The 72,089-nt window shown below is 43.9% G+C and overlaps 1 long non-coding RNA gene across 1 annotated transcript; it reads right to left on the reverse strand.

Annotated features, from left to right (window-relative positions):
• Positions 1 to 1,132: 1,132 nt before the first annotated feature.
• On the reverse strand, positions 1,133 to 38,384 carry LOC148526579 (uncharacterized). The gene is made up of 3 exons (XR_015878224.1): positions 38,211 to 38,384; positions 5,288 to 5,509; positions 1,133 to 1,987 (listed from the first exon to the last, which is right to left on the reverse strand). It is a non-coding gene; the product is annotated as an uncharacterized LOC148526579 (long non-coding RNA).
• Between the last annotated feature and the right edge of the window lie 33,705 nt (positions 38,385 to 72,089).

The following is a 72,089-nucleotide window of genomic DNA, read 5'->3' on the forward strand; positions in this document are numbered from 1 at the left end:
GATTTTGTCTCTTTACAATTGGGTCTGGTGATAAAAAATCAGAACTACTATTTGAATCCAAACGTTGTGAAGCTGAAAATCTGTTTTTTGTAGTGATGGCTCTTGTAAAAGGTGAATATAATGAATCATTCGGATGTACTCTTTGGTTTCATATGAAATTTCTTTTTCTGTTATGGTGTAGTTCTCCAATTTGGATTTCTATTTATATTTGTTGAAAGTTGAGGGTTTCTCTCTTTTTGAAACCTACTCCAATTGTTAACATTATTACTTAGATAGTCTTGTTTGTCTCTAAAAAAAAATTCTGTTTACCTTCTACGACCTCCTCCTCTATTTTTTCCAACTTTTTAGTAAGAGTAATGTCATTTTCTTTAAAATTTTGGTTCTCCTGGTGTGGTATCAGAAGTATTTCTTTGGCTTTGAAATCTTCTTCTATCTTAATCAAAGTCTTTTTCTTCTCTGAGATAATCAGTTTCATTAAGTTAACTGAGCAGTTATTCAGGATTTCATCCCAGGTATCAATAAATGTTTGATCGTCCAGCCCAAATGTTGGTCTTTTGTTGATTCTTAGCCCTCTGGGGATCCAGTTAACTGCGATACACTGTTCAAGGCCTTTAACTTCCCACCATGCTTTAATCTCTTTAATTAATAATTTCTCCACATCCCAGAATAGCGTGTCTAAATCATCAATATCAGTCGTGGTATATGGTGCATTAAAACCTTCATTGAAGATTTTTTGACAGAGGTCAATCCTTTTCTGAGACCCTCTGTTTTTAAACATTGTGTTAAAAAATCAGGCAGACTCTAAAAGTGACCAAAAATAAAATCGTGTAGGGAATGTAGAGGCGAACTGATTTGTAAAATAACACTCCAAGCAATTAAAAGCAACATATAAAAAAAGAAAGATAAAGTCTTTGTCTAAATGTGACACACCTTAAATAATAATTAAGTGGCTGCTCCCAATTAGTGATAGGGATTGGTTCCCCTAGTGAATATAAAGAAATGAAAAACGAAAGCGCCTACTAGTGTCTAAAAAATATAAATTATATAGAACACAAGGAAAACTTAAATTAGACCCATTTTTATGGGAAACATCTTTTCCCAAAATATAGCTCAATCAAGAGGTCATAGTAGGTTTTTCAATGTTAAAAGAAGTTTTTTAATAACAGTGACATAAAATGGTAAAAAAACACACGTACAAGAAAAATAAATATTATATGCTTATCTGTCCATTCAAGGAGGATCAAGGTACAGCAAAACCCAAGGTACAGCAAACCCACCGCGTTTCATCTCTAGGACTTCATCAAGGGGATATAGACTATATGGTGAGAGGCTGTATTTATACCTTAGTAGAATTAGAAATGAGAATCACATGTGTAAAGCAATTGTGATGTCACTTCCTGTGACTAAATCTCATCAAGCCTGATTAAAGTTAAAAATAGGATATTATATATAACTATGAGACCATCTAGAGTAACTAACACATACACAAATACAAATAGAATAAAAATAGAGCAGAATAAATGAAGATTGACCATTAAACATTCCACTTCTGGTATCGGACTGCCAGTGGAACACAGGTGGCACGCAAACACGTCATTTCTGGCATCAAAGAATCTCCAGAGGGACTTTAATTATGTCTAGAGTCTATCACATATCAACACGAGGACACTGGAGCATACACAGTACGAGGCGGATCCATAACCATTCCTCATCCTTTCCGGCATCAGGTGCCTTGGTGGAACGCAAATAGAGTGAGTCACTGGTGGAACGCACCGCCATCTTTGACAGACATCATCATTGCCTGTACCTGGTCTCGTTCTTTCCGGCACCAGATCTCATAGTGGCACAAAATACTAATTCCAATAAATTTATATCAGAGTCAGTTGGAGAACTCCGCCATGGCTGTCTCTTTTTCTTTATGCGGAACATGAATTCACTTAAAGGCATAGGACCTCCGTATTTCATTTGTTTAAAAGGGTAAGGTCACCTAAAAACAAACAATGCATTAGAATATACATAAAAACCATGAATACATCAACTAAAGCAAATGATGGGACATAGATATTAAAATATATGAGGAATCAAGATGGCAAAGCTAAAAACCAGAAAAATAGAAAGGCAGCAATAAAAGATAAAAAAAATATCCTAAAAAAGGTGCTATCTCAAAAAATTCATTATAACCAAGCGGAGAGAGTGTCTGTAGCTCATATATCCAGAACATCTCTCTTTTAGATAGTTTATTCAAAATATCACCTCCTCTTCCTCCAGGTTTTACTAGTTCGATAGCTTTAAAAGTCAAAACTTCTTCTTAACATTGAAAAAACTACTATGACCTCTTGATTGAGCTATATTTTGGGAAAAGATGTTGCCCATAAAAAATGATCTAATTTAAGTTTTCCTTGTGTTCTATATAATAACATACAGTGAGGTACAATACACACTACGTTGGTTCTTCTTTTTTTGTTTTTTTCCGTATATTTTTCTCAATGGTCATATGACCGAAGAAATCTTTACCAGATAAGTAGTGAAATAATTATCATTTTTTGTCTCAATTGTGGTTCATTTATATTTTTTAGACACTACTAGGTGCTTTCTTTTTTCATTTCTTTATATATATATATATATATGTATATATATATATATATATATATATATATATATATATATTCCATAGACAAAAAAACTTAAGGTTTTACATGTCCCATTTAGGCTTCTTATACATGTTCTGAAATTTTACAAAACCTACTGAATTTGTGCCACTCAAACTATAAAAAGCAATGAAATTGTGATCATTAAGGCTGATGCCTTAATGGACGAGTTTCTTGCACAATACAGATATGGTATGACATCACACCCTGTGGTTAACTGCAGATTCAGAACTCTCACAGAATGAGATTGCTGTCACTCACAAAATGGTGGAGCAGCTAATTCACAGAATTGTGTGCTCATTGGAATACACTCATGCAGTCTATGCAACTGAGGTTTGAGCAGTTATGTGGCTCCCACAACCCACTCAGTGCCCACAATCTTCCCATTCGATCACCACAAAAATCTCACTGGCTTCCAACATCCTTCTCACTCCATACATTTATCTAATTTAGAATACACATTCAGCCCCCTTATTTTTAAAAATATCAAACTCTGTCTATGAATGTACACTTTCTTCCCCTATATGCCTCCATACTGCTATATATTCCCCAATCCCTACTGTTGTGTGGTCTCCCAACTGCGCTAGTCTGAGTTTCCTCAACAGCACCAATTTGTTTTTCCATAGCCACACTGCCCTGCATCCGTGCCTTTTCCACAGCCATGTTGAAGTCTTTCTCTTATGGGTGGCAATCTTTGTTCCATCATCTGCACTACTCTGGTCCCCCCAACTGTGCAACTCTACCCCCACCACCTGCATCACTCTGTCTTCCTCCCCATCCACATAAATCTTTCTTCCCCAATCTCTACTGCTGTGTGGTCTCTGAACTGTGCTAGTCTGTGTTCTCTCATCAGCACCAATCAATCTTTCTCCATCTGCACTGCCCTGCATCCGTGCCACTTTGTTTCCTTCTGCACCACTGCCTTCCCCTAAGCCATGCCGCTCTGTCTTCCTTTCCTACGTGGCACTCTTTCTTCCTCCATCTGCACCACTCTGTCCCCCCCACTGTGCAACTGTCTCCTCCCCCCAACTGCACTACTCTGTCTTCCTACCCATCCACACCAATCTGTATTCCCCAATCCCTACTGATGTGTGTTCTCCCATTTGTATTAGTCTGTATTCCCTTATCCACACCAATTTGTCTTTAAGCATCTGCTCTGTCTTCCCATGTTCATGCCACTCTCATCCCCCATCCACGTCACTGTCCCCCCAAACTGTGCCACTCTGTTTCCCCTCCAACCACACAATTGTTTTCCACCCATCTGCATTAAGTTGTTCCTCCACCCTATCTGTACCACTGTTTTTCACCCAACTGCATCACTTTGGCTGCCCCCCCCATTTGAACTGCTTAAACTTCCCTCCCCTACACGCCTTTTTGTCTCACCTATCTATGCTGCTCTGTCTCCTCTCCCCATCCACACAATTCTGTGAATTAGCAGCTCCACCATTTTGTGAGTGACAGCAATCTCATTCTGTGAGAGTTCTGAATCTGCAGTTAACCACAGGGTGTGATGGCATACCATATTTGTATTATGCAAGAAACATGTCCATTAAGGTGTCAGCCCTAATGATTGTAACTTCATTGCTTTTTTTTAGTTTGAGTGGCACAAATTCAGTAGGTTTTGTGAACTTTCAGATCATGTTTAAGAAGCCTTAATGGGACATGTAAACCGTAAGGTTTTTTGTCTATGGAATTTCATTGCTTTTTTTATCATTTATTAACTATCAAGGTTTTGACAAGCAAACCGGGCCACCTGCAGTGCAGAAGGACAACAAATAGGTACACTAACACAGGTGGAGGAGATGGAGCACACAGGAGGTGTTTTAAGGGTGCGGAGGGAGAGATGGCTGTGGGGGCAGGCTGCAGATGTGTGGGGCAATGGCAGCAGTGGAGGAGTGGAGCAATGGCAGCAATGGGTGTGCACAGAAGCATCAGTGGGCAACAGAGGGACTCACTGGTGTTGGGCATGCACCTGAGAAAATCAAATCAATAACACACAGATGCATGGACATATCAAAGAGATCCATCCATGTATTGGAGCCCCAGTGCTGGTTGTGCTAAACACATGGGACAAATGACATAGGGGTTCCCTGTATTAAGCACAACCAGCACCAGGCTAAATCAGAGCCAGTCTTGGTTGCCAAAATACAGGGGATGAGTGATGTAGGGGTCCTCTGGAAAAAAAATAATTTTCCCATAGAGAAATCCTGAGGGGGCATGGTGTTTAAGGGGCTACACCTCAAAAGCAATTGGAGGTATGGTGCTGAAATTTGGCATAGGCTGGTAGAACTGTCGCTCAGCACTGCATGCCAAATTTCAGGGCAAAATCATAAAAACTGAGAACTTGGGAGTCATTTAAATTTCCAACTGTCAGTATTTTCTGACACTCAATTAGGACTACATTTCTGCTGTTGTCTATGGGGGATTTTTGGGAAAGCATAACTTAGGGTAGGGGGCACTTTGTAACACTTTGTGTTTGTTTAATTAGGTAGCTATTGTTCCAGGGTAGGTGCTTTTGGGGTTTAGATAATAGAGAAAGTTATAGTTTTTAAACTATTACTTCACAAATCTGCCATTATAGATAGGAAGTTTCAACTTGATGCACAGCTTCAGTAGGAGCCTACATCAGGTGTACTCACTTTGGCTTCACTTGGGTGCACCAAGATGGCAGGTCAGTGTGAGTGGTAGTGGCACTGGGCTCGGGGGAAGGAAGCAGCCACAAGCTGAGGTCGGACCTGAGGGATAGCAGGTGAAGGCTGCAGTTGGAACCCATGGGTGTAAGCGGTGGTGGTGGTGCAGGCGGCAGGACCCGGGGAAGGTAGCTGCAGACTGTTGTAGGCTTGCTGAACAATCTGTGATACCTGTATTTAAATAAACACAGAAGCAGGGACAGGTCAGTGACTTCTGTTTAATTAAAAAAAACCCTGTGTAAAAAAAAAAAATGGCATGGCCCCCTCCCCAAAAACAACAACCAGCACCGGGCTTTGGAAAGCAAGGACTGGTTGTGCTAAATACAGGGGACAAATGACGTAGGGGTCCCCCGTATAAAGCACAACCAGCACCAGGCTTTTCAGAACCAGTCCTGGTTGCCAAAATACAGGGGACAAATTACTGCAAAAGACAATATTTATATTTTCATATGCACCACACAACACAATCAACCAATCACACACTGCCCAGGGGTGCTAGGGATAGCCCCGGGCTATCAGCCTGGGCCTAGAGTGCCCTGGAGAGGGGGTCCCCAGCTCCCCAGGGATCCCCAGTGGTCAAGGGTGATGCTTTGGCTGGGGGGCCCGGTGAAAGGGCTCCCCTGGCTGTGGCATCACCCCCCGCTAGCAAGAGTCCGGTGTTAGTTCTGGTAAATACAGGGGGACTCTACACATTTTTCCCCCTGTATTTCCAGAACCAGCTCAGAGCTCATCGCTGGTTGCGCTGAATACGGGGGACCCCTACATCATTTGTCCCCCATATTTTGTCAACCAGGACTGGTTCTAAAAAGCCTGGTGCTTGTTGTGCTTAATATGTAGGACCCCTATGTCATTTGTCCCCAGTATTTAGCACAACCAGTACTGGGTCTCCAAAGCCCAGTGCTGATTGTTTTTTTGGGGGGGGATCGGGCCACGCCATTTTTTTTTAAACACAGAAGCAGGTATCATGAATCTTCCAGATCTGAGCCTGCATTCTGTGTGCTGCTACATCCCCCAGGTCCTAACCCCTGCCCCACCACTGCCTGCATTGCTGCCCACACCACCGTCGCTAAGGCCTGCTACCATCCCTGGGTTCTGGCCGCAGCTAATGCCCATTACCTCTCCGCGCCTTTCCCCCTGGTCCTGCTGTAGCTAATGGCTGCTTCTTTCCCCCGTGCCCACCACCTCTAAAACCCACAAACAACAGCAATCTTTGTGCACCCAAGTAAAGCCACAGTGAGTGGAGGAGGCTCCTACTGTGGCTGCACAACAAGTTGAAATGTCCTATCTATTCAATGGCGCATTCTTAAGGTAATAGTTTAAAAACTGTAACTTTCTAATTTACCTGAACCCTAAAAGCACGTACCCTGGCAAAATAGCTACCTAATAAAACAAGTCCCAAATTTAAATTCGTCCCCTACTCTGAGTTATGCCTTCCCAAAAATCCCCCATAGAGAACAGCAGAAAAGTGGTCCTAATTGAGAATGTCACAAAAAAGTGACAGTTGGCGTTTAGATTACTCCTAAATCCAAATTTTTAATGTTTACGCCCTGAAATTTGGTATGCAGCACCAAGCGATAGTTCTACCCAGCCGTGCCAAATTTCAGCTTGGCACCTCCAACAGCTTTTGAGGTGTAGCCCCTTAAACACCATGCCCCCCATCCGGAATTCTCTATGGAGATTCCCATTTTTTTAGATGCAGCCTTAATATAAGGGCACGACTGTGCCCTTATAATTTATATATATATATATATATATATATATATATATAAATATATATATATAATATGTTTGTTATGTTATGCAGTCAGACAACCCTGCACCAAATGGAATGCAAGCTGGTCCAGTTGGATGCTGGCCAGATTTTAGGGGGGTTATATGCGAGACCCGGCTAGCAACGGAGCACCCATCGCTAGCCGGGTCTTGCGCATGCTCACGATGTAGCCAGCTCCATTGTGCACATGCCCAGTGGGTAAACATCGACCTGGTTGCGAGCGCTCAGTGCATGCGACCGGCTCTGAATCAGGCCCTGTGTGCGCTGTAGCCGCACGTGCATCAACAAAGTAGCAGCACCAAGTGTGCGCCTGTGCCTGTTAAAGGGTGGTTAACCCCCAAAGTGCACTCCAAAAAAAATGTTACATTATTTTTCTGTGTTTGTGAATTGTGTGCGCGCAGTAGCCACACGTGCATCAACAATTTTAATAATCTGAGGAGAAAAGTAAACTTGCCAATATGCCATTTACGACATGGAGTGGCAAGGAATGGCTAAGGTCTTTCCCTATGTTCAAGACTAGTGGTTCAGCTTCACATGACGATGGAAGCCCTCCTCCCACTACAAAACTCAAATGAGTTCAGCTGGCAAAAGCACAGCAAAGAACTGTGCCTTCTAAGAAGATATCACAAATCCCCAAAGAAAGTCCAAGTGTGGCGGCGGTTGCGATTCCTGACCTTCTCAACACTGGAAGGGAAGAGGTGGCTCTTTCCACCATTTCCACCACAGTCAAGTTGCTGATATTCAAACTGAAGACGTCACTGTTGAAGTACAACAGGATGAGGATATTGGTGTAGCTGGCGCTGAGAAGGAAGCTGACAAGGAGGATTCTGATGGTGATGTGGTTTGTTTAAATCAGGCACTGGGGGAGACAAATGTCCGTGGGATGAAAAAGCCCATCACGGTCATGCCTGGGCAGAAGACCAAACATTCCACCATTTTGGTCTGGCAATATTTCTATCCAAATCCGGACAACAACTGTCTTGCCATATGTACCATATGTAAAGGTGAAATAAGTAGGGGTAGGGACGTTAACCATCTAGGAACATCCTCCCTTATACGTCACCTGCAGCACGTTCATAAAAAGTTACTGTCAAGTTCAGAAACTTTGGCTAAGACCGTAAGCAGTCCAGAGACACCTAAATCCCTTTGTCCTGTTGTATCCAAGCACCTGCAAACCACACCATCAACTCCCTCCTCGTCAATTTCCACTTCCGTCAGGATTGGAAGTAGGCCTGCAGGCCATGTCACTGGCATGACTGACTCCTCTCCTATCTGGGATTCCTCTGGAGGATCCAGCATTGCTACGTCTACTGCTGCCACTGCTGCTGTTCCTGCTGGGAGTTGTTCATCATCCCAGAGAGGAAGTAGGAACACCACTACTTCTTTTACTAAACAATTGACCCTAAAACAGTCCTTAGCGAGGAGGATGAAGTACAACAGCAGTCATCCTGAAGCAAAGCGGATAACTGAGGCCTTGACTGCTATGTTGGTGTTAGACGTGCGTCTGGTATCCGCCATTAGTGCAGTGGGATTTAGACAATTGATGGAGGTAGTGTATCCCCGGTACCAAAGCCCATCTAGATTCCACTTCACTAGGCAGGCGATACTGAGAATGTACAGAGACGTCAGAAAAAGTGACCTCAGTGTCGTAAAATATGCGGTTGTACCCAATGTCCACTTAACCACGGACATGTGGACAAGTGGAACAGGGCAGACTAAGGACTATATGACTGACAGCCCACTGGGTAGATGTATAGCCTTACGCAGCAACAATAGCAGCATCACCAGTAGCAGCAGATCAGATACTCCTGCGCGTTCTAAGGCAGGCTATGCTGTGTATCACCGGTTTCAGTAATAGGCACACCGCCGGCAATCTCTGATGGAAATCATCTCCCAATGGCTTACCCCACTTAGACTCTCCTGGGGATTTGTGATATCTGATAATGCCACCAATATTGTGTGGGCATTACATCTTTGCAAATTCCAGCATGTCCCATGTTTTGCTCACACAATAAATTTGGTGGTGCCGAATTTTCTGAAACACAACAAGGACGTGCAGGAGATGCTTTGGGTGGCCCAAAAATATTTCTGCTCACTTTCGCCTTTCAGCGACTGCGTGCCAAGCAAACTGTCTTGAGCCTGCCCTGCCATCACCTGAGAGGTTGTGACTCGGTGGAATTGAACCCTCTATATGCTTCAGAGGATGGAGAAGTAGCAAAATGCCATTCAAGCCTATACATCCACATAAGACATGGGCAAAGGGGGAGGTATGCACCTGATTCAAGCGCAGTGGGGAATGATTCCCTGTTGTGCAAGGTTCTCCAGCCCCTTGAACATGCCACACGTGAAGTCAGTTCAGACACTGTCAGCTTGAGTCAGGTCATTTCCCTCATCAGGTTTTTGCAGAAGCAGCTGGAGAAAGTGAAGGAGGAGCTAAGACGGAGCGATTCTGCTCAGCATGTGGGACTTGTGGATGAAGCCCTTCATTCGCTTTGCCAGGATGCGAGGGTGGTCAATCTGTTGAAATCAGAACACTACATTGTGGCAACCATGCTCGATCCTAGGTTTAAAGCCTATGTGGTGTCTATTTTTCCAGCCAACACAAGCCTGCAGAGGTGCAAAGACCTGCTGGTGAAAACACTGTCAGCTGAAGCGGAACGTGACACGTCAACAGCTCCTTCTTCATTTTCTCCCGCAACTGGGGCTGCCAGGAAAAAACTTAGGTATCCTAAGCAACCCGCTGGCGGTGATGCAGGGCAGGCAGGACCAAGCTTGGAAATCTGGTCCGGACTGAAGGACCTGGCAACAATTTCTGACATGTCTACTGTCTCTGCATATGATACTGTCATCATTGACAGAATGGTGCAGGATTACATCGGTGACAGCATCCTAGTAGGCATGTCAGACAGTCTGTACCTGTTCTGGCAGGATAAAGAGGCAATTTGGAGGCCCTTGTACAAACTGGCTCTATTTTACCTAAGTTGCTCCCCCTCCAGTGTGTACTCCAAAAGAGTGTTTAGTGCAGCTGGGAACCTTGTCAGCAAAAGGCGTAGGAGGTTGCTTCCACAAAATGTGGAGAAGATGATGTTCATCAAAATTAATTAGCAATTCTTCCAGGGAGACCAGCCTCCAGAACGTACGGAGGGACCTGTGGTGGTGGATTCAAGTGGGGACAAATTAATACTCTGTGAGGATGAGGATGTACACAACATTGAAGAGGGTGAGGAATCGGTGGATGAGGAGGATGAGGATTACATCTTGCCTTAATAGAGCCAGTTTGTGCAGGGACAGATTAATTGCCAGCTTGTTTTGTGGGGGCCCAAATGAACCAATCATTTCAGCCACAGTCGTGTGGCAGACCCTAGCGCTGAAATTATTGGTTTGTTAAAGTGTGCATGTCCTGTTTATACAACATAAGGATGTGTGGGAGGGCCCAAGGACAATTCCATCTTGCACCTCTTTTTTTTTCTTTGCATTATGTACTGTTTGGGGCCTAGTTTTTCAAACTGCCATCCTGTCTGCCACTGCAGTGTCACTACTAGATGGGCCACGTGTTTGTGCCGCCCACTTGTGTCACTTAGCTTAGTCATCCAGCTACCTTGGTGCAACCTTTTGCCCTAACAACAATATTGTGAGGTGTGAGCAGGGCCGCCATCAGGGGGGGAACTGCCGGGCCTGGAGACCTTTGCAGAGCCTGCAGCCTGAATTACCCACTTGGAGAGGGAAGAGGGCCCGGCCGCCGCTGCTACCGCCCGCCAACCCGTCCCCGTTACTACTAATGGAGCTGGAGGAGGCAGCCCGGCCACTCGGGCCACTCCTCCACCAGCTTATAGTCGTACAGTCAGACTCCAAAACAAGCTTTTAATAAAGCTTGTTTTGGAGTCAGCGTGCATGAAGTCATGACATCACGTGCGCCACTGGAGGACGAGGTCAACATCGGAGGAACCGCAGTGGACCGTGGAGGAATTAGTCGCCACCGGATCTCATCACAAATAAGGTAAGTGGGGAAATTGCACACAATAACCGGGGGGGAGGTAATAAAAAAAAAGGCAGGAGTCGGACTGTGGACGCACCGCTGACCATGTACAGACTGCATTCAAGTGGGGGAGAGTGAGGTGCATTCAAGGGGGGGGGGGGGGGGGAGAGTGATGTGCATTCAAGGGGGGGAGAGTGAGGTGCATTCAAGGGGGGAGAGTGAGGTGCATTCAAGGGTGGGAGAGTGAGGTGATATATAAAAAAAAAGGCAGGGCGCACTGCAAACAGACTGCATCGAATAATGGGGAGGGGGCCCCACAATTTCTGATGGCAGCCCTGGGTGTGAGGTGGTAAGAATAGACTGAAAATGAGTGGAAATTAATGTTATTGAGGTTAATAATAGCATAGGAACAGAAAAACACACAAATTCTGTGATTTTAGCTGTTTTTATCCTTTTTTTCCAAAAAAATACAGATCCAAAACCTAAACACAAAACACGAAAAGTGGCCGGTGCACACCCCTATACATATATTCAGTATACTCTGATTTTGGAAAAACCAGTTAACTTAACTAATTTATTTGGAGGATATTTACTAAACACCAGAAGACCAGAGAGAAAAAAAAAAACAAAAAACAAATACAAAAGTCTGGTAAGAGTTGTAATTGGTATAATGTTATAAGTGATGTTTCTCTGGATGTGTTAGGATGTATTAGGAAACTGTTAAATATATGGTCCATTTGTAATAGCAGAAGAAGTGAAGAATACTGACACCCTCTGATTGATTTGCATATCAATTCTAAGTGGGGTATGAAAGAACGCAATTGTATCAATGAGGTTATTTTTTTAGAAAATGTATCAAATGTATAAAGTAATTCATTTATTTTGTGCTTTTTAAATAATTTCAAAAACCCACTAATTATCGTCAAGTTGATGATGACTGACATATTTAACATGGCCACTTGAAGACATGCTTACGCTTACAATTTGAAGCAGCCACATTCTAACACCCATACAGGATACTAAAAAACATTTTTAAAACATCCCTATGGTGAGGTACACAAAATTAAAATGTTCAAATGTATCCACTCACAGGGTTGGACTGGCCCACAGGGATACAGGGGATATCCCCGGTGGGCCCCACTGCCTAGGGGCCCTACCACTTGCTCTAATGTCAGATTTTAGACTGTGCACTTCAATTAAATATTGTTACTCTATTAGAGGGTCAGTTACATGGTCTCTAATGTCTGTCCAAACCTCTGTGGGTGCTGGCCTTATCCCCTGTAGCAACTGACCACACCCCAAATTATGGGCCCCTACCATTGCACTCCCCCGGAGGGCCCTTCATGCTCCAGTCCAACACTGTCCACACATTACTATTCTTTTGGCCAAAAAATACTTTCAATAAGGTGATGTGAAGCAAAAATAAAACATTTTGGGGCTCTTTAACAGTTGAGAGCAGTTTTAGGCCCAGATGCACATTGAAAAACATGCAATCCTCAGTTTGCCCTTGTGCTCCATAGGAAGTTTCTGTCCTCTTAGAGCTCATCTCAGTACATCTGCATCATGGCTTAACTGGTGTGTAATAAAAAATAGTGGGCCTAATACAGAGATGTAAACAATTCGGCCACTTGTTTGGATCTCTGCATCCACTCAAGTCAACATAGCTCACAATTCAACTTACATACTCATCACACACCCACAGAACACTGAACCATAACTAGCACTTTGTGGGCCAGTTTGAAACTTTCTGAAGGGGCCCCCAATACTTTTTAGACAGAAAAGTTCTTTACAGTGCTCTTTGGTGTGGGCATGCCTAATGCTGCCTAGGGGGCATTCCTACTGCCCTGTATCATTTTAATGCATAAATATCCTCAAATAGCTTCATCATCTTCATCGTTGTACACTATGAAATGCAGAGGAATGTCTTACTGTGCATGTGTGAGCTATAGTTTTACATGGCATTTGCAAGGTCCTAAGCAGACCATTGTGATCCATGGGGGCTTCCTGGGTGGATTCGGGGAGGTGGCCAAAAGTGTTTGCAAAAAACGGTGTACCATTGGCGTGTTATGGGAGTACCAGGGATGCGGATGCAATCTCGGCTGCGTACCCAATCACAGAACCACAGTCTGTGGCCATTTATAGAGAGAAAGTTGACCCAGAATCTGAAACTTACTCCAGTAATCGATGTGCATCCGATGTTGTGTTAATTGCTCAGACAGTCGCACACTACTTTAGGCGGGGAGTCTGTTAGCAGGCATTAGCATATTTTCACACATACTGTACATTGTGAGTGCAAACACAGCGGCAAATGTATGACTCTGAATTAGGCCCCTAGTCATTAGCCCATATCATAGCATCCAACTACTTTCAATGACATTAGCCATGTGAATAACCAAAATATATTTTTTATGCCCCATATTAATCCCCCTTTGTATTATGCTCCACAGAAATGTTCTAGCCACAACTTATAGTAAGTCCTATAGTAGTGCCCCAGTTTATAGTATGTCCTCAGCCTTCATCATTTAATCTCCAAACTTGTGCATCTCCATTTTTAATTTGCCCTATGGAGCCTAGCTGGTGACTCCTCTGTCCATCTTCTTACTTGTGTTGATGTAATTATGTTAGTAGCAGTAGAGACAAATGCACTGATGCCAATGTAACCTGAGTGCCTGGGAGATGAGAGAATGGCCAATAGCATCAGCACCCCTGCAAACCCAACCCCCTACAATAACTATAGTAATGCCTCTGCCTACTGTAAGTGTAAACACTCCTATTGTCACCCAGTTACCCCAATTAAACTGCAAGAAGAGATACAGCAGAGATCATACAACTCTGAATTAGCCATAATTGCTCATAGTTGCATAAGCTCAGCTTGGATGCATGAACAATGCAAAAAATTGCAAGATACATTGCAAAGAATACTTATGTACCACTCTGAATCTGGCCTAGTGTTCAACTTACATGAATCTCATGGTTCTGGAATCTTGACATAACTGATATTAATACTTGTGTAGTTTGTAATAATCTAGTTCTATATGGAATATACATATAATTGTGGGTTTCGAATTCAGAATATTTCCAGTAAGACCGAATGTAACCTTAGGCATTATGGGCAGCAGACAGTTAAACCCGAGAAAATGTGTATATTCAACTATATGTAAATGTAACTGAGCCAAGAGGTGAGGATATAAATTATACAGTAGGGTCTGGCATTATATTCAACTCTGTAACACATAACTACAAAAGATTTGAGTAGTGGATAAAGGTGTTTAGTGCACAAGTTATGCCCCGGGTTCAGGATAATAATGTGATAATAATGTGACAATACACAAGGTAAATCTTAAGACCAAAACAGCAGTTTTATATAAAAAAAACATGTAATGAACACTCATAGCCATATGAAAATGTGCAAATTCTAGTTAAAAGTACAGTATATAAATTAGGATTCAAATAATCCCTTTAACTAAAAGTAATGCATTACAAGCCTTTTAAAAACAGGAGGTATTCTTAGAACTACTTTAGTTGATAACAACCAGCATTGGACCACAGAACAAAACAAGTGAGAAGAAATAAGCAGCATCCTAGCAATTCTGAAGAACTATTGTATTCCCAGCCAGGCACCAGGAGCATCGCTCTAACATCCACACAATTTAATTATGAGTACACTTTTCAGTGAAATTTATAGAGTGAAATTTGTTGTGCTTATAAAGTACAAAGGATACAGCGGACTGTCAGCTTTAATTTGAGTGTATTTACATCCAATTGGTAAGAAGGGTTAAGGAATTACAGATGTTTAATATGTAGCATCCCCTGTTTCACCTTGAAAAAGGCGTCAGAAGGACGTTGAAACGCGTTGGTGCTTGATTTTGCTACATCTACCTGGTTTTTGATTCCTGGAGTCTCATCATTGGCTCTCTCTGCACATCTACACACCGTGCCTGGCAAGCTTCAAGCCATTCTATCAGCTTGCAGTGGAATATCCTCCATACCCATCCGGGACGCAGAGCCCTCTGTTCCTTTCCCCCTGACACGGAGCCTCAGAGCGGCGTCATTCAATTCTTCCCTAGTCTCCCCGCTGGCCGGGTAGAGCACGTGCATCTTGGTCAGACGACCCATTCACTCATAGAGCACGGAGTACATTGTTTTGCCCCTCCTGTGCCGGACCTGGAGCACTAGAGCGACCACCCACTCCCCTCTGCATCTCCATCGTCAGCTGGGTCGAGATCGGGAGGTCTGCCATCTTCAGCCACGGTAACCATCATCCACATTGTGGTCATATACCCAGATCTGGGTCTGATCCAACTATACGGAAGGTAATATCGACACCCATTTATTACTTTGTAACTTTTATACCGGATGATGAACTAATCAACATCAGTTCAAAAAATATATTTGTGTATGGAGGAATTCTTCAGAGGGTTTCACCAAATGTTGTTCAAAAGTCCGGGACTCTATATTCATACATTTTAGGAACCATTATTTACATGCAATTTTATTATTTACATGTGTGTTTTATTGCTCTTATTGAATTTATAAGCATTGGCTGCTTTGTCTTAATATAGATATAATTCATTTATTATATACATTGTTGCTACTGGTTTGAGTGATTTTTAATTATACTAACAGAATCTGTGGTTGCTTTATCTTTCATGTACTTTTTATTGAGTGGGACTGACTACCCCACACAACCACATTGAATCTGTTCAGTAAATATCAACCCCTCAGCACTTGGGCTGTATCAACCCCTCAGCACTTGGGCTGTTTTTTCCCCTTTTCCAAAGGACACAAAAGTAATTGGACAATTGACTAAAAAGCTGTTTCATGGACAGGTGTCAGCTATTCCTTTATTTCTTTATCACAAAAAGTAATCCATACAGCTCACAAGTCTTAACGAATTACCCGATGCTGCATAACAATTAATCCTCTGATGTATGTAAATCATATTGGATAGGTCGACTGAGATAATTGGCCCCTGGCAGGTGAGAGCTGCATAGGACTTCATCAATCTTATAGTTGTTGGTTTGCGCCACCTGATTTTTTGTCTTTTGGTTTTATTGGTTCATTTGGCGGTAACACAGACATCTCCTAGAAGGGAGTGCTGCAAACCTTCCTCTGTACATATAGCTGATGATTATTTTGAATATTTGTATGGGATTGGCGCTTATTGATCTAATTTTTCTGTAGTTATTTCCTTCCCAATTAAGCAGGCAAAAGGTCTGGAGTTGATTCAAGTTGAGACATTTATATTTGGAAGCTGTTGCTGTGAACCCACAACAAAAGGGCAAAGGAGCTTTCAATGCAAGTGACACAGGCTATCCTTAAGCTAAGCACACACTATACAATTATCTGTCAGATCATCTGTCAATCTGGCTTGTTGTAATGAAAATCTGGTAACGTATGGGGGCAAAGGACAATCTACCATTTCCTCCCAAAGACTTTAAAACAGTCAAAAATGGTTCTTCAGACAAATTGGTTAAATCAAACCAATTTATCCAATTTGAACAATTGGTTTTGTTTGTTTTCCAGTGTTTGGGAGCAAATGATCGATTGTCCTTACCCCCCATACATTACCAGATTGTCATTTCAACCAGCCAGATTGGACAGATGGTCTGACAACTGTGTGTGTTTAGCTTTAGGCTATAAAGACAAAAAAAATAATGAGAGAGATAGCATGAACCTTATGAGTGTCCCAATCAACAGTTTGGTACATTTTCAGAAAAAAACAATGCACTGGTGATCTCGCCAACACAAAAAGGGCTGGACATTCATGGAAGACAACAATGGTGTTGATTGCAGAAGCCTTTACATGGTAATGAAAAACATGTTCACAACATCCAACTAAGTTAAGAACACTATCCACGAGGTAGGCATATTATTACCCAAGTCTACCATAAAGAGAAGACTTCATAACAACAAATACATACTTCACCAAAAAGTACAGTATAGATAGACAATGAACAAAAACATACAATGAATGCAACCCAGGAGTTTTTTAAGGTAAATATTTTGCAATGCCAGGTCAATTACCTGATCATAAACCTGATTGAGCATGCATTTTACTTGCTGAAGACAAAACTAACCCACAAACTCACAACAACTGAAGACAGCTGCAGTAAGGTAATGTCAAAGCATACCAAAGGAGGAAACCCAGCATACTGTATGTCTATGGATTGCAGACTTCAGGCAGTCTATGACTGTAATGGATTCTCGACAAAGTTTTAAAAATGAACATAGGGGACTGTGTAAAAAAATGTTTGCAATTTCTATACAAAATCCTACAAAATTTTTGTTCAAACCCTAGAGTTAAAACTAAAAAGTCTGCACATCCAATGTGGTGGCATAAAGAGACAAAATAATGAAAATTGTGCTGGCTCCAAATATATATGGACCTAACTATATATGGCTGTAATCTTGTTACTATAGCAAAGCCAGTGCCTCTTATAGAATGACTTATAATAATAGATTTGACACAGATCATATTGAGTTGGTATCAACACTTGTCAGAATAGCTGTAAATAATAGTCACAAAAGTACTTAAATTTTTTTTCCTACTATTGGATGTTTGAAGAATAAAAGTTGAACACAGCATCAAGATCTTCTGAAATTAAGGGCCCACTGTGTAGGTGTCTCGGATAAACGGTCATCATTGTCACGTTGAGGAACTTTGCTTCTCCAAATCACTATGTGTCTATGCTGACCTTTGGGGAGCACCGCCGAACAAAAATACATATCACTACTATATTGAATAGGTAATGGTGTTATGATTACCAGACATCAATGAAATTTTTTCATGCACACACCAAAAAATTGTTTTTATTTTCACACTGGTGGTGTGGCTAACACGCACACACAAAATGTATTTTTTATTTTTTTACACTGGGGGTGAAGAGGAGCACCCCTGATGGACAGAGCACCCCTGGACAACACAGCAGAACAGCCAGCCAGCCCCTATGGACTACAGCCAGCCAGCCCCTATGGACAGGACAACAGCCAGCCAGCCCCTATATTGATTAATATGGACAACAACCAGCCAGCCCCCATGGACAACAGCCAGCCAGCCCCTATGGACAGGACAACCTCAAAACAGCCAGCCAGCCACTATATGGATTAATATGGACAACTGCAGCCAGCCCCTATGGACTACAGCCAGCCAGCCCCTATGGACAGGACAACAGTCAGCCCCTATATGGTATGGATTTGAAAATAGCCAGCCAGCCCCTATGGACAACAGCCAGCCAGCCCCTATGGACAGGACAACCTCACAATTATTATACACAACAGCAGTGCAGCACAGCTCCGAGCACAACCTCACAAGTCACAATTATGCAACAGCAGCACAGCTCCCTGCTCGCTCCCTCTTCACTCTCCACAGCTGGATTAAAAAATAGTGGCGATCGCGGGACCTTTATACAATCCAAAACACGTGAAAATCCGACAGCGGGATGATGACGTTTTGCCTCGTTTTGAGATCCGAGTCAGGTGGGAAAACCTGAGCTGACTCGGATCTGCCTCGTAACTGCTAAGTTCGGGTGGGTTCAGTTCTCAGGGAACCGAACCCACTCATCTCTAGTCTATAGGGACACCGGCTGTACGCACACTGGGTCCTTTCTGGAACAGCCATTCTCCACTACACATCGTGTGTACAGGTACCTTACTATCTTTCACTTGCTCTCCTTAGAGGTAATGAGGTTAAACCTCACCTAGGGAATCACTCCCCCATACCTCACTATAGGAGACAGACTCCCCCCCCCCAGTACCTCCATTTGGGTATCTTTTACTGAGCATTCACTGCCTATGGCAAATGCTTAGTCAGAGCCACAGTGGACTGGAACAGAGGAGATTCCATTCCCTCTCTCTCCATCCATTTGAAGTAATTATAAGGGAATTTCCTGCAGAATGTGTATTACCAGCAAATAGTTAAAATTACAATTGATCAGCGATTTGATGTGTTGTTATATGAAGTGAGCGGCAATTATCTCACTTCAGAAATATCATCATCTGAGATAATTTTTCACCCTGATTTTAGGTTTTACCACATCTAATATATACAGTCGTGTGCCAAAGAGTAATGAACTACAACATTTACTGTCTGACTTACTATCTGTAATCTCATCAGCCCCAAATCTTGGGACTGACAGCAGATGCAGGGAAGTCTTTCTTATCATACATATTGGGACAAGGGACTCTCATCGATTATTCTCTGCCGACGGGCAAATAATCGACAGCAGACCTCTATTCCAGTCAAATATATATGCTTTTCACAACTGACTATATACAATCATTAAAATGTAATGATAAACTGAGATATATGAAATTATCTTGCTACCAGTCTGCCTTATTTGAGCACACTCACAACTTTTAGGTTGCTTTATGGTTTGCAGTCTGCCTCTGTGCAGCATATACTGTATACCTAAAGCTCAAATGAGTCATACTATTTGTGGTCTGATGCCATGCAGCATTTATTAAGTGAACAAAAGTCCCAGAGTGATATACTGTATACTATAATTGCTGTTAATGTGCTCTATCTATGATTCTAATTTCTCTTATCAAACATTTGTGAAAGCATAACTAACAGATATTCTCCTTGGATACTAGTCTGTATATGAGCATTGACAGGTCCTAGTTAAAATTAGGAATGTGTGTGTCTTATGTTTTCTTTTCATATGTGTCTTAATTTAAAAAAAAAACTTTTTTATGATAGGATGTATTAAAAGTTAAGTTTTATGATAACAACAAAAATACTAGAATCAGAGTGCCCCCAAACAAGAGTCTTCTTTCTCTCCCTTTTCTATATTTATAGGATTTATTAGCATTCAGCCAATCAGATGCATCCACAGGTTATTATCATCAGTTCATAACTTGCACCAGGGGTCGAGTAATCACAAGTTTTCTGTTTCAAAACTAGTGCAAGTGCATTTGATTGATACTTAGACTGAGAAAGATTTTGTATGAACACATCCTTGCTCTATTTGGCTGTATCAACATGACCCTCACAGTCACATCTTGGCCCCTTTCATGGAAATATTCAGAAGCGATAAATGTGACTTGGTCAGAATGTGTACAGCCATTTTGAATGCATGTGCAGTGCGAAAATATTTTTTTTTTGCCACTGCAAAAAGTGTTTATTTCCTACTATGCATGAACCACTATGGGGCTGATTCAGATTTGCTTGCATGTGCGTAGCTATAGTGGATGCAAGGGGTGCTATTATTATGAGTCCTAGAGACTTAGGTGACCCCAGAACCAGATCATATAGATGTCTACAAAGTTCCCAAAATTGCTAACTAAGAAATTGGGTAAGAAAAGGGGGAATCATCAGTGGTGATCTCTCTCTCTCCCTTTCAGTTCCCAGAATGCCTGGTGCTGATATGACAACAATACATCATGTACTCCACTGTGATTTTGGGAGGCAGTGGTAGGGCGAGAGTGACCATCATGATGCTGGTGCCGCCGTGGTGGTCTCAGATGGCAGCGCCACAGTGGTTTCAGATGGAGGGTAAGCGCGGGCAGGTGCCATCTATTTAGATGTGCCGGCAAGGACACTGCGGCTGCACCCTCAGGCAGCAGCACCCCTGGCAATAGTCCTGCTTGCCTGCCCCCAAATCCACAACTGTTATTCTATTCAGCATTATATGTTATGCTGCAATTCCATACTGCCAGTTGGAGGTGTATCTAATTTTATTGCTATACCATATTGCAATATATCTTTTGTTTATGATTACCACTATTTTGTGTAGTTGCATTCATATGCTATCATATTCTGTTATTGTCTGGAGTGCACGCTGCTCTGTGGTCATATATCTTGCTTGTGTCCATGGCTGCAGGCTACTTCATGGTTAGCATCACCTTTGTACTACTACTCCAGTTTTATTTTGCGAACTCCTGCTGTTTGTGTAAGCCCCTACTGTCTAGAGGTTAAGACCTGGTGGCATTCTAAGTACCGGTGATTGTATCGTACTCCATGGGAACAGCGGGCACTTGTTATAGACAGAAGCCCTCCCTAGAGTCACTAGGGGACGTATGCAATTACAGGGGAGAATCATTACACATTTATGCCAAACAGACCCTCTCGACATTCCTGGTCCCATAAGACTCTGCTAGCACCGGGGTTTCTTTTTTTGCCAAAAATGTATCAAAGTTGACTAGGATGCACCAGGAGACTGTGCTGATTAATTTTACATGCAACACTTGTATATATGTTTGTGACTAAGTTTCTCAATCAGCATGCGAAGTGCAACAATCTAGCGGCCGCAGCTTTTTCCCAATCCAAGTTCCATTTACAGACTCAGGTGCACACAAATATACTAATATTGCATATCAAATTAATCAGCACAGTCTCCTGGTGCATAATTTTCACTACACATTGTGACTTAGCTGCATTTTCAGCAAAAAAAGATACCCAACGCTAGCAGAGCTGCAGGGACCTGGAGGCTCCCTCATGCCAGGTATATCATGCTGCATGGAGTATTGAGGCTAGACAAGAAAGGACACATCTGTAAACTAGGATTGACACCTATATCCTATATTGATAAATGATAGAAATATTGACATTAGTAACAGCATGTTGCATTTAGTATATATAAATCTATTCAGGGGACCATATTCAATTTGAGGCGAAAAGTCAAGACTTTTTGCCTGCTGGACTTTTCTCCTCCTTCACCTGTTTTTCAGGTGGAAAAGTATCGCACGCGTGCCCGATATTCCCCATATTCAATTTCAAAGGATGCGGAAACGGGAACCAGCAAAACTTGGAGCGGCAAAAATTAAGGGAATTTTCGGGAAATCATCCTAGGACCCCCCTAAAGATGTCCAGACATGGGGGATGACTATGGGTACCCCCGTTTTTGCATGCAGAAGGGAAGTCAGGTTTTTAAATAGCCGTGGCAGGTGTATAAAGGCGGCTTTGAAGAAGGTGATGCAGAAGAGCATTTAGCATTTTTTTGGGGGGAAAAATAACTATACCCATCAAATTTGGGATACATGAAAATGGATGCAAGCATATTTTTAAGTCCCTAAAATGATTTTTAAAAATTCTTCAAAAATGCACCTGCCGCTACTCCCGCAATGAAGAAAACACCTGCCGCATATAAGGGAACCCCTCTGGAATCAATTACGCTATTTTAGAAGTGTGTTCCCTTTTTTTTTTACCCCAAAATTTAAAATATTTTTTTGGGGTTTCCCTATGTTTTTTAAAACTTTTTTTGACACATTGTTTTTAGGGAGCATTCCCAGGGGTGCAGGCTGTTTTTTTATAAACACCAATTCTGCATTTTTTTTCGCCAGCTAAAGGCTGGAGAAAAATTATCCCCGTTTTTTACATTGTCTTTTCGCATCGGTGAAAAGTCAATGTAATTGAAAACGGGGATTATTCAAACAGGCGAAAATGACATAATCGGCGATAAATTATCGCAGATAACGGCTTTTCGCCTCAAATTGAATATGGCCCTACAGTAAGTGGGTAACTAAAAAAAACTTAATAGCCAGCCCACAGGCATCTTTTCACTCTCAGATTTTACACACAGGGCTGACTGTAGTCATATATATGCTTCATGGCAAGATCCAGAATAGCTGAATACTACACCTATAATTTTTAGGTTTGCATCAAGCACTAGAAACAACTACAGCAGCGCTAGGTACAGGCTTATTTTGTAATGTTTTATACATGCTTTTTTCTTGTATGATATAAATTTATGTGAAAATAAATTATATATATATATATATATATATATATATATATATATATATATATATATATATATATATTTGTAATTTTTAAAAAAGCCTGATTTTTACAGACTATTAGTTGGGACATAGCACTGCTATCTTTGTCTCTTGTTTTTATTCGTTCTTCGGTAGTAGCAGCTACCGTTTTAGCGGCTGTATTTCCAACTGAATATTGCTCAGCGCCTGGGCTATATACTTTTTACATCAAAGACTACCTACACATTATGGAGGTGGTTGTGATGTCAATTAACATACACATCAAAATTAAAGTGAGGTGCTTTCAGTACAATATGAGTACAATGAATGGATCCTTTGGAAATTAGGTAATTCTTAGAGTCCATGGAAGGCAACTTTTAGGTCCTGCCTCTCTGAGTAAAGAGTGGGGAAGGAAAAAAATGTAAGGAATAATTTTAGGTCTACAGCAGTGGTCAGGGAACAGGGGGTAAATTACCCCACATGGGGTAAAAATGAAATTCCTGGGGGTAATGGATGGACAGCTGGGCATGCATATGAATCAAAATTGAATGATTCATATGCATGCCCGCCTGTGCCGCAGGGAGGCTCTAAGCCGGATGCCCACTGATATGTTATTACCAGCGGGCGCCCGGCTCCTTCCCTGCAGCGCCGCGTTAGCCGAAGGCTGGAGTTCTCTTCTGAACTCCAGCTTCCGCCTCCCTCCATGCACACTATGGGAGAGAAGTCATGACGTCTCTCCCATAGTTCCGAGGAGCAGCAGGGCGACAGGACAGCGGCGGATGCAGGAGCGGGGATCAAGGTAAGTGGTTTTTTATACAAGCGGCACTACAGGGGCATTATATGGGGGCACTACTACAGGGGCATTATATGGGGGCACTACTACAGGGGCATTATATGGGGCACTACTACAGGGGCATTATATGGGGGCACTACTACAGGGGCATAACTGTGGGGGCACTACTACAAGGGCATTATATGGGGGCACTACTATATGGTTTCCTTCCTTTCAAATCAAGGGGGTAACGTCGGCATATCTAAATATATTTTGGGGTAGAAGGTAAAAAAGTTCCCTGACCCCTGATCTACAGGGACCTGCAGTCAGGCAGAGCCTCCCCTGTCATATTCCCTCCCCTGTCATACTCCCTGTCATGCTACAGAGTTTTGATATAAAAACTGTGTTTTTATACATATGTGCCTCCCCAGTCATTGACCTCACCGCACCTCACTGATCTACAGTATATACACAGCTGGCACATATTCTACATAGGCCCTGGTTTTGGCTCACCCATCCCCTACACTGTTCTTCACTTAGAGTGAGGAGTGAACTGACAGATATGTTAAAGCTATTTCGCAAAACAGCCACGACTACAGCCACATAGGGAAAGTGTGTTTTAAAGGGCCTCAGAGACCCATCTACTGCTTCCGATGCATTTTACCCAACTTACATTTGGGTGGGTCCCATTTTGTTACATTTAGGGACTTAAAATGCATCAAAAATCTGCCCCATTTTTACTAAATAGCACTTTATTAAATTGCCCCTACTGTATGTTGATACTGTATTTAAGTAACAAGCATTTCATTAGTGGATTGATCATTAACCAGTATACAGTATCTGAAGCAGAATGACAACCACTCAAAGAAACTGATGGCAGTTAATTACTAAATGTAGAGCCAGCACACAATGCAGAGCAGATACTACAAGCAAAAGGTCAATCCAGGCGGTTAAATATGACAGACAACAGTTTTTCTAGGCAGCAGATGAAAGTAAGGTCACAGGTACAGGTCGAACCAAACAGCAGACAAAGCAGAGATCAGGAAACAACAGCATGTGAACATTATACTGTAACTGCATATATATGTCTGTGAAAGGTGGATATGTAAGGTGGTGCCAATGAGATTCAATACCAGAACCGTCCCCACATGACATACTTAGCAAGTGATCATGATACAAATCTCAGAAATAATACAAAAAGGATGTCAGCACAGAAAGCACTGACAATAGGTTCAATTTAAACTCAAGAAATATTTTGTTACATGCTACTCATAACACTACCCTGCCCCCTTGAGGAGGAATTAAGGAAACCCTTTGCATGAAAAAAAAATCAAGAAAGGTTTAATGGAAGACCTTCAATGTGACATATTAAATTGGCCACAAGATTTTTGCAACAAAAATTAATGCAGCTATTGCGTCCAATTTTAGATTAACAGGGATGTACACGCTCCTGATTCTGACGCTATCCAATTGAAAAAAATTGGGTGCATTAATTTTTTCTGCAAAACCCAAGGGAAATTTTAAAAAATTAGGAAATCAGCCTGTACTATAAAAAACAGGCAAATTATTATTGTAAAGCATTATAGAGTTTTTAAAAGCCTTTAAATAGCTGATTTTTCTGTTTGTTAAAAACAGTTAAAAAATTATCGTGTTTTGTAATGCAAATAAATGCTCTAGTTATTTAGGGGTGCGTAAAAATGCATTTACTGTAAGCTGATTTTCTTTTTTTATAATTTCAAGCCACTTTAAAAAAAACTCCCACCTGCAATGTTAAAAATGCCTGTCCCATCCATACAGCACCTCCATATACCTGTCCCACATATTTTAAATTTTAATCCATTATTCTGCACTTTGCAGAATTTCAATAATGGCATGTATTATTACCTTAACTAAGTTAATTAAAAAGTTAAAATTATTTACTTAATCATTAGGAGGGGGCAGGAGTAACGAATCATGTCCTGACATTTTACCTTAAAATAGCTATTCTCCATGACTTTGCACCTGCTCTGAAGCTGCGAGAAAAAACAGTGATAAATCCTATTGAATTTACAGAGGTTCATTGAAAAGGAAAAACCTCGTAGCCGGCCACAATTTTACACATCCAGGACTATTTCTCGCACTTGTAGTGGTGTTTGGTGTATGGTTAATAGACTACGGGTTTCTGCAACCCTGCCCCAGCATACCAGCACTAGGGACAGCAGAGGGACAACAGTGAGCCTTCTCCACTGTTTTATTTTATTCTTTGGGGGCCAATGGGATTTTTTTTTTCTGTGCGGAGCAATGTGATTGTTTGTTTTTCTGTGGGGACCATTTTGTTTTATAATTTTTTTCTGTGGGGCCCATTGTATTTCATTTTTTCTCATGGGGCAATATGTGTGTTCCGAGGAGAGTCTTGAGAGGAGGGGGCCCGTGTACACTCCCCGTGCAGGGCCCCCTCCTCTCTCCCCGGTGGCTGGCAGGCAACTGATGCGGCTGGCCAGCTATTGGAGCATTAGTAGACTCTGGGTACTATAGTGTGCTCGCAGTCTATTGCACATGCACAGAACACTGGAAAAATGGCCGCGGCAGCCATTTTCCGGTGTTCTGCGCAGCGCTGACACCCGACGCGGGACCACGGACAGGTGAGTTTAAAATAATATGGGTGCAGGGTGTGCGGGTGCAGGGTGTTCAGTGTGCCGCAAGATGAAAATAGTTAAAAATCACTGCTCTATATCCTTAACCATACCCCTGTGTAGGTGACATACTGTATGCAAATTGATGTGACATCATTTCCTTTTGCAATAATTTCATCCCACATAAATACAGTGCACATTGTGTTCCAGGTCATCTCTCTGAAGTTCAGATTATAGACAAATACTGCAGCAATGAAGATATCACTAGGCCTCTTTATGTTACTGACATTCTTTTCAGGTAAGACCTGAAGGAAAAAGTTACCCTGGAGATCAACAGAATATTTATTTTAACCAATTACAATAACACTACTGTGGGGAACTATCTGTGTATCTGCCACTTACTTTGTGTGTGTGTTTCAGGTGTTCAGTCTGATGCCCAACTTGCCCAGTCAAACTCAGCAGTGATAAAGCCTGGAAACTCTCATACATTGACTTGTAAAGGTTCTGGATTCACCCTCAGTAGCTATTATATGGGCTGGGTCTGGCAGGTTCCTGGCAGTGGATTACAGTGGTTATGCCGTATATATCAGACAACCACACACTATGCAGAAGCAATTAAAGGACGATTCACAATCTCCAGAGATGATGGTAACAACATGGTATCTCTGCAAATGAACAGCATGAAAACTGATGATACTGCTGTATATTATTGTGCTAGAGACACACTGATGACTGTAACAAAAACAAGTCTTTCTATTCTTCGTGCAGGCAGTAGGTGGCGATATGTGAATACAGTACATTAAAAGACAGAGAAGGCAAAAGACAAAGAATGGATTAACAGAATAAGAAAGCAAAATAACAGTAACTGCCACCCAATTGTTAATTTAGTAAATGTATATGGCATCCTGCTGAGAATATTAATATATTAATATTTAGATAACATCCATAACTTCAGTTCGCAAGAGAAGACTTGTAAACCATACTTGCCAACTCTCCCTCATTGTCAGGGAAACTCCCTGAAATAGTAGCAATCTCCCCCTGTCTCCCTGAAGAGTCTATACCAACGTTTCAGAGCGTTTATTTCAGCCCCTTCATCAAGGTACCTTGATGAAGGGGCTGAAATAAACGCTCCGAAACGAAAATACTGAGCATCATTAATTCTGACATTATTACATTATATATATATATATATATATATATATATAAATAAAATGCCTTCTACTGGAATCTCTCTACTTTCCTTCTTGAGACTGCTTGACTCTAGAAGAGAGTGTTGGCCACATCTTCTTAAAGTAAGGTCTAAGATTATTGCATCATGCAACATTTCTGTGTAATTTCTCAAGCAAGTGCACTCCACAATAAACAAAATCCAAGTCATTATCTATATCTTCTATATCTTTATCTATCTATAATACTTATAAAAAAAACCTTCTGTTTTGTCTGATTGCAATAAACTCTGCAACCACTGATGTGATTGTGATGCGGGTTTCACCATTGTGTAGGCAATTTTCCCAGGCAGGTTTTAAGCTAAGGATAATTATAATTGGTCATCAGGGGGCTGTGGACAGGGTTCCCTGCACTGCTCTTGGCAAGTCTAAATTATTTACAGCCCTATGCTCTGAAGAGGAGCTTTCCCTGTGAGCAGTGAGAGGAGTCCAGAGCCTGCAGTAGAAGGCAGCTTCCATCTGAGGAGACCCATTAAACAAGCGCTAATGTACCTGCTGCTCAGGGACATGTTATGTGCGATAATTGGTGGAGATCCCTGTTATATGGGCAGCTGCAGCACTGTCCCCAGTGATGAGAATACCAGACGGCAATCACTGAAGAGAACAAAGGGTCTGGCTTTTAACAAGTCTCTAGAGACAGATCACCGACTTCCACCTGAGCAGAGCTGGGTACTACAACTAGTCATTTATAAAATAAAAGATTTGCAATAGTATAGAAGTGTAGAATTAGCAGGGTTTGATAACTACAGGTCACCAGGTCATCGTAGCAACTAATATTTTCATTTTGGCAATTAGATTCTACTGTACAGGGACATCTGGTAGTTGAAAACAGAGCAGACCGACACGCCCTAGCAAACCTACAGATATTAGAGATTCGGGAGTGTGGTTTTGCCGCCATAGCAGAAAACCATGTTGATTTTAAACTTCATACTTAATGTACAAAACAGTGACATTATACAGTGACAATAACCACGGGTCATTAATTCAAAACTACAGCACATGTTCCTCCTCCCAATCCCCACTAAACACCTTATCTTCTCACGTCCTCCCCTCTTTGTTAATGTTCTCTACTTGTGAGCAATAATTTTAATTGTGTTGTGTAAAATGAAGCATGTATCCAGTGGAACAAACACTTGCAACAAAATGTGAAACAGCTATCACTCAAAAATTGTTTAATAACCTTTACTGTAAGAGATAAATCACTCATAAAAGCCAGTAGTTTTGACAAAGTGAATGATGCATTAACAACAACAAAAAGCTGTAGTGAAAATGTATTAAAACTGTCTTCTACTATAGTTCATCCTTAACCCATGGGAAGAAGGAAATTCAAACAATAATGGTGTAAGGAGCGTCAATGACTGATAAATGATCAGACTACTGGTATTCTAAGATCCGTGTGATACCCCCAAAACACCCAGATATCACTTTACGTGGTGCCCCCTTGCAGCATGCTGTTTGCCACATGAGACTGTGGCTACACAGAGAATTACACTTCCCAGAATGCTCTAGCACAGTTAAAGGTTTGGATGCATGTACAGTGCATCATAAGGGAGGAAAAATCATTCAATCGCTTGTTAATCGGGCATGCAAATTTCAGAAACAGCCAGCGATGCGCCCTCCTGCTGGTCACTTCCGACATCAATCATCACCCGAACATGGTGGTCAATCTGCCGATAACAACAGATAGACCATGTTCGGGGATGATTGATGTGCCTACATTGAATGACTGAACGTTCAGTTTAGGCACAGCATAGACTGTGAACGACTGCATGATTACAATGTCGTAACCATTCAACCGTTTCACAGTCTGTTAGTGGATACGCGCCTTAAGACTACATTTTGGCCACTTGTGGTGCCCTAATGGAGAAATGAAATCTGGAGGACAGGAGCTGGAGAGATAATTTTTTGGGCTAAGTAGAACATACAAAGCAGACAATGAGGTATGCTGATGCCATACACAGAGTGAGAGAGAAATAGCAAACCTGTTGTACAAAGTGGAGGAATATAGCCACTTAACAGCTGAAAGTGAGCAACAGTGTGATGATTGTGACTTGTACAGACAGCCTAAATATCAGCCTGGAGGTAGAAGAACTCCTACAGAAGCAACCAAAGCCCTCCAAAAACTAGCATATTGCTCTCCCAGAATCAACTGACACAGGGATTTCTGGCTTTCTAGTGCTAAGCAGCCTATGGATGGAATCTATCATGTATGGCATATTCTATGTAATACATTGCACCTCATATCGCATGCATAGTGGCGTTTATTAACACCGTATGTGTGAATCATTTTTACTATTTACGCAAAAGTCAGCCCTTCCAATAAGAGCTTTTCTTTTTGTTGTGAAGACTTTCAGGTTTATGACCTGGCAGCCCTATTGCATATGCGCAGCTGCCGGCTAGCGCATGCACAAATCACAGGGGAGGGTGGAGCGGAGAGGTATACTGTGGATCACTTCAAATATAGGGGAAAGGGGAAATGGGAGTGGTGGGTCGCTCTAAGACTACTATAAATGCAAGAATACCCTAATCATACATTAATAACTATCACAATTAGGGGTGTGCATCGGCCACTTTTCGTGTTTTGGATCTGGATCTTTCTTCGTGTTTTGGATCTGGATTGGTTTTGCCAAAACCACCCTTCCGTGTTTTGGGTTCTGGGTTTTGTATCTGTATTTTATTGAAAAAAAGCATAAAAACAGCTAAAATCACAGAATTTGTAGGTTTTTCTGCTCCTATGCTATTATTAACCTCAATAACCTTAATTTCCACTCATTTCCAGTCTATTCTGAACACCTCACAATAGTGTTTTTATGTCCAAAAGGTTGCACCGAGGTAGCTGGATGACTATGCTAAGCGACACGAGTGGGCGACCCAAACACGTGATACTGCAGTGGCAGACAGGATGGCAGTTTGAAAAACTAGGCCCCAAACTGTACATAATGCAAAGAAAAAAAAGAGGTGCAAGATGGAATTGTCCTTGGGCCCTCCCACCCACCCTTATGTTGTATAAACAGGATATGCACACTTTAACAAACCAATCATTTCAGCGCCAGGGTCTGCCACACAACTGTGGCTGAAATGATTGGTTCGTTTGGGCCCCCACAAAACAAGCTGGCAATTAATCTGTCCCTGCACAAACTGGCTCTACGGAGGCAAGATGTCATCCTCATCCTCCGATTCCTCACCCTCTTCAGTGTGTACATCCTCATCCTCACAAAGTATTAACTCGTTCCCACTTGAATCCACCACTACAGGTCCCTCTGTACGTTCTGGAGGCTGGTCTCCCTGGAAGAGCTGATAATTCATTTTGATGAACATCATCTTCTCCACATTCTGTGGAAGCAACCTCCTACGCCTTTCGCTGACAAGGTTCCCGGCTGCACTAAACACTCTTTCGGAGTACACACTGGAGGGGGGGCAACTCAGGTAAAATAGAGCCAGTTTGTACAGGGGCCTCCAAATTGCCTCTTTTTCCTGCCAGTACAGGTATGGACTGTCTGACATGCCTACTTGGATGCTGTCACCGATGTAATCCTCCACCATTCTGTCAATGGTGACAGTATCATATGTAGTGACAGTAGACATGTCAGAAATTGTTGCCAGGTCCTTCAGTCCAGACCAGATGTCCAAACTTGGTCCTGCCTGCCCTGCATCACCGCCAGCGGGTTGCTTAGGATACCTAAGTTTTTTCCTGGCAGCCCCAGTTGCGGGAGAAAATGAAGAAGGAGCTGTTGACGTGTCACGTTCCGCTTCAGCTGACAGTGTGTTCACCAGCAGGTCTTTGCACCTCTGCAGGCTTGTGTCGGCCGGAAAGAGACACCACATAGGCTTTAAACCTAGGATCGAGCACGGTGGCCAAAATGTAGTGGTCTGATTTCAACAGATTGACCACCCTGGAATCCTGGCAAAGCGAATGAAGGGCTTCATCCACAAGTCCCACATGCCGAGCGGAATCGCTCCGTGTTAAATCCTCCTTCACTTTCTCCAGCTGCTTCTGCAAAAGCCTGATGAGGGGAATGACCTGACTCAAGCTGGCAGTGTCTGAACTGACTTCACGTGTGGCAAGTTCGAAGGGCTGGAGAACCTTGCACAACACGGAAATCATTCTCCACTGCGCTTGAGTCAGGTGCATACCCCCTCCTTTGCCTATGTCATTGGTGGATGTATAGGCTTGAATGGCCTTTTGCTGCTCCTCCATCCTCTGAAGCATATAGAGGGTTGAGTTCCATCGCGTCACAACCTCTTGCTTCAGGTGATGGCGGGGCAGGTTCAAGAGTGTTTGCTGGTGCTCCAGTCTTCGGCACGCAGTCGCTGAATGGCAAAAGTGGCCAGAAATTTTTCGGGCCACCCAAAGCTTCTCCTGCACGCCCCTGTCGCTTTTCAGAAAATTCTGCACCACCAAGTTTATTGTGTGAGCAAAACATGGGACGTGCTGGAATTTGCCCAGATGTAATGCCCGCACAATATTGGTGGCGTTGTCAGATATCACAAATCCCCAGGAGAGTCTAAGTGGGGTAAGCCACTGGGCGATGATTTCCCTCAGTTTCTCTAAGAGGTTGTCGGCGGTGTGCCTCTTCCTGAAACCGGTGATACACAGCGTAGCCTGCCTTGGAACGAGCTGGAGTTTCTGAGATGCTGCGACTGGTGACGCTGCTGCTGTTGCTGCGTAAGGTGATACATCTACCCAGTGGGCTGTCACAGTCATATAGTCCTTAGTCTGCCCTGTTCCACTTGTCCACATGTCCGTGGTTAAGTGGACATTGGGTACAACGGCATTTTTCAGGACACTGAGGACACTTTTTCTGACGTTTCTGTACAGTCTCGGTATCGCCTGCCTAGTGAAGTGGAATCTAGACGGGATTTAGAACCGGGGACACACTACCTCCATCAATTGTCTAAATCCCACTGCACTAATGGCGGATACCGGACGCACGTCTAACACCAACATAGCAGTCAAGGCCTCAGTTATACGTTTTGCTTCAGGATGACTGCTGTCGTACTTCATCCTCCTCGCTAAGGACTGTTGGAGGGTCAATTGTTTAGTAAAAGTAGTGGTGTTCCTACTTCCTCTCTGGGATGATGAACGATTCCCAGCAGCAGCAGCAGCAGCAGCAGCAGCAGCAGGAGGCATAGCAATGCAGGATCCTCCGGAGGAATCCCCGATAGGAGTGTCAGTCATGCCAGTGACATGGCCTGCAGGACTACTTCCGATCCTGACTAAGGAGGAAATTGACGAGGAGGGAGTTGACGGTGTGGTTTGCAGGCACTTGGATACAACAGGACAACGGGATTTAGGTGTCCCTGGACTGCTTACGGTCTTAGCCAAAGTTTCTGAACTTGACAGTAACTTATTATGAATGCGCTGCAGGTGCCGTATAAGGGAGGATGTTCCTAGGTGGTTAACGTCCCTACCCCTACTTATTCCACCTTTACATAAGGTACATATGGCAAGACAGTTGTTGTCCGGATTTGGATAGAAATATTGCCAGACCAAAGAGGTGGAATGTTTGGACTTCTGCCCAGGCATGACCGTGATGGGCTTTTTCATCCCACGGACAACAACTGTCTCCCCCGGAGCCTGATTTAAACAAGCCACATCACCATCAGAATCCTCCTCGCCAACTTCCTCCTCAGCGCCAGCTACACCAGTATCCTCATCCTGTTGTACTTCAACAGTGACATCTTCAATTTGCATATCAGCAAGTGGACTGTGGGTGCTCCTTTCAGCACTTGCAGGGGGCGTGCAAATGGTGGAAAGAGCCACCTCTTCCCGTCCAGTGCTGGGAAGGTCAGGCATCGCAACCACCACCACACTTGGACTCTCCTTGGGGATTTGTGATATCTTCTTAGAAAGCACAGTTCTTCGCTGTGCTTTTGCCAGCTTAACTCTTTTGATTTTTTTAGTGGGAGGAGGGCTTCCATCGTCATGTGAAGCTGAACCACTAGTCATGAACATACTAGGGATCGACCTTAGCCGTTCCTTGCCACTCCGTGTCGTAAATGGCATATTGGCAAGTTTACGTTTCTCTTCGGCTGATTTAAATGATTTTTTTCAAGGTCATTTTCCTGAACTTTGTCATTTGGGATTGTATGTGCCCTCTATTATGACATTGGGCATTGGCCTTGGCAGACGATGTTGATGGCATGTTATCGTCTATGTCATGACTAGTGGCAGCAGCTTCAGCACTAGGAGGAAGTGGTTCTTGATCTTTCTCTATTTTATTTTTATCAGAGAAAGTTTGGGCCTCTATTTATGTTATATCGATTTGATATATACGTGCGGCTAAACACAGAAAATATTTTTTAATTTTTGCTGGAGAGTAGTGCACTTTGTGGGTTACACCAGCCTTTAAGAAATGAGCCAGCCGGCTCTTTACTTATGGGACACAGGCGCACGCTTGGCGCTGCTCCTTTGTTGATGCACGTGCGGCTACTGCGCACACAATTCACAAACACAGAAAATATATATTTTTTTGGTTTGGACTGGTGTGTACTTTGGGGGTTACAGCACCCTTTAACGGTCAAGCCAGCCGGCCCTTTACTTATGACACAGGCGCACGCTTGGCACTACTTTGTTGATGCACGTGCGGCTACTGCGCACACAATTCACAAACACAGAAAATATATATTTTTTTGGTTTGGACTGGAGTGTACTTTGGGGGTTACAGCACCCTTTAACGGTCAAGCCAGCCGGCCCTTTACTTATGACACAGGCGCACGCTTGGCACTACTTTGTTGATGCACGTGCGGTTACTGCGCACACAATTCACAAACACACAAAAAATATTATTTTTTTAGCACTTGGGGAGAGCACCCCTGATGGACAGAGCATCCCCTGGACAACACTACAGCACCCCTTTAGGACTGGGAATCTGCACAGGACTTTGGAGTGGACACAGCCCCTATTGACAACTGACTGCACAACACAGTCCAGCGAGCCCCTATGGACTTTGGAGGAGTGGACACAGCTAGTATGGACAACAGCAGCACAGCACAACACAGCCAGGCCCTATGGACTTTGAAGTAGTGGACAACAGCAGCACAGCGCAGCACAGCGCAGCACAGCACAACACTACTCTGCACTACACAGCCCAGCCAGCCCTAACTCCCACCCTCCCTCTTCACTGTCCACAGCCGAGTGAGAAAATGGCGCCGACGCGGGTACCTTATATAGGTTCTAAAACCCGCGAGACTCGGAAGGCGGGATGATGACGTTTTTGCCTCGATTTCAGATCCGAGTCAGGCGGGAAAAGTCGAGCCTGACTCGGATCTGCCTCGGATCGGGGGGGCTCAGGGGGGGTTCGGATTTCTGAAATCCGAACCCGCTCACCCCTAATCACAATATAGTCTATTTATTCTGTGAAGGGGTGCCACTCTGGGACAAATCAACAATACATTAAACAAAAAGAAAAAGATTCCCAATACGAGTGCACAATGTCTAGCAATGATCATTACTAAAATATAACTTTTATTACTAACATTAATAACCACCTAAGTGATATGTTAAAACAACGCAAAATAAGAAAATGATAGTAGAAAATAAATGTTAAAATACTTTTTTGTGCTCAGTTATCAAATATCTCAAATTGATACACTAAATAGTGTTTTATTGTGTATGGATGAATTGTGCATACCCACTGTTTCACAAATCCGTATATTCCTATCCATCTCAATTATATACAGTATAAGGTAGGTATACTTTATAAATTAAGGTTATAGAATCAGTAATGTGATATTATTTTTGACACATGTTCCTGTCCACTGGAGACCTAATTATATCAATGTATCACAATTATGTGTAAAGCTCAATCAACAATTGGGCCTGGCAGTCCAACTCCCAGGGGGAAAGCAACTCCCCTGAGACTAACATTCCAGTGAGCTGCTAGCAGAAGGTGCTTCCAATGGGAAGCCACTGCCAGACAGTGCACAGACGAGCTTGGACTGGAGCTGCAGCCCCTAGGTAAATTCCACCACTGTTAATAATACATCTGCCCCTTGCTGAATTTGATAGTGAAAAATCAAGCTGCAAACAATGTGCTGCAGGTTTAAAACCCACATAAAATAAGCAACTTGGACTAGCGTGGTATGTGTACAAATTAATGTGCACTCCTCCTCCCAAGAGCTAACCACCCCAATGCATTAGGCTCTGACTGGCACTCCTGGGCTGTGGGCACCAGCATTAAATTCAACAAAACCACCCAGATAACCTTCATAAGGTATTCTGCCAATTACATCCCCACTATACAGTCCATACATAACTTAACATATACTCTCTTTCTTCACTTTCACATTCCTCTGACACTAGGCCAACATTCCTGTGTGACTAAATTATACAACACATAAAGAACCTCTACAATCTGGCTGCTCCAATATGCAATAGGTAGCACATATCCTTGTGCATCAATGTATATTTCCCTATAGAATGTAAGCTTGTGAGCAGGGTCTTCTATGTCTGTCTGTTTTTACCCAGTCTTGTTCTATTACTGTTTGTTCCCAACTGTAAAGTGCAATGGAATACGCTGGCACTCTATAAGTAACTAATAATAATCTATATATATGAAAAGCTAATGCTGCTCCTCACCTCTATGGGTGATTCAAGTCAGGGGCATTTCTAGAGAGGAGGGGGCCCATGTGCAATCTCCGACATGGGCCCCCTCCTCTACGTCCGGCAGCCGGAAGCACTGAGCTGTGTGCGGCCAGTGCGGGAGTTATAGACTCTGGGCATTAGAGTGCGCCCAGAGTCTATAGAGTATGCGCAGGTCACTGGGAAAATGGCTGTGGCGGCCATTTTCCCTATACTGCGCATGCTCAAACAATGGGAAAATGACCGCGGCAACCATTTTCCAGTCATGTTTACAGCGCTGGACCCCCGCGCTGGTGTGGGACTCCGGAAAGGTTAGTAATACTATGGGTGCAGGGTGTGCGGCGCAGGGCCCCCGTGGACCCACAGACCCATGTGCCCCGTACAGCCTGTACCCACTATAGATATGCCCCTGATTCAAGTGTATTGCTTGCCAGCGGACACTAGACAGAGCAATACAAATGTTGCTTCATTGGGGCATGCAGAGCCACCACCACTGACATAATAGCCTCCAAATGGTAGCATGTATACTGCAAAAAGCATGGGTGATAGTATAGAACCCTGTGGGACACCACATGGAAGTGGAACTGGTGATAAAGAGTTTACTTCAGAAGAAACTTTCTGTGACCTGCCCGTGAGAAATTATTTGAACCAGCTAAGGACCCAATTAGAATCCCGTGGTCCACGGAATCAAATGCTGCAGAGAGATCCAGAAAGATTAAGATTCAACAATCACCTCTGTCTCTTGCCATCAGAAGATCATTTAGTACACATACCAGGGCTGTTTCCGTGCTATGTCTTCTCCTGAATCCTGACTGGAATGAATCATAAATATCATGGGTAGACAGGCGGGTTTCCAGTTTTGTTGCCACCACTTTCTCAATGACCTTCCCAGAAAAGAAAGGTTTGATACCAGTGTGTAGTTGGTCATGCAGTCAGGGTCTAGATTAGGTTGTTTAAGCAGTGGTCTATCAATTGCTTCCTTTAGTGCTTCAGGAAAAATGCCTGTCTGCAAAGAGCATTGAACTAATTTTGCAATTACAGAGCCAAATATGTCCATACATCCTATGAGAAGCTTGGTTGAGGCAGGGTCCAGATCACAGGTGGGGGTTGCAACATTTGGATGATTTCAAAAAGAAAGTTTTTTTACTCCGCACAGAGTAAAGATAAATGTATGTATAATTAGACCAAAATAAGAATAATTATATGAGATATAATGTCTCTCACACAGTGTTTCAATTGGTGGTGCTCCCAGGAGCCGAATATAATCTTAGACAAAAAGAAAGGAAGAAAGAAGGCTCTTTTTGTGGGGCACTCTTATATCTAATGGTTATTATTAAAATATAACTTTTATTATATAATCTAAAATTGTGGTACCTTGGGGTAAATGAAAGGGTACGCCCAGTATGAATGGGACTTTAACTCAATATAAAGACATATGACACAGACATACATGAAACACATAAATGGTACTATCACCAAAGAGTGGCAAAAATATTCTTCATTTTAATTTGAGAATAGCAATTCTCATGCAGGGTACATTCCTTCTTTGTATTAATAAGTTATGTATCAATGATATTTTGCATCCATGTGTTATGACACATCTAAATATTATTCCAAAATACAGTAGTAGGAGTGTTATATCAACTGTGCAGGACTCACAATATTTATGTAACAGAGAAAAATAAATTATCAAGACTTGGAATATTATATAGGTCATATAATCTCACAGTTTATACAGAATTAACCATAATGGTAAACAGTGAATCTTATGCACAGCAATATGTGCCATACACACCCTCAAGGGATATATATAAATGTATGACTGCAACATACATCACACACAAGATTATATATGTGACAAATAGAGACCTATGTCAATATATGTTGAGACATAGAAATTTTTTATCACTGATATATATATATATATATATGCCTGTCTTGGCACCTCCAAAATTTTTGTCAAGAATATATAACAACAGGGGTGTTGTGTCCTCTGTACACAGTTTCAAGATAAATGCAAGCAGAACCCATGTAACATGAATTAACCTTAAATAGTGAGATACAACATTAGTCATAAGCCACAAATGTGTGCAGATATAAGCATGATAGTAACATAGAGCGCCTTATGTGTGTTAAATACAATTCTACCCACGCTGGGCTAATCCAGCATAGAATGAAACACATGGGCTATAAATGTATAAGGAGTCCCACGTGGGGAAGACACATATTACCCTGTTAGAAGATAAATGAGAAGGAGGTGGAAGTCAGCGTGTGCACCTGCCGATATGATCCATCCATCACCGCTGCATAGCCTGGAGAAATCGGGACGTGCGTTTCGCCTATTAGGCTTGGTCACCCGCACATAGTCAGAGAGTCTCAACTCTCTGTTTAAGTACTGGTCGCCGGGAATAACTCCCGGTCTGATGAGAAATGAAAGAAGATTACACGTTGGTTGTCCGGGACACGTGATGTGTCCCTGATGTTAACTTGTTGCCTATTGGATGGCTAGGTCACATGATGTAAACATAGCTGAAAAGGGGGAAAAGTGGCCACTAAATTGAATGTCAGCGCTATTTTGGAAATATTTAATGCGGTCTATGTGTAGGGTATATTAGTTATTTTAAAGATAGTATGAGAGTGATTCATTACTAGCCAGAATGTGGGGTTATTAAAAGGAAAGGATGAATGAGGAAAAATGCTGAGAGGTCATGGGTAATATCAATTAGAGTAAATCCTGATAATGCTTAAGCATTAATAAGGCAGACAAACACATAAACACACATGAAAGGTCTGGCTACATATACTGGTAAGTATCAATAGCTCATGCTGATATTAATCCATATTCAAAGCATATAAGGTGGAGAAAAAAGATGAATGAGGATTTAGGAAGATTGCTGAAAGGTCATAGATGAAATCAATTGGATACATCCTGATGGTGCTAAAATATGAATAGGCAGACAAACACATAAACATATGAAAGGTCTGGCTATATAAATGTATAATTCTTCGTTCAGCTGGTGAGTATCAATAGCACATGTTGATGTAGATATTAAACCATATTAAGTGGAGAAAGAGAATCAATAGGGAATAGATATAATAGAGTATCCCTACAGAACGCCTATGTTTGCAGCTGCTGCATGTCATCTTGTGTATCATAGGATGATATGTGAGCGTACAAACACAGCATAGTAGGGAAAGGAATAAGTAAAATGAGCATCTACTGTTACATTGTATCAGCAGGATAGATCCTGATAAATAAATTGCAGGAAATTTCCCTGAAAGTCTGTAATGAGAGTGCTCAGGATTAAGAGAAAAAGACCAATAAAATGAATCATCACAGGGGCGGAAACTAGGGGTGAGCGGGTTCGGATTTCTGAAATCCGGAGCCCCCCCGATCTGAGGCCGATCCGAGTCAGGCGGGATCTGAAATCGAGGCAAAACATCATCATCCCGCCTTCCGGGTCTCGCGGGTTTTGGATCCTATATAAGGTACCCGTGTCTGCGCCATTTTCTCACTCGGCTGTGGACAGTGAAGAGGGAGGGTGGGAGTTAGGGCTGGCTGGGCTGTGTAGTGTAGTGTAGTGCAGAGTAGTGTTGTGCTGTGCTGCGCTGTGCTGCTGTTGTCCATAGGGGCTGTGTCCACTACTTCAAAGTCCATAGGGGCTGGCTGTGTTGTGCTGTGCTGCTGTTGTCCATAGGGGCTGTGTCCACTACTTTAAAGTCCATAGGGGCTGGCTGGACTGTGATGTGCAGTCAGTTGTCCATAGGGGCTGTGTCCACTCCAAAGTCCTGTGCAGTGTCCCAGTCCTAAAGGGGTGCTGTAGTGTTGTCCAGGGGGTGCTCTGTCCATCTGGGGTGCTCCCCCCAAGTGCTTAAAAAAAAAATATTTTCTGTGTTTGTGAATTGTGTGCACTGTGGCTGCACATGCATCAACAAAGGAGCAGCGGCAAGCGTGCGCCTGTGTCCCATTAGTAAAGGGCCGGCTGGCTTGTCCGTTAAAGGGTGCTGTAACCCCCAAAGTACACTCCAAACATAAAAAAATATATATTTTCTGTGTTTGTGAATTGTGTGCGCAGTAGCCGCACGTGCATCAACAAAGTAGTGCCAAGCGTGCGCCTGTGTCATAAGTAAAGGGCCGGCTGGCTTGACCGTTAAAGGGTGCTGTAACCCCCAAAGTACACTCCAAACCAAATAAAAAAATATTTTCTGTGTTTGTGAATTGTGTGCGCAGTAGCCGCACGTGCATCAACAAAGTAGTGCCAAGCGTGTGCCTGTGTCCCATAAATAAAGGGCCAGCTGGATTGACCGCTAAAGGGTGCTGTAACCCCCAAAGGGCACTCCAAACAAAATAAAACATTTATTTCTGTGTTTGTGAATTGTGTGCACTGTGGCTGCACGTGCTTCAACAAAGGAGCAGCGCCAAGCGTGCGCCTGTGTCCCATAAGTAAAGGGCCGGCTGGCTCACTTCTTAAAGGGTGGTGTAACCCACAAAGTGCATTACTCTCCAGCAAAAGTAAAAAAATATTTTCTGTGTTTGTGTGCGCCTTAGCCGCACGTATATATCAATATAACATAAATGGAGTACCAAACTTTCTCCGATAAAAATAAAATAGGGAAAGATCAAGAACCACTTCCTCCTAGTGCTGTTGCTGCTGCTGGGAGTTGTTCATCTTCCCAGAGAGGAAGTAGGAACACCACTACTTTTACTAAACAATTGACCCTCCAACAGTCCCTAGCGAGGAGGATGAAGTACGACAGCAGTCATCCTGAAGCAAAATGTATAACTGAGGCCTTGACTGCTATGTTGGTGTTAGACGTGCGTCCGGTATCTGCCATTAGTGCAGTGGGATTTAGACAATTGATGGAGGTAATGTGTCCCCGGTTCCAAATCCCATCTAGATCCCACCTGCATCCTCAAAGCAGCAGCAACAAGCATGCGTCTGTCTGTTAAAGGGTGGTGTAACCCTCAAAGTGCGCTCCACAAACAATAAAAAAATTCTTCTTTTTTTTTCTGTCTTTGTGAAATGTGTGGGCTGTAGCCGCACCTGCATCCTCAAAGCAGCAGCGACAAGCGTGTGTCTGTCTGTTAAAGGGTGGTGTAAGCCTCAAAGTGCACTCCACAAACAATAAAAAAATTCTTTGTTTTTTTCTGTCTTTGTGAATTGTGTGGGCTGTAGCCGCACCTGCATCCTCAAAGCAGCAGCGACAAGCGTGCATCTGTCTGTTAAAGGGTGGTGTAACCCTCAAACTGCGCTCCACAAACAATAAAAAATTCTTTTTTTTTCTGTCTTTGTGAATTGTGTGCACTGTAGCTGCACGTGCATCAACAAAGGAGCAGCGCCAAACGTGCGCCTGTGTCCCATAAGTCTGTTAAAGGGTGGTGTAACCCCCAAAGTGCTCCAAAAAATAAAAAACATTTTTTTTTCTGTGTTTGTGACTTGTGTGCGATGTAGCCGCACGTGCATCAACACAGTAGCAGCGCCAAGCGTGCGTCTGTGTTATAAGTCAAGGGCCGGTTTGGACATCTGGTCCGGACTGAAGGACATGCCAACAATTTCTGACAAGTCTACTGTCACTGCATATGATACTGTCCTCAAAGCAGCAGCAACAAGCGTGCGTCTGTCTGTTAAAGGGTGGTGTAACCCTCAAAGTGCGCTCCACAAAAAATTAAAAAATCCTTTTTTTTCTGCCTTTGTGAATTGTGTGGGCTGTAGCTGCACCAGCATCCACAAAGCAGCAGCGACAAGCGTGCATCTGTCTGTTAAATGGTGGTGTTACCCCCAAAGTGCGCTCCAACAAAATAAAATAATCTTCTTTTTTTCTGTGTTTGTGTGTGAAATATATGTGCAGTAGGCGCACCTGCATCCTCAAAGCAGCAGCGACAAGCGTGCGTCTGTCTGTTAAAGGGTGGTGTAACCCTCAAAGTGCGCTCCACAAAAAATAAAAAATTCTTCTTATTTTTTTGTCTTTGTGAATTGTGTGGGCTGTAGCCGCACCTGCATCCTCAAAGCAGCAGCGACAAGCATGCGTCTGTCTGTTAAAGGATTACATCGGTGACAGCATCCAAGTAGGCTTGTCAGACAGTCCGTACCTGTACTGGCAGGAAAAAGAGGCAATTTGGAGATCCCTGTCCAAACTGGCTCTATTTTACCTGTGTTGCCCCCCCTCCAGTGTGTACTCCGAAAGAGTGTTTAGTGCAGCCGGGAACCTTGTCAGCGAAAGGCATATGAGGTTGCTTCCACAAAATGTGGAGAAGATGATGTTCATAAAATGAATTATCAACTCTTCCAGGGAGACCAGCCTCCAGAACGTACAGAGGGACCTGTGGTTGTGGATTCCAGCGGGGACGAATTAATACTCTGTGAGGATGAGGATGTACACAACACTGAAGAGGGTGAGGAATCGGTGGATGAGGAGGATGAGGACGACATCTTGCCTCCGTAGAGCCAGTTTGTGCAGGGACAGATTAATTGCCAGCTTGTTTTGTGGGGGCCCAAACGAACCAATCATTTCAGCCACAGTCGTGTGGCAGACCCTGGCGCAGAAATGTTTGGTTTGTTAAAGTGTGCATGTCCTGTTTATACAACATAAGGGTGGGTAGGAAAGGGCCCAAGGACAATTCCATCTTGCACCTCTTTTTTTTCTTTGCATTATGTACTAGTTTTTCAAACTGCCATCCTGTCTGCCACTGCAGTATCACTCCTAGATGGACCACGTGTTTGTGCCGCCCACTCGTATCTCTTAGCATAGTCATCCAGCTACCTCGGTGCAACCTTTTGGACATAAAAACACTATTGTGAGGTGTGAGGTGTTCAGAATAGACTGGAAATGAGTGGAAATTAAGGTTATTGAGGTTAATAAAAGCATAGGAGCAGATAAACACACAAATTCTGTGATTTTAGCTGTTTTTATGCTTTTTAAAAAAAAAATACAGATCCAAAACACAAAACCCAGAACCCAAAACACGGAAGGGTGGTTTTGGCAAAACCAATCCAGATCCAAAACACGAAGAAAGATCCAGATCCAAAACCAAAACACAAAACACGAAAATTGGCCGGTACACACCCCTAGCGGAAACCCGTGCTACTGCTAATCATGTATCATCCGATATTGATGAAGAGTGAGCATTCTGGCCATGCATGAGGTGATTCAGAAATCAGGTAAGAAGGCTGCAATTATAGCAGTACTGACGAATGAGTTTGCTCTGTTGCAACCGCATTGCAGAGCAATATAAACATCCCCTTCCTGCGTAATCACATGCTTGAGATCAGAAAAACAAGCGAAAGTGATGTTGCTGAATTCAGATATGTATTATTCTATCATAACATACATGTGTATGTTCAGTAAGGGTTGGGAATATTCCATGACACATATCTCTGACTAATCTCCACTAGTCAGGGAGAATAGGAGAACTTCAGTACTTATAGTCAGAAAATGAATGGTCAGTTGTAGCTATAAATACTATCTATTCTGTGTCACCACACATGTATGTATGCAGTATTGGTATAATCATCCATGTGCAGCCGTAACATGTGTGCAAAGTCTACTGAGAGATAAGCGATATTTAAAAAATAATAAATATCATTTATATTTAGAACAAAGCATATAAGAAGGAGATCAAATGGAGAAACGATAGAATAGAATATCCCTACAGTGTGCTTATGACTGCAGCTACTTCATGTCATTATGTATGTCATAGGATGACATGTGAGCGTACAGACTCAGCATAGTAGGGACAATAACAAGTAAGATGAGCATCTACTGTTACATTGTATCAGCAGGATAGATCCTGATAAATAAATTGCAGGACATTTCCCTGAAAATCTGTAATGAGAGTGCTCAAGATTAAGAGAAGAGCAGTAAAATAGATAAATCATCACAGGGGCGGAACCCGTGCTACTACTAATCATATCATCTGATTTTGATGAAGAGTGAGCATTTGGGCCATGCATGTTGTGATTCAGAAATCAGATGAAGAAGCTGCAATTAGCAGTACTGATGAATGAGTTTGCTCTGTTGCAACAGCAATTGCAGAGCAATATCAACATCCCCCTCCTGCATGATCACAAGCTTAAGATCAGAATACCAAGAAAAAATGATGCTACTGAATTCAGATATAGGGTAATCTCACATTACCTACATACATATATGTGGTGAGGGTCAGGGATTGTCCACAGAGCCGGCCCTAGGCATAGGCAACATAGGCAAATGCCTAAGGGCATTTGAAATGTTTAGGGGCATTCCAAGCCTAGGGCCGGCGGAGGTATTTGGCAGGGACAGCAACTTAAATGGACGCTGATCCGGTGGAACTAGCGACGGCCGGTACCTGGCACCACGGCCAGGCTTCCACTATGAAGGGGCCTGCAGCCGCCCCCACCAGTCAGGTACAAACAATGGGCTGCCGGGGATTTGGGGAATTCTCCGGCGGGTTCCAGTGATTTATAGCCACGTCCACTTTTGTGGGAGGGCATGGCTTAGCCCCTCTAACCGGCACCGTTTTTGATTACTTGCTGGAAGGTGATCAGCAGCTGTGTGGCGGGAGGTATGCGGGGGCGGGCTGTGCGCAGCAGACGGCAGACAGTATCATGTAATGAACTGCAGGGTTTCTAATGCCACTGATCCCTTCTTCGGAATCAGTAGTGACATCACGGGGGCGAAGCCTATCACAGGCTTCTCCCTTCTAAGCTCCGCTGTGACTGTCCTGGCCGGATGCGGCAGTGGTCGGAGGAGGGGGGCAGGTTGCTGAACACTAAGGTTGCTCAGCTACATACAGAATACAGCGGTGGTGACATCAGTGGGGGACGGGCGGGGAGAGGCTGGCTGAACCCATGTGTGATTGACAGCAGCTGCACACACTGATTTCAGTGATGACATCAGCAGGAGGAGGAGTCAAGGCTGCTGCTGACTGCTCCATGCACAGACAGAGAGGAGCTTGGCCCCACACTCTGAAGGCTCAGTGAGGTGGAAGAAAGCCACACCCAGCACATTGAATGGCATTAAGGTTAGTAGTTGCTTGTTGGAAAAAGGAGGATGGTCTGGCATGTAATGATGGGGCTAGTTAGGGCAGCAGTGGGTAAGGGGTGCCAGGGGCTGGGCTAGTATGTAATGATGGGGGTATTAGTGATGAGGAGTGTGCCAGGGAGTGTGCTAGTATGTAATGATGGGGGTAGATAGGGTAACAGTGAGAGGGAGAGTGGGCTGGTATATAATGATGGGGTAGTTAGGGTAGCAGTGAGTGGGAGGGTGGGATGGTATGTAATGATGGGGGTACATAGGGCAGAAGTAGGTAGAGGTGCCAGGGGGTTGCTAGTATGTAATGATGATTGATTAGGGTAGTTAGGGTAGCAGTGAGTAGGGGGGTGAGCTGGTATGTAATGATGAGGATAGAGTAGTAGTGAGTAGGGGGGTGGGCTGGTATGTAATGAAGGGGATAGTTAGGGTAGCAGTGAGTAGGGGGTGGGCTGGTATGTAATGATGAGGATAGTTAGGGTAGCAGTGAGTAGGGGTTGGGCTGGTATGTAATGATGAGGATAGTTAGGGTAGCAGTGAGTATGGGATTGGCTGGTATGTAATGATGAGGATAGTTAGGGTAGCAGTGAGTAGGGGGGTGGGCTGGTATGTAATGATGAGGGTAGTTAGGGTAGCAGTGAGTAAGGGGTGGGCTGGTATGTAATGATGAGGATAGTTAGGGTAGCAGTGAGTAGGGGGTGGGCTGGTATGTAATCATGAGGGTAGTTAGGGTAGCAGTGAGTAGGTGGATGGGCTGGAATGTAATGATGAGGGTAGTTATGGTAGCAGTGAGTAGGGGGGTGGGCTGGTATGTAATGATGAGGATAGTTAGGGTAGCAGTGAGTAGGGGGTGGGCTGGTATGTAATGATGAGGATAGTTAGGGTAGCAGTGAGTAGGGTGTGGGCTGGTATGTAATGATGATGATAGTTAGGGTAGCAGTGAGTAGGGGGTGGGCTGGTATGTTACGATGAGGATAGTTTGGGTAGCAGTGAGTAGGGGGTGGGCTGGTATGTAATGATGAGGATAATTAGGGTAGCAGTGAGAAGGGGAGTGGGCTGGTATGTAATGATGAGGGTAGTTAGGGTAGCAGTGAGCAGGGGGGTGGGCTGGTATGTAATGATGAGGGTAGTTAGGGTAGCAGTGAGTAGGGGGGTGGGCTGGTATGTAATGATGAGGGTAGTTAGGGTAGCAGTGAGTAAGGGGGTGGGCTGGTATGTAACGATGAGGGTAGTTAGGGTAGCAGTGAGTAGGGGGTGGGCTGGTATGTAATGATGAGGGTAGTTAGGGTAGCAGTGAGTAGGGGGGTGGGCTGGTATGTAATGATGAGGATAGTTAGAGTAGCAGTGAGTAGAGGTTGGGCTGGTATGTAATGATGAGGGTAGTTAGGGTAGCAGTGAGTAGGGGGGTGGACTGGTATGTAATGATGAGGATAGTTAGGGTAGCAGAGAGTAGGGCGTGGGTTGGTATGTAATTATGAGGATAGTTAGGGTAGCAGTGAGTAGGGGGGTGGGCTGGTATGTAATGATGAGGGTAGTTAGGTTAGCAGTGAGAAGGGGGCTGGGCTGGTATGTAATGATGAGGGTAGTTAGGGTAGCAGTGAGTAGGGGGGTGGGCTGGTATGTAATGATGAGGATAGTTAGGGTAGCAGTGAGTAGGGGGTGGGCTGGTATGTAATGATGAGGATAGTTAGGGTAGCAGTGAGTAGGTGGGTGGGCTGGTATGTAATGATTAGGGTAGTTATGGAAGCAGTGAGTAGGGGGGTGGGCTGGTATGTAATGATGAGGATAGAGTAGTAGTGAGTAGGGGGGTGGGCTGGTATGTAATGATGAGGGTAGTTAAGGTAGCAGTGAGTAGGGAGGTGGGCTGGTATGTAATGATGAGGGTAGTTAGGGTAGCAGTGAGTAAGGGGTGGGCTGGTATGTAATGATGAGGATAGTTAGGATAGCAGTGAGGAGGGGGTTGGGCTGGTATGTAATGATGAGGGTAGTTAAGGTAGCAGTGAGTAGGGGGGTGGGCTGGTATGTAATGATGAGGGTAGATAGGGTAGCAGTGAGTAGGGGGGTGGGCTGGTATGTAATGATGAGGATAGTTAGGGTAGCAGTGAGTAGGGGGGTGGGCTGGTATGTAATGATGAGGGTAGTAAGGGGAGCAGTGAGTAAGGGGGTGGGCTGGTATGTAATGATTAGGGTAGTTAGGGTAGCAGTGAGTAGGGGGGTGGGTTGGTATGTAATGATGAGGATAGTTAGGGTAGCAGTGAGTAGGGGGTGGGCTGGTATGTAATGAGGAGGGAAGTTAGTGTAGCAGTGAGTAGGGGATGGGCTGGTATGTAATGATGAGGATAGTTAGGGTAGCAGTGAGTAGGGGGGGTGGGCTGGTATGACTGATGAGGGTAGTTAGGGTAGCAGTGGCTAAGGGGGTGCCAGGGAGTGGGCTGGTATGTAATGATTGTGGTAGTTAGGGCAGCAGTGTGGCACACTGTTCCAGTATTCCTAAGCCTCCCCCTCTCCTGCCCCCATTCTCAGGGGCTTACAGAACCATGGGCTGCCTTTTCCGGAGACTGGCAGCCCCGGTTTTTGCAGCGAGCACTGTCCACACATGAACTCAGCTAGACTGCCAGAGGCCATGGGAGGTAACACATCGAACGCCACAGTCACACCGGTCCGGGTGCAGGTGGAAAGGTAAGTGTATACATATAGATCTCAAAAATAAATGTGTCAGAAATTAACAGTGTACTTCTCACACATCATTCAAAATTGTTTGTATAGTTGACAGAAAGAAAACTATTTTGCATTGCTGTACATAATATACATATTTTTAGGGATGCGGTCATAATAAAGGTTAGATTTAGGCAGTATGGGGGGAGGTTAGGCTTATTCACCAGGGAAGGAGGGTTAGGGTAGGGCGAGGATGAGGGGGAGGGTTAGGATACTGACCGACAAGTGTCGGTATTCTAACCCTGTCGAGATGACGGCGTCCGGATTCTGACCGCCAGGATCCCGAGCTCCGGCATCTCATACCCAACCTTTATTTTTATTAACTATCCTACACTTTGTCATTTGTTTAAACATTAAATATACTTCAAATATAACATGTATGATAATTATTTGGGAGATAAAAAAACTATGTTTTTGAAATAGGGACATTGGAATATACAGTATGAGAAAATATCTGAAAAACACTTGCTCACGATTATTTTTTTTCCACTATTAATAAAAAATATATAAATCATCCACTTGACAACATATAAGAACCCTCAATACTGTCCTTATGGCCTCTGGGCCTGATTCAGCACGGATCGTAATTGCAACTACGTATGCAGTTCAATCGATTGTTAGCCATTGCTCATGCGTATAAGATGCAGAGTGAGTGACAGGGAGTGAGCGATGGGGGTGGTGGGAGCGGTTGGAGAAATACAGGCATGTCAGTCTGTTCGAATGCTGTTTCATGGGCGTGTATAAATTAGCCACTGCGATTGCATACGCAGCTTGAGTACTCACTGCGTGCACCGAGACATTCTCCGACAGGTCAGATTTGCTGTAATTGTGCGTGACAGGCCGAAGTTCTTCGATGTTACCGATATATACGTAGGACTACGAGGTATTTCGGATGTGAGAAAGCAGCAATGAGTGTCTCTATGCTGGCTGAGCCCTGGCAGGCATTGGCATATTTTCGCAGCTTCATTGCATGTGATTACGCAGCTGCGATCGCAATTGCGATCCGTGCTGAATCAAGCCCTCTATCCTTCTATATGGTCCTGCTATCTCAGTTGTAACTTTTCTGGCGTCCCCGATGATTTTCCCATTTTTGTTAATGCACTTCTGCCAGATCACCTTTTGTAGAATAGTCATGTGACCTTGATGCGAGTCCCGTGATTTGCCATTGTTAAGTGAATATCGCATTTCTCATGTGCACTTTGCCTGGATGTGCGCAAATTTTATAATGCGGGTTCGCTTTCGCAAACTCGCATGCAGCTCCTTAGAGACAACCAATTCACATAATGTGAACAGACTGTAAATAATTGAAAAACATTTTTTCTACTTATTCATATTATTATGAAACATACTTAAAAAAAGCAAACAATACTATGTGACTGGTTAATGCTTATTTAGGTACTGGTATCAACACTTGTCAAGTTGTCATTTATCTTCTATGGACCAATAATATTATGAACCAGTATTAATTTATAGCCTATAGTTCATACAGTAGTCCTCAGTATCTAAGGGGCCTATACTTAGTATTGATCTTGCTGTGAGGGATACTTAAGTATCCAACTCGCAGCGGGGGATAGTTTACACTGGAGCAATTCATCATTGCTCCGGTGTGGGGACAGCTGCTCAGAATAGCAACCAATGTAGCTGCGTTACTTACCTCTCCCCCCCGTCGGCCTGGCTACGCATGCATTACACGAGGTCACACATGCGCACTGCCACCAGGGAGTCCATGAGAAGGCGGCGGAGGGATCTGCTCGGATCCCTTTTGCATCACTGGATCTCCTTCCCATAGAAAGGAGCGGGGCTATGAGAGCAAGCGCCATCTGAAGGTGTTCAATTTTCGGAGTTTGCTGATTATCAGGGGGTCCTATCGGACCCCTGATGATTAATGTTTCCGCATGGTTACCGGCCCACTTATCGATGATGAATAGGCCCCTAAGTCTGGTGCTCTGGTACAGTCACCTACTTTTTTTTTTTTTTACTATATACCTATATGACCTATTTATTACCTATAAAGTTTATAAACCTATATTACCTATTTTCTGTATGCCATTTATGTGGTATCAAACCCCTCCATGTGCCTCTTATATTGTTTAGAACATTCCAGGTGTCCCTTTTACATACTATACTTTGACACTCCTATAATAACTGGCCACTCCTCTCTGGTGGTAGACCACACCCTTTCCAATGACTGACCACACCCCTTAGTGGGCCCCTATGATTGCATTCCCTGGTGGGCCCTTCAAACCCCAGTTCGACACTGACAGTGAGTCAGACTGACTCATAGTACACCGGCACTGGCAGCTGCGGTGGCCATAATGAAGAGTGAAAAGAAGTCGGGACGGGTTTAGGAGGTCTCTCCGTCTCCGCTCACCTCTGGTCATCTCACCCCCGGTGCTGCCTCTCTGAGTGTGTCCGCTCTGCTCCTGTAGTTGCCACCGGGGATCTGACGTTTTGTGACAGTCCCAGGGCTAAAAAAAGAAAAGCCTAGCACACACAGCCAAAACAGCCCTGTGACCTGACTGCCCGTCTTGCTGCTGGTTAATTATACACTTACACTACAGTATATTGCAATTGTGTGTGAGCATATATGTCTATAGATATCTTGAGTGATATACAGTCAGGTCCATAAATATTGGGACATTGACAGAATTTTCAGATTTTGGCCTCTATTCACCACCACAATGGTTTTGAAATGAAACAAACAAGATGTGCTTTAACTGCAGACATTTTGAGATTTAATTTGAGGGTAATTACATCCAAATCGGTGTAGGAATTACAACAGTTTCAATATGTGCCTCCCATTTTTTAAGGGCCAAAAGTAATGGGACTATCAACTCAAAAGCTATTTCATGGACAGGTGTTGGCTATTCCCTCGTTATTTCATTATAAATTAAGCAGGTAAAAGGTCTGGAGTTGATTCTATGTGTGACATTTGCATTTGGAATCAGTTGCTGTCAACTCTCAATATGAGATCCAAAGAGCTGTCACTATCGGTGAAGCAAGCCATCATTAGGCTGAAAAATCAAAACAAACCCATCAGAGAGATAGCAAAAACATTAGGTGTGGCCAAATCAACTGTTTGGAATGTTCTCAAAAAGAAAGAACGCACCGGAGAGCTCAGCAACACCAAAAGACCCAGAAGACCACGGAAAACAACTGTGGTGGATGACAAAAGAATTATTTCCCTGGTGAAGAAAAACCCCTTCACAACAGTTGGCCAAATCAAGAACACTCTCCAGGAGGTAGACGTATATGTGTCAAAGTCAACAATCAAGAGAAGACTTCACAAGAGTGAATATAGAGGGTTCACCACAAGATGCAAACCATTGGTGAGCCACAAAAACAGAAAGACCAGATTAGAGTTTGCCAAACAACATCTAAAAAAGCCATGACAGTTCTAGAACAACATCCTGTTGACAGATGAGACAAAGATCAACTTGTACCAGAGTGATGGGAAGAGAAGAGAAGGAAAGGAACTGCTCATGATCCAAAACATACCACCTCATCAGTGAAGCATGGTGGTGGTAGTGTCATGGCGTGGGCATGTATGGCTGCCAATGAAACTGGTTTACTTGTATTTATTGATGATGTGACTGCTGACAAAAGCAGCCGAATGAATTCTGAAGTGTTTCGGGCAATATTATTGGCTCATATTCAGTCAAATGCTTCAGAACTCATTGGACAGCGCTTCACAGTGCAGATGGACAATGACCCGAAGCATACTGCAAAAGCAACCAAAGAGTTTTTTAAGGCTTAAAAGTGGAATGTTATGCAATGGCCAAGTCAATCCCCTGACCTGAATCCGATTGAGCATGCATTTCACTTGACGAAGACAAAACTGAAGGGAAAATGCCCCAAGAACAAGCAGGAACTCAAGACATTTGCAGTAGAGGCCTGGCAGAGCATCACCAGGGATGAAACCCAGCGTCTGGTGATGTCTATGCGTTCCAGACTTCAGGCTGTAATTGCCTGCAAAGGATTTGCAACAAAGTATTAAAAAGTGAAAGTTAGATTTAGGATTGTTTAGTTTGTCCCATTACTTTTGGCCCCTTAAAAAGTGGGAGGCACATATAGAAACCGCTGTAATTCCTACACCGTTCACCTGATTTGGATGTAATTACCCTCAAATTAAATCTGAAAGTCTGCAGTTAAATCACATCTTGTTTGTTTCATTTCAAAGCCATTGTGGTGGTGAATAGAGGACAAAATATGAAAATTCTATCAATGTTCCAATATTTATGGCCCTGACTGTATATATCTATATATATACTGTATATATATGGAATACATACGACACACGTGTATAAATATATATACACACGTGTGTGTATATATATCTATATATATACATATATATATGTAACCCCCCTTCAGTGTGCGGTGTGGTACATAGGTGCATTTAGAGTGATACACCTCCTATTGCCTCAGGCTAGCTCTCCAGAGTGTGGCCAATACCTGAGAAGGGGGTCCCTGCCCATGCAGGCTTTATAACAGTCACACATATAGATACAGGTATAGATAGACACATGCAGCAACAGTTCTATTGAATAACTTGGGCGCCAGACCTTCTCTTATAAAAATAAACCAATTTATTTCTCTCCTCCTGCACATGACTTTACAGGACAAGAATATGGTTACAGCAGCTTCTCCTCTCCCTCCAGCTCATATACTTGGCATGTCAGATGGTATATGACAATCTTATGGATATGGTTACATTACATCACACTCTTCTTCACCAGCACAGTCTTTAAGCATAGTCACAATGAATGCTTTGCATTTTACCCACACAGGTCCACCTGGCCCTTTGCTGGCTGGTGCCTGTAGTTCTCCACTTCATATGTGCAGGTCCACCTAGCCCTTCGCTGGCTGGTGCCTGTAGTTCTCCACTTCATACGTGCAGGTCCACCTAGCCCTTTGCTGGCTGGTGCCTGTAGTTCTCCACTTCATATGTGCAGGTCCACCTAGCCCTTCGCTGGCTGGTGCCTGTAGTTCTCCACTTCATACGTGCAGGTCCACCTAGCCCTTTGCTGGCTGGTGCCTGTAGTTCTCCACTTCATACTTCAGGTCCACCTAGCCCTTTGCTGGCTGGTGCCTGTAGTTCACTTCATACATGCAGGTCCACCTGGCCCTATGCTGGCTGGTGCCTGTAGTTCCACAGCTTCACACACATCTCACATAACTTCTTTTGCACTCTGCCTCTCCTTTGTCTCTTCTAAGACAATATACAGAGTGTCTCATACACAGTCTGCCTCTCTCTGCTCCCCTTCTCTTTCACATGGGACCGCAATATACAGACTTTTCTATTGCAGCTATCAGACGCTCAGCTGCTGCCCATCCCTATCCTACAGGAATGGCTCCTAAAGCCACACTGCTACCACAGTGACCCCCCCTTTAATGGCTGCTGGGTGGCTTTTATGCATAAGGGACTCCTCTGGTACCTTAACAGTAAAAGCTCCTGGGAAATTCCTCTTCCCCATCTCTTCAACACATATACTTGCGTCTCTTACCCCTCTCATGGGTGCTGAACACTTCACTGGGCTGCTCACACTGCAACCTTCCAGCTCTTTCTCTGTGGTCTCTCACAGACTTTATCTCAGTGGTCTCACTCTAGACCTATTTCTCCTTTGGCGTTAGATGGGCATCGTGGCAGTCACCACGGCCCCGCCAATCTCCCCCTGCCAGGGGAGCACAAGGGCTACATTTCTGCTTCCAGCTCTGAAGCTTCCCAAAGATGTCTGCCCTCTCCCAAATTCTTCTTCCCAACTCCCTTTGTTCTCTCCCCCTCCTCCCTCTGCTCTGCCAGCTTCACACCCAGTCTTCCCACCCCTGCGTGTCTATCTCTCCAGCCCCTCCTTTACCTGAAAACTGATCCGGATCTCAGGCATGTAATATCTACAACAGGAAGCAAGCTCTAACACTGAGAGGGGTGTATTTACAAATACCATCCCTTAGAGGGTGTTACATACTCCCCCCATTAGGTAGGTATGCTTTAAAATATATACATTATTTTGGTATACCTGGCTAATCACTTGCACATGCAGGCACACCCGACTTACACTGGTGCACACATGTAAAACCTTGCAATTTCGTATGTCACCCCACATAATAAAAAAAAAATCTCAGTGGTGAAAATCACATTAGATCACATTTGCATGGAAAAAAACATTAGCAGTGAACAGTATGCAAAAAAAATTTCACATTTCCAACAATATATCCCACTACCCCCAATGTGTATAATAACACAAGAGTCACGGGTGTCCTCAAACACGTTTGTTCATACATGAGTTATAAATGACAATTTTAATGTCATACAACGAAGTACCTGCCAGGCCTGCCCGTTGAGTCTCCTCCCCTCCTCGGGTCAAAAGGAGACAGGTTGCTCTCGTGGCCCCTCCCAATACCCCCAAACTTTTGCGGGTGCAGGGTGCACTCCCCCCAGTTCTTCTCTAATGCTGGGCAACTTTTTACATGTGCTCCCCCCAACTTCTGGAGGAACACACAACAATTCCGCTGAGCTTGCTCTCCTTGCTTCCCACGCAGATGGGATGAACGGCACTACAAGTCCCAAGAAAACTTCACACATGTGCTTCTGCTTTTAAACAGTCTCTGAAACACTTTGGCACTACCACCATTTTGTACTTGACACTTTGTCCTACAGCGAAGTTACACTGGTAACTTTAAACAATGGGGTCAATCTCCGCCTCCTGAACCCTTGGTCTCGCTGGGACACCCAGAGAAGATCAGACACGGTATCTACCAAGGGGTTTGCGCCGGCTGGATTTACTGCATTTAGTCTCTGTATCCTGTGAGCACTTCTTCCATCTTACTGTGCTCGAGGCCCACGTTGGGTGCCATTTTGTAACCCCCCTTCAGTGTGCGGTGTGGTACATAGGTGCATTTGGAGTTATACACCTCCTATTGCCTCAGGCTAGCTCTCCAGGGTGTGGCCAATACCTGAGAATGGGGTCCCTGCCCATGCAGGCTTTATAACAGTCACACATATAGATACTAGGGGTGTGCACCGGCCACTTTTCGTGTTTTGTGTTTTGGTTTTGGATCTGGATCTTTCTTCGTGTTTTGGATCTGGATTGGTTTTGCCAATACCACCCTTCCGTGTTTTGGGTTCTGGGTTTTGTGTTTTGGATCTGTATTTTTTTGAAAAAAAGCATAAAAACAGCTAAAATCACAGAATTTGTAGGTTTTTCTGCTCCTATGCTATTATTAACCTCAATAACCTTAATTTCCACTCATTTCCAGTCTATTCTGAATACCTCAAACCTCACAATAGTGTTTTTATGTCCAAAAGGTTGCACCGAGGTAGCTGGATGACTATGCTAAGCGACACGAGTGGGCGGCACAAACACGTGACCCATCTAGGCGTGAAACTGCAGTGGCAGACAGGATGGCATTGAAAAACTAGGCCCCAAACTGTACATAATGCAAAGAAAAAAAAGAGGTGCAAGATGGAATTGTCCTTGGGCCCTCCCACCCACCCTTATGTTGTATAAACAGGACATGCACACTTTAACAAACCAATCATTTCAGCGCCAGGGTCTGCCACACAACTGTGGCTGAAATGATTGGTTCGTTTGGGCCCCCACAAAACAAGCTGGCAATTTATCTGTCCCTGCACAAACTGGCTCTACGGAGGCAAGATGTCATCCTCATCCTCCTCATCCACCGATTCCTCACCCTCTTCAGTGTGTACATCCTCATCCTCACAGAGTATTAATTCTTCCCTGCTGGAACCACAGGTCCCTCTGTACGTTCTGGAGGCTGGTCTCCCTGGAAGAGTTGATAATTCATTTTATGAACATCATCTTCTCCACATTTTGTGGAAGCAACCTCATACGCCTTTCGCTGACAAGGTTCCCGGCTGCACTAAACACTCTTTCGGAGTACACACTGGAGGGGGGGCAACTCAGGTAAAATAGAGCCAGTTTGTACAGGGACCTCCAAATTGCTTCTTTTTCCTGCCAGTACAGGTACGGACTGTCTGACATGCCTACTTGGATGCTGTCACCGATGTAATCCTTTAACAGACAGACGCACGCTTGTCGCTGCTGCTTTGAGGATTCAAGTGCGGCTACAGCCCACACAATTCACAAAGACCGAAAAAAAAAGAACAATATTTTAATTGTTTGTGTAGCACACTTTGAGGGTGTCACCACCCTTTAACAGACAGACGCACGCTTGTCGCTGCTGCTTTAAGGATGCAGGTGCGGCTACAGCCCACAAAATTCACAAAGACAAAAAAGAAGAATATTTTTATTGTTTGTGTAGCACACTTTGAGGGTGTCACCACCCTTTAACAGACAGACGCACGCTTGTCGCTGCTGCTTTGAGGATGCAAGTGCGGCTACATCGCACACAAGTCACAAACACATTAAAAAAATAGTTTTTTATTTTTTGGAGCACTTTGAGAGTTACACCACCCTTTAACAGACAGACGCACGCTTGTCGCTGCTGCTTTAAGGATGCAGGTGCGGCTACAGCCCACACATTTCACAAAGACCGAAAAAAAAAGAACAATATTTTAATTGTTTGTGTAGAACACTATGAGGTGTCACCACCCTTTAACAGACAGACGCACGCTTGTCGCTGCTGCTTTAAGGATGCAGGTGCGGCTACAGCCCACACAATTCACATAGACAGAAAAAAGAAGAAGAATATCTTTATTGTTTGTGTAGCACACTTTGAGGGTGTCACCACCCTTTAACAGACAGACGCACGCTTGTCGCTGCTGCTTTAAGGATGCAGGTGCGGCTACAGCCCACACAATTCACATAGACAGAAAAAAGAAGAAGAATATTTTTATTGTTTGTGTAGCACACTTTGAGGGTGTCACCACCCTTTAACAGACAGATGCACGCTTGTCGCTGCTGCTTTAAGGATGCAGGTGCGGCTACAGCCCACAAAATTCACATAGACAGAAAAAAGAAGAAGAATATTTTTATTGTTTGTGTAGCACACTTTGAGGGTGTCACCACCCTTTAACAGACAGACGCACGCTTGTCGCTGCTGCTTTAAGGATGCAGGTGCGGCTACAGCCCACACATTTCACAAAGACCAAAAAAAAAAGAACAATATTTTAATTGTTTGTGTAGCACACTTTGAGGGTGTTACCACCCTTTAATAGACAGACGCACGCTTGTCGCTGCTGCTTTAAGGATGCAGGTGCGGCTACAGCCCACACATTTCACAAAGACCGAAAAAAAAGAAGAATATTTTAATTGTTTGTGTAGCACACTTTGAGGGTGTCACCACCCTTTAACAGACAGACGCACGCTTGTCGCTGCTGCTTTAAGGATGCAGGTGCGGCTACAGCCCACACAATTCACATAGACAGAAAAAAGAAGAAGAATATTTTTATTGTTTGTGTAGCACACTTTGAGGGTGTCACCACCCTTTAACAGACAGATGCACGCTTGTCGCTGCTGCTTTAAGGATGCAGGTGCGGCTACAGCCCACACATTTCACAAAGACCAAAAAAAAAAGAACAATATTTTAATTGTTTGTGTAGCACACTTTGAGGGTGTCACCACCCTTTAACAGACAGACGCACGCTTGTCGCTGCTGCTTTAAGGATGCAGGTGCGGCTACAGCCCACACAATTCACAAAGACAGAAAAAAGAACAATATTTTAATTGTTTGTGTAGCACACTTTGAGGGTGTCACCACCCTTTAACAGACAGACGCACGCTTGTCGCTGCTGCTTTAAGGATGCAGGTGCGGCTACAGCCCACACAATTCACAAAGACAGAAAAAAGAAGAAGAATATTTTTATTGTTTGTGTAGCACACTTTGAGGGTGTCACCACCCTTTAACAGACAGACGCACGCTTGTCGCTGCTGCTTTGAGGATGCAAGTGCGGCTACATCGCACACAAGTCACAAACACATTAAAAAAATAGTTTTTTATTTTTTGGAGCACTTTGAGAGTTGCACCACCCTTTAACAGACAGACGCATGCTTGTCGCTGCTGCTTTAAGGATGCAGGTGCGGCTACAGCCCACACAATTCACAAAGACAGAAAAAAAAAGAACAATATTTTAATTGTTTGTGTAGCACACTTTGAGGGTGTCACCACTCTTTAACAGACAGACGCACGCTTGTCGCTGCTGCTTTGAGGATGCAGGTGGAATCTAGACGGGATTTGGAACCGAGGACACACTACCTCCATCAATTGTCTAAATCCCACTGCACTAATGTCGGATACCGGACGCACGTCTAACACCAACATAGCAGTCAAGGCCTCAGTTATACATTTTGCTTCAGGATGACTGCTGTCGTACTTCATCCTCATCGCTAGGGACTGTTGGAGGGTCAATTGTTTAGTAAAAGTAGTGATGTTCCTACTTCCTCTCTGGGATGATGAACAACTCCCAGCAGCAGCAACAGCACTAGGAGGAAGTGGTTCTTGATCTTTCCCTATTTTATTTTTATCGGAGAAAGTTTGGTCCTCCATTTATGTTATATTGATATATATACGTGCGGCTAAAGCGCACACAAACACAGAAAATATTTTTTTATTTTTGCTGGAGAGTAGTGCACTTTGTGGGTTACACCACCCTTTAAGAAATGAGCCAGCCAGCTCTTTACTTATGGGACACAGGCGCACGCTTGGCGCTGCTCCTTTGTTGATGCACGTGCAGCCACAGTGCACACAAGTCACAAACACAGAAAATATATATTTTTTTGGTTTGGAGTGTACTTTGGGGGTTACAGAACCCTTTAACGGTCAAGCCTGCCGGCCCTTTACTTATGACACAGGCGCACGCTTGGCACTACTTTGTTGATGCACGTGCAGCTACTGCGCACACAATTCACAAACACAGAAAATTAATTTTTTTTTGGTTTGGACTGGAGTGTACTTTGGGGGTTACAGCACCCTTTAACGGTCAAGCCTGCCGGCCCTTTACTTATGACACAGGCGCACGCTTGGCACTACTTTGTTGATGCACGTGCAGCTACTGCGCACACAATTCACAAACACAGAAAATAATTTTTTTTTGGTTTGGACTGGAGAGTACTTTCGGGGGTTACAGCACCCTTTAACGGTCTAGCCAGCCGGCCCTTTACTTATGACACAGGCGCACGCTTGGCACTACTTTGATGATGCACGTGCGGCTACTGCGCACACAATTCACAAACACAGAAAATTAATTTTTTTTTGGTTTGGACTGGAGTGTACTTTGGGGGTTACAGCACCCTTTAACGGTCAAGCCAGCCGGCCCTTTACTTATGACACAGGCGCACGCTTGGCACTACTTTGTTGATGCACATGCGGCTACTGCGCACACAATTCACAAACACAGAAAATAATTTTTTTTTGGGTTTGGACTGGAGTGTACTTTGGGGGTTACAGCACCCTTTAACGGTCAAGCCAGCCGGCCCTTTACTTATGACACAGGCGCACGCTTGGCACTACTTTGTTGATGCACGTGCGGCTACTGCGCACACAATTCACAAACACAGAAAATAATTTTTTTTTTGGTTTGGACTGGAGAGTACATTCGGGGGTTACAGCACCCTTAACGGTCAAGCCAGCCGGCCCTTTACTTATGACACAGGCGCACGCTTGGCACTACTTTGTTGATGCACGTGCGGCTACTGCGCACACAATTCACAAACACAGAAAATAATTTTTTTTTTGGTTTGGACTGGAGTGTACTTTCGGGGGTTACAGCACCCTTAACGGTCAAGCCAGCTGGCCCTTTACTTATGACACAGGCGCACGCTTGGCACTACTTTGTTGATGCACGTGCGGCTACTGCGCACACAATTCACAAACACAGAAAATAATTTTTTTTTTGGTTTGGACTGGAGTGTACTTTCGGGGATTACAGCACCCTTAACGGTCAAGCCAGCTGGCCCTTTACTTATGACACAGGCGCACGCTTGGCACTACTTTGTTGATGCACGTGCGGCTACTGCGCACACAATTCACAAACACAGAAAATATATTATTTTTTTAGCACTTGGGGGGAGCACCCCTGATGGACAGAGCATCCCCTGGACAACACTACAGCACCCCTTTAGGACTGGGACACTGCACAGGACTTTGGAGTGGACACAGCCCCTATGGAGAACTGACTGCACAACACAGTCCAGCCAGCCCCTATGGACTTTGAAGTAGTGGACACAGCCCCTATTAACAACAGCAGCACAGCACAACACAGCCAGCCCCTATGGACTTTGAAGTAGTGGACAACAGCAGCACTACACTACACTACACTACACAGCCCTAACTCCCACCCTCCCTCTTCACTGTCCACAGCCGAGTGAGAAAATGGCGCCGACGCGGGTACCTTATATAGGATCCAAAACCCGCGAGACTCGGAAGGCGGGATGATGACGTTTTGCCTCGATTTCAGATCCGAGTCAGGCGGGAAAAGTCGAGCCTGATTCGGATCGGTCGGGGGGCTCGGGGGGGTTCGGTTGTCAGAAATCCGAACCCGCTCACCCCTAATAGATACAGGTATAGATAGACACATGCAGCAACAGTTCTATTGAATAACTTGGGCGCCAGACCTTCTCTTATAAAAATAAACCAATTTATTTCTCTCCTCCTGCACATGACTTTACACGACAAGAATATGGTTACAGCAGCTTCTCCTCTCCCTCCAGCTCATATACTTGGCATGTCAGATGGTATATGACAATCTTATGGATATGGTTACATTACATCACACTCTTCTTCACCAGCACAGTCTTTAAGCATAGTCACAATGAATGCTTTGCATTTTACCCACACAGGTCCACCTGGCCCTTTGCTGGCTGGTGCCTGTAGTTCTCCACTTCATATGTGCAGGTCCACCTAGCCCTTCGCTGGCTGGTGCCTGTAGTTCTCCTCTTCATACGTGCAGGTCCACCTAGCCCTTTGCTGGCTGGTGCCTGTAGTTCTCCACTTCATATGTGCAGGTCCACCTAGCCCTTCGCTGGCTGGTGCCTGTAGTTCTCCACTTCATACGTGCAGGTCCACCTAGCCCTTTGCTGGCTGGTGCCTGTAGTTCTCCACTTCATACTTCAGGTCCACCTAGCCCTTTGCTGGCTGGTGCCTGTAGTTCACTTCATACATGCAGGTCCACCTGGCCCTATGCTGGCTGGTGCCTGTAGTTCCACAGCTTCACACACATCTCACATAACTTCTTTTGCACTCTGCCTCTCCTTTGTCTCTTCTAAGACAATATACAGAGTGTCTCATACACAGTCTGCCTCTCTCTGCTCCCCTTCTCTTTCACATGGGACCGCAATATACAGACTTTTCTATTGCAGCTATCAGACGCTCAGCTGCTGCCCATCCCTATCCTACAGGAATGGCTCCTATAGCCACACTGCTACCACAGTGACCCCCCCTTTAATGGCTGCTGGGTGGCTTTTATGCATAAGGGACTCCTCTGGTACCTTAACAGTAAAAGCTCCTGGGAAATTCCTCTTCCCCATCTCTTCAACACATATACTTGCATCTCTTACCCCTCTCATGGGTGCTGAACACTTCACTGGGCTGCCCACACTGCAACCTTCCAGCTCTTTCTCTGTGGTCTCTCACAGACTTTATCTCAGTGGTCTCACTCTAGACCTATTTCTCCTTTGGCGTTAGATGGGCATCGTGGCAGTCACCACGGCCCCGCCAATCTCCCCCTGCCAGGGGAGCACAAGGGCTACATTTCTGCTTCCAGCTCTGAAGCTTCCCAAAGATGTCTGCCCTCTCCCAAATTCTTCTTCCCAACTCCCTTTGTTCTCTCCCCCTCCTCCCTCTGCTCTGCCAGCTACACACCCAGTCTTCCCACCCCTGCGTGTCTATCTCTCCAGCCCCTCCTTTACCTGAAAACTGATCCGGATCTCAGGCATGTAATATCTACAACAGGAAGCAAGCTCTAACACTGAGAGGGGTGTATTTACAAATACCATCCCTTAGAGGGTGTTACATACTCCCCCCATTAGGTAGGTATGCTTTAAAATATATACATTATTTTGGTATACCTGGCTAATCACTTGCACATGCAGGCACACCCGACTTACACTGGTGCACACATGTAAAACCTTGCAATTTCGTATGTCACCCCACATAATAAAAAAAAAATCTCAGTGGTGAAAATCACATTAGATCACATTTGCATGGAAAAAAACATTAGCAGTGAACAGTATGCAAAAAAAATTTCACATTTCCAACAATATATCCCACTACCCCCAATGTGTATAATAACACAAGAGTCACGGGTGTCCTCAAACACGTTTGTTCATACATGAGTTATAAATGACAATTTTAATGTCATACAACGAAGTACCTGCCAGGCCTGCCCGTTGAGTCTCCTCCCCTCCTCTGGTCAAAAGGAGACAGGTGGCTCTTGTGGCCCCTCCCAATACCCCCAAACTTTTGCGGGTGCAGGGTGCACTCCCCCCAGTTCTTCTCTAATGCTGGGCAACTTTTTACATGTGCTCCCCCCAACTTCTGGAGGAACACACAACAATTCCGCTGAGCTTGCTCTCCTTGCTTCCCACGCAGATGGGATGAACGGCACTACAAGTCCCAAGAAAACTTCACACATGTGCTTCTGCTTTTAAACAGTCTCTGAAACACTTTGGCACTACCACCATTTTGTACTTGACACTTTGTCCTACAGCGAAGTTACACTGGTAACTTTAAACAATGGGGTCAATCTCCGCCTCCTGAACCCTTGGTCTCGCTGGGACACCCAGAGAAGATCAGACACGGTATCTACCAAGGGGTTTGCTCCAGCTGGATTTACTGCATTTAGTCTCTCTATCCTGCGAGCACTTCTTCCATCTTACTGTGCTCGAGCCCCACGTTGGGTGCCATTTTGTAACCCCCCTTCAGTGTGCGGTGTGGTACATAGGTGCATTTGGAGTGATACACCTCCTATTGCCTCAGGCTAGCTCTCCAGGGTGTGGCCAATACCTGAGAAGGGGGTCCCTGCCCATGCAGGCTTTATAACAGTCACACATATAGATACAGGTATAGATAGACACATGCAGCAACAGTTCTATTGAATAACTTGGGCGCCAGACCTTCTCTTATAAAAATAAACCAATTTTTTTCTCTCCTCCTGCACATGACTTTACAGGACAAGAATATGGTTACAGCAGCTTCTCCTCTCCCTCCAGCTCATATACTTGGCATGTCAGATGGTATATAACAATCTTATGGATATGGTTACATTACATCACACTCTTCTTCACCAGCACAGTCTTTAAGCATAGTCACAATGAATGCTTTGCATTTTACCCACACAGGTCCACCTGGCCCTTTGCTGGCTGGTGCCTGTAGTTCTCCACTTCATACGTGCAGGTCCACCTAGCCCTTTGCTGGCTGGTGCCTGTAGTTCTCCACTTCATACTTCAGGTCCACCTAGCCCTTTGCTGGCTGGTGCCTGTAGTTCACTTCATACATGCAGGTCCACCTGGCCCTATGCTGGCTGGTGCCTGTAGTTCCACAGCTTCACACACATCTCACATAACTTCTTTTGCACTCTGCCTCTCCTTTGTCTCTTCTAAGACAATATACAGAGTGTCTCATACACAGTCTGCCTCTCTCTGCTCCCCTTCTCTTTCACATGGGACCGCAATATACAGACTTTTCTATTGCAGCTATCAGACGCTCAGCTGCTGCCCATCCCTATCCTACAGGAATGGCTCCTATAGCCACACTGCTACCACAGTGACCCCCCCTTTAATGGCTGCTGGGTGGCTTTTATGCATAAGGGACTCCTCTGGTACCTTAACAGTAAAAGCTCCTGGGAAATTCCTCTTCCCCATCTCTTCAACACATATACTTGCGTCTCTTACCCCTCTCATGGGTGCTGAACACTTCACTGGGCTGCTCACACTGCAACCTTCCAGCTCTTTCTCTGTGGTCTCTCACAGACTTTATCTCAGTGGTCTCACTCTAGACCTATTTCTCCTTTGGCGTTAGATGGGCATCGTGGCAGTCACCACGGCCCCGCCAATCTCCCCCTGCCAGGGGAGCACAAGGGCTACATTTCTGCTTCCAGCTCTGAAGCTTCCCAAAGATGTCTGCCCTCTCCCAAATTCTTCTTCCCAACTCCCTTTGTTCTCTCCCCCTCCTCCCTCTGCTCTGCCAGCTACACACCCAGTCTTCCCACCCCTGCGTGTCTATCTCTCCAGCCCCTCCTTTACCTGAAAACTGATCCGGATCTCAGGCATGTAATATCTACAACAGGAAGCAAGCTCTAACACTGAGAGGGGTGTATTTACAAATACCATCCCTTAGAGGGTGTTACATATATATATACACATGCATACAGTATATGTGTGTGTGTATGTATATATATATATGTATAAAAAATTCCAAATGACAAAGTGGCACTCTCAGTCTATTAATGATGAAAAAAGTTCATACTTTACAGAATTAGTGCATTGATGCACTAATTCAGTAAAGTATGAACTTTTTTCATCATTAATGGACTGAGAGTGCCACTTTGTCATTTGGAATTATGTGGAGGGGGTCATAGCCCCAGGGTGAGCACCTCAGCAAGTTATTTGTGTGTGTATATATATATATATATATATATATATATATATTAGGGGTGAGCGGGTTCGGATATCTGAAATATATTTTTTCTGTGTTTGTGAATTGTGTGCGCAGTAGCCGCACGTGCATCAACAAAGTAGTGCCAAGCGTGCGCCTGTGTCATAAGTAAAGGGCCGGCTGGCTTGACCATTAAAGGGTGCTGTAACCCCCAAAGTACACTCCAAATCAAATAAAAAAATATTTTCTGTGTTTGTGAATTGTGTGCGCAGTAGCCGCACGTGCATCAACAAAGTAGTGCCAAGCGTGCGCCTGTGTCATAAGTAAAGGGCCGGCTGGCTTGACCGTTAAAGGGTGCTGTAACGCCCAAAGTACACTCCAAACCAAATAAAAAAATATTTTCTGTGTTTGTGAATTGTGTGCGCAGTAGCCGCACGTGCATCAACAAAGTAGTGCCAAGCGTGCGCCTGTGTCATAAGTAAAGGGCCGGCTGGCTTGACCGTTAAAGGGTGCTGTAACCCCAAAGTACACTCCAAACCAAATAAAGAAATATTTTCTATGTTTGTGAATTGTGTGCGCAGTAGCCGCACATGCATCAACAAAGTAGTGCCAAGCGTGCGCCTGTGTCATAAGTAAAGGACCGGCTGGCTTGACCATTAAAGGGTGCTGTAACCCCCAAAGTACACTCCAAATCAAATAAAAAAATATTTTCTGTGTTTGTGAATTGTGTGCGCAGTAGCCGCACGTGCATCAACAAAGTAGTGCCAAGCATGCGCCTGTGTCATAAGTAAAGGGCCGGCTGACTTGTCCGTTAAAGGGTGCTTTAACCCCAAAGTACACTCCAAACAAAATTAAAAAATATTTTCTGTGTTTGTGAATTGTGTGCGCAGTAGCCGCACGTGCATCAACAAAGTAGTGCCAAGCGTGTGCCTGTGTCCCATAAATAAAGGGCTGGCTGGCTTGTCCATTAAAGGGTGCTGTTACCCCCAAAGTACACTCCAAACAAAATAAAAAAATATTTTCTGTGTTTGTGAATTGTGTGCACTGTAGCCGCACGTGCATCAACAAAGGAGCAGCGCCAAGCGTGCGCCTGTGTCCCATAAGTAAATAGCCGGCTGGCTCATTTCTTAAAGGGTGGTGTAACCCACAAAGTACACTACTCTCCAGCAAAAATAAAAAAATAATTTCTGTGTTTGTGTGCGCCTTAGCTGCACGTATATATCAATATAACATAAATGGAGGACCAAACTTTCTCCGATAAAAATAAAATAGGGAAAGATCAAGAACCACTTCCTCCTAGTGCTGTTGCTGCTGCTGGGAGTTGTTCATCATCCCAGAGAGGAAGTAGGAACACCATTACTTTTACTAAACAATTGACCCTCCAACAGTCCCTAGCGAGGAGGATGAAGTACGACAGCAGTCATCCTGAAGCAAAACGTATAACTGAGGCCTTGACTGCTATGTTGGTGTTAGACGTGCGTCCGGTATCTGCCATTAGTGCAGTGGGATTTAGACAATTGTTGGAGGCAGTGTGTCCCCGGTTCCAAATCCCGTCTAGATTCCACCTGCATCCTCAAAGCAGCAGCGACAAGCGTGCATCTGTCTGTTAAAGGGTGATGTAACCCTCAAAGTGCGCTCCACAAACAATAAAAAAATTATTCTTTTTTTTTCTCTTTGTGAAAAGTGTGAGCTGTAGCCGCACCTGCATCCTTAAAGCAGCAGCGACAAGCGTGCGTCTGTCTGTTAAAGAATGGTGACACCATCAAAGTGTGCTCCACAAACAATAAAAAAATTCTTCTTTTTTTTCTCTTTGTGAAATGTGTGGGCTGTAGCCGCACCTGCATCCTTAAAGCAGCAGCGACAAGCGTGCGTCTGTCTGTTAAAGGGTGGTGTAACCCTCAAAGTGCGCTCCACAAACAATAAAAAAATTCTTCTTTTTTTTTCGCTCTTTGTGAAATGTGTGGGCTGTAGCCGCACCTGCATCCTTAAAGCAGCAACGACAAGCGTGCGTCTGTCTGTTAAAGGGTGGTGACACCCTCAAAGTGTGCTCCACAAACAATAAAAAAATTCTTCTTTTTTCTGTCTTTGTGAAATGTGTGGGCTGTAGCCGCACCTGCATCCTTAAAGCAGCAGCAACAAGCGTGCGTCTGTCTGTTAAAGGGTGGTGTAACCCTCAGAGTGCGCTCCACAAACAATAAAAAAATTCTTCTTTTTTTTCCTGTCTTTGTGAATTGTGTGGGCTGTAGCCGCACCTGCATCCTCAAAGCAGCAGCGACAAGCGTGCGTCTGTCTGTTAAAGGATTACATCAGTGACAGCATCCAAGTAGGCATGTCAGACAGTCCGTACATGTACTGGCAGGAAAAAGAGGCAATTTGGAGGCCCCTGCACAAACTGGCTCTATTTTACCTGAGTTGCCCCCCCTCCAGTGTGCACTCCGAAAGAGTGTTTAGTGCAGCCGGGAACCTTGTCAGCAAAAGGCGTAGGAGGTTGCTTCCACAAAATGTGGAGAAGATGATGTTCATAAAAATGAATTATCAACTTTTCCAGGGAGACCAGCCTCCAGAACGTACAGAGGGACCTGTGGTGGTGGATTCCAGTGGGGACGAATTAATACTCTGTGATGATGAGGATGTACACAACACTGAAGAGGGTGATGAATCGGTGAATGAGGAGGGTGAGGACGACATCTTGCCTCAGTAGAGCCAGTTTGAGCAACGCCAGATTAATTGCCAGCTTGTTTTGTGGGGGCCCAAACGAACCAATCATTTCAGCCACAGTCGTGTGGCAGACCCTGGCGCTGAAATGATTGGTTTGTTAAAGTGTGCATGTCCTGTTTATACAACATAAGGGTGGGTGGGAGGGCCCAAGGACAATTCCATCTTGCACCTCTTTTTTTTTTTTGCATTATGTACTGTTTGGGGCCTTGTTTTTCAAACTGCCATCCTGTCTGCCACTGCAGTGTCACTCCTAGATGGGCCACGTGTTTGTGCCGCCCACTCGTGTCACTTAGCATAGTCATCCATCTACCTCGATGCAACCTTTTGGACATAAAAACACTATTGTGAGGTGTGAGGTGTTCAGAATAAACTGGAAATGAGTGGAAATTAAGTTTTTTGAGGCAGAAAAATCAATTCTGTGATTTTAGCTGTTTTTATGCTTTTTAAAAAAAAAATACAGATCCAAAACACAAAACCCAGAACCCAAAACACGGAAGGGTGGTATTGGCAAAACCAATCCAGATCCAAAACACGAAGAAAGATCCAGATCCAAAACCAAAACACAAAACACGAAAAGTGGCCGGTGCACACCCCTAATATATATATATATATATATATATATATATATATATAAATATATATATTACAATCCTCTTTTGTCCGGCTCTCCTACCAAATATAACAACACTCTGAGCCACTCTGAGTAAATACCAGCGGCAATTTTCATTTAGTGTCACTGTGATACAAACAAAAATGCCACTGGTATTTATCAATACTTACCCCTCCGGCAAGGTCCCACAAAGTCCCCCTCATCGGTGGGGTTCTCCGCTCACCGCACATGTGCATGATGGGGACCCGGCAGTACCAGGAAGGCTTTCTGTCTTGGTGAAATGTGTGGGCTGTAGCCGCACCTGCATCCTTAAAGCAGCAGCGACAAGCGTGCATCTGTCTGTTAAAGGGTGGTGTAACCCTCAAAGTGCGCTCCACAAACAATAAAAAAATTCTTCTTTTTTTTTCTGTCTTTGTGAAATGTGTGGGCTGTAGCCACACTTGCATCCTCAAAGCAGCAGCGACAAGCGTGCGTCTGTCTGTTAAAGGGTGGTGTAACCCTCAAAGTGCGCTCCACAAACAATAAAAAAATTCTTCTTTTTTTTCCTGTCTTTGTGAATTGTGTGGGCTGTAGCCGCACCTGCATCCTCAAAGCAGCAGCGACAAGCGTGCGTCTGTCTGTTAAAGGATTACATCAGTGACAGCATCCAAGTAGGCATGTCAGACAGTCCGTACATGTACTGGCAGGAAAAAGAGGCAATTTGGAGGCCCCTGTACAAACTGGCTCTATTTTACCTGAGTTGCCCCCCCTCCAGTGTGCACTCCGAAAGAGTGTTTAGTGCAGCCGGGAACCTTGTCAGCAAAAGGCGTAGGAGGTTGCTTCCACAAAATGTGGAGAAGATGATGTTCATAAAAATGAATTATCAACTTTTCCAGGGAGACCAGCCTCCAGAACGTACAGAGGGACCTGTGGTGGTGGATTCCAGCGGGGACGAATTAATACTCTGTGATGATGAGGATGTACACAACACTGAAGAGGGTGATGAATCGGTGAATGAGGAGGGTGAGGACGACATCTTGCCTCCATAGAGCCAGTTTGTGCAACGCCAGATTAATTGCCAGCTTGTTTTGTGGGGGCCCAAACGAACCAATCATTTCAGCCACAGTCGTGTGGCAGACCCTGGCGCTGAAATGATTGGTTTGTTAAAGTGTGCATGTCCTGTTTATACAACATAAGGGTAGGTGGGAGGGCCCAAGGACAATTCCATCTGGCACCTCTTTATTTTCTTTGCATTATGTACTGTTTGGGGCCTTGTTTTTCAAACTGCCATCCAGTCTGCCACTGCAGTGTCACTCCTAGATGGGCCACGTGTTTGTGCCGCCCACTCGTGTCACTTAGCATAGTCATCCATCTACCTCGATGCAACCTTTTGGACATAAAAACACTATTGTGAGGTGTGAGGTGTTCAGAATAAACTGGAAATGAGTGGAAATTAAGGTTTTTGAGGCAGAAAAATCAATTCTGTGATTTTAGCTGTTTTTATGCTTTTTTAAAAAAAAATACAGATCCAAAACACAAAACCCAGAACCCAAAACACGGAAGGGTGGTATTGGCAAAACCAATCCAGATCCAAAACACGAAGAAAGATCCAGATCCAAAACCAAAACACAAAACACGAAAAGTGGCCGGTGCACACCCCTAATATATATATAGATATATATATATATATATATATATATATAAATATATATATTACAATCCTCTTTTGTCCGGCTCTCCTACCAAACATAACAACACTCTGAGCCACTCTGAGTAAATACCAGCGGCAATTTTCATTTAGTGTCACTGTGATACAAACAAAAATGCCACTGGTATTTATCAATACTTACCCCTCCGGCAAGGTCCCACAAAGTCCCCCTCATCGGTGGGGTTCTCCGCTCACCGCACATGTGCATGACGGGGACCCGGCAGTACCTGGAAGGCTTCGCTGAAGCCGGAAAGGCAACGACGGGTATCCATTGCCAGCAATGGGGAGCGCATCGCTCTCTTCATCTAAAAGAGGGCTAAAGCGATGCTTGACAAACAGTGTTAATCTTAGATTACAGTTTATTAAATCCAGAAAGGGAGGCATAACCCCTTCATCGAGCGCTAAAGGGGTTATGCTTCATTGTTTAATGGGGGCCTGTGTCAGTGGATAATGGATGACGGACAATATGTTTGAATTTTTCCCTGTTTGCAGCAATGTGTTTATTTTCCTGTTTGGGGCAGTGTATTTGAATTTTTCCCTGTTTGGGGCAGTGTGTTTTTCCTGTGGGGGCAATGTATTTGCCAGCCACCATGCACAGGATTAACTAGGAACTGGGGAAACAACTGCAGGGGCGGGCATACGCATGGCTGCAGAGGTAGTCTGGCAGCTCTTAAGAGTGAGTTATTTACTAAGTCAACTCAGCATGAGTGAGGGGTGCTGAGCTGACTGCTGTGAGAGGTGCTGTGTGCTGGCCGGGTGAGGGGTGATGGGTGCTGCAGCTGTGATCTGAGCTGCTGGGTGAGGGGTGATGTGCTGAGTGAGGGGCGCTGTGCTGGGTGAGGAGTGCTCAATGAGGATTGCTGCGGGTGAATGTGATAGGTGTTGCTGGCTGCTGCTATGATCTGTGCTGCTGGAGTGGGGTGCTGGGTTAGAGGCGGAACTAGTGGCGGTGCTAGGGGGCACAAGCCAAAATCTTGCCTAGGGCATCAAATTGGCTAGGGCCGGCCCTGATTGTCCATAATGCATATCTCTGTCTCATCTCCACCAGTCAGAGGAGATTTGCAGTATTTAAAAATGAATGGTCAAATGTAGCTATACGTACATACACATATAGAGGCTATCTATTCTATGTCCCCACATATGTAAGTGTATTATTGATATGGTCATACATGTGCAACCGTAGCATGTATGCAAAGTCTGCTGAAGGATAACTGAATATGATAACTGATCCAATATATATAGTGTGAAAGAACTAAATGAGAAAAAAATGTGAGTGAAACATATTTATTAGTGTATGTCTCATTAGTTGGAAACCAGTATATATGTCAGGCTGATTAATATTAGTGTTATCAAGTGAGAAAAAAATATATATAGGGGATTAAGTGAGGAAATAACCAGGAATTGAATAGTACTTAGATCAAAGGTATGAGGTGAGTATGTTAATCTACATACATATTAGAAATAATTAATAAAAGAAAGCAAGTGGTGATTAGTGTAAAATAAAATATCAAAAAATGTCTCACAATAGAAAAATGAATAAAGTCTTATCCAGGTAAAGTATAAGATGCTAATCGAAATCTATTAAGGATGTATTCAATTCTTGTATAGATACATGTCCTCATAAGAATACATTATAATTGATGTATTCATTGAGTCCATCTGGTGTCAATGATCCAAGTTTGAAGGTCCAGGCACTTTCTCTTTTCAGTAGTTCTTGAGTTAGATCACCCCCACATATTCCTAAATTAACTTTCTCCAGACCAAAGATCTTAAATTCTTTATTCGATCCTTGATGATATTTAAGAAAATGTCTTGCTACTTAAGTCAGTTTTTTATATTTGCTCAAATCCATGGAGGCATTTCTGATCGAGCCAATATGTTCAAGTATACGGTGTTTAAAGGCACGGGATGTCATTCCAACGTATTTCATGTTGCAACTACACGTAATGCAGTAGATTAGTCCCACTGCACTGCAATTCATGAAGTTCCTAATTGGAATATTCTGGCCAAATTTGTCATCCACTTTATTTGTTTTCAAAATGAATTGGCATGCTTTGCATGTGCCACATGGGAAAGTACCTGTGAGTTTAGTCTCTCTTGGTGGAATCTTAATAAAGTGGCTCTTTACCAATTCATCTCTTAAGTTTCTTGAACGTCTCCAACTCATTGAGACTTTGTTCTCTAAGATTTTGGATAGATCTTTGTCCAAGTGGAGTGTTTGCCAATGTTTTTGCACAATATCCTGTATCTCCCTCCATTCATGATAGAAATCACCCACAAAACGTAGTTTGTCCATTTTTTCTGTATTATCTTTTTTTGGAAATAGTAGTGATTCTCTCGGGATGTCTGCCGTAAGTTTTTTCACTCTTCTGATAGAGCGTTTGCTATAACCTCTTTCAAGGAGTCTTTTAGCGAGTTCACAACTTTTCTTTTCAAATATTATTTTGTCAGAGCAATTTCGTCTCAATCTAAGAAATTCTCCAGTAGGTAAGTTTTCTATAGTTGGTGGAAAATGTGAACTTGTCTGGTGTAGGAGATTGTTAGTTGCTGTTTCCTTACGGAATAGTTCCGTTTGAACCAGGCCTGTGGGATCTTTATAAATTGTGAGATCAAGGAATGGTACTGATTGATGACTTACATAGTGTGTTAATTTCAAATTTATCGAGTTATTATTGAGTTTGTTGATAAATGTCATCAAAGATTCTTCATCGCCTTCCCAGATCATCACGATATCATCAATATATCTCCACCATGCAGAGATATATTTAGTGAAATACTCATTAACCACATGGAATACTGTTTCCCTCTCCCACCATCCAAGAAAGAGGTTCGCGTATGTGGGGGCACATGCTGCCTCCA

This window comes from Taudactylus pleione, unplaced genomic scaffold (genome assembly GCF_031769625.1).
Source record: "Taudactylus pleione unplaced genomic scaffold, aTauple2 ptg000095l, whole genome shotgun sequence".
Classification (NCBI taxonomy): Eukaryota; Metazoa; Chordata; class Amphibia; order Anura; family Myobatrachidae; genus Taudactylus; species Taudactylus pleione.